Source organism: Amphiprion ocellaris, chromosome 19, assembly GCF_022539595.1.
Source record: "Amphiprion ocellaris isolate individual 3 ecotype Okinawa chromosome 19, ASM2253959v1, whole genome shotgun sequence".
In the NCBI taxonomy this organism is placed as follows: domain Eukaryota; kingdom Metazoa; phylum Chordata; class Actinopteri; family Pomacentridae; genus Amphiprion; species Amphiprion ocellaris.
In genome coordinates this window covers 26,048,427-26,119,148 of record NC_072784.1, presented here as the reverse complement: position 1 = coordinate 26,119,148, position 70,722 = coordinate 26,048,427, and the positions used below count along the sequence as shown (strand labels likewise).

General features: G+C 38.9%; 5 protein-coding genes across 10 annotated transcripts; 4 read left to right on the top strand and 1 right to left on the bottom strand.

Annotated features, from left to right (window-relative positions):
* Nucleotides 1-1,510: 1,510 nt before the first annotated feature.
* Nucleotides 1,511-12,309, top strand: rabep2 (rabaptin, RAB GTPase binding effector protein 2). The gene is made up of 12 exons (XM_023265391.3): nt 1,511-1,721; nt 6,072-6,227; nt 6,829-6,911; nt 6,993-7,379; nt 7,569-7,664; nt 7,754-7,852; nt 8,373-8,486; nt 8,960-9,038; nt 9,158-9,169; nt 9,417-9,571; nt 10,196-10,312; nt 10,895-12,309. Exons 1-12 carry the CDS (start codon nt 1,676-1,678, stop codon nt 10,997-10,999), a joined length of 1,449 nt encoding a protein of 482 aa, XP_023121159.1. The 5' UTR covers nt 1,511-1,675; the 3' UTR covers nt 11,000-12,309.
* Nucleotides 12,310-15,676: 3,367 nt separating this feature from the next.
* Nucleotides 15,677-24,806, bottom strand: nudt9 (nudix (nucleoside diphosphate linked moiety X)-type motif 9). 2 transcript variants are annotated; one of them, XM_055004936.1, is made up of 9 exons: nt 24,670-24,806; nt 23,806-24,045; nt 22,953-23,240; nt 22,643-22,753; nt 21,623-21,709; nt 21,273-21,384; nt 19,737-19,883; nt 19,528-19,612; nt 15,677-18,583 (listed from the first exon to the last, which is right to left on the bottom strand). In XM_055004936.1, exons 2-9 carry the CDS (start codon nt 23,901-23,903, stop codon nt 18,438-18,440), a joined length of 1,074 nt encoding a protein of 357 aa, XP_054860911.1. In that variant the 5' UTR covers nt 23,904-24,045; nt 24,670-24,806; the 3' UTR covers nt 15,677-18,437. The 2 variants fall into 2 exon arrangements, with proteins under 2 accessions (XP_054860911.1, XP_054860912.1); XM_055004937.1 differs by having other exon boundaries at nt 22,643-22,732.
* Nucleotides 24,807-24,886: 80 nt separating this feature from the next.
* Nucleotides 24,887-42,983, top strand: mapk3 (mitogen-activated protein kinase 3). Its single transcript, XM_023265414.3, has 9 exons — nt 24,887-25,098; nt 26,559-26,741; nt 29,242-29,431; nt 33,346-33,462; nt 33,539-33,653; nt 33,736-33,867; nt 35,671-35,780; nt 36,349-36,475; nt 39,376-42,983. The coding sequence occupies exons 1-8, from the start codon at nt 24,887-24,889 to the stop codon at nt 36,466-36,468; spliced, it is 1,179 nt and encodes a 392-aa protein (XP_023121182.1). The 3' UTR covers nt 36,469-36,475; nt 39,376-42,983.
* Nucleotides 42,984-43,997: 1,014 nt separating this feature from the next.
* Nucleotides 43,998-58,206, top strand: gdpd3a (glycerophosphodiester phosphodiesterase domain containing 3a). 4 transcript variants are annotated; one of them, XM_023265420.3, is made up of 11 exons: nt 43,998-44,019; nt 45,685-45,792; nt 46,355-46,397; nt 49,209-49,344; nt 50,514-50,559; nt 50,716-50,834; nt 51,171-51,260; nt 51,479-51,612; nt 51,902-51,961; nt 52,255-52,306; nt 56,695-58,206. In XM_023265420.3, the coding sequence occupies exons 1-11, from the start codon at nt 44,013-44,015 to the stop codon at nt 56,821-56,823; spliced, it is 924 nt and encodes a 307-aa protein (XP_023121188.2). In that variant the 5' UTR covers nt 43,998-44,012; the 3' UTR covers nt 56,824-58,206. The 4 variants fall into 4 exon arrangements, with proteins under 4 accessions (XP_023121188.2, XP_054861410.1, XP_035801875.2 ...); XM_055005435.1 differs by lacking the exon at nt 43,998-44,019 and adding an exon at nt 44,024-44,162 and having other exon boundaries at nt 45,648-45,792; XM_035945982.2 differs by lacking the exon at nt 43,998-44,019 and adding an exon at nt 45,225-45,381 and having other exon boundaries at nt 45,648-45,792.
* Nucleotides 58,207-61,068: 2,862 nt separating this feature from the next.
* Nucleotides 61,069-66,976, top strand: ypel3 (yippee-like 3). 2 transcript variants are annotated; one of them, XM_023265390.3, is made up of 5 exons: nt 61,069-61,434; nt 62,632-62,750; nt 62,859-62,902; nt 64,523-64,631; nt 65,747-66,976. In XM_023265390.3, exons 2-5 carry the CDS (start codon nt 62,634-62,636, stop codon nt 65,834-65,836), a joined length of 360 nt encoding a protein of 119 aa, XP_023121158.1. In that variant the 5' UTR covers nt 61,069-61,434; nt 62,632-62,633; the 3' UTR covers nt 65,837-66,976. The 2 variants fall into 2 exon arrangements, with proteins under 2 accessions (XP_023121158.1, XP_023121157.1); XM_023265389.3 differs by having other exon boundaries at nt 61,074-61,434; nt 62,623-62,750.
* The last annotated feature ends 3,746 nt before the right edge of the window (nt 66,977-70,722 follow it).

Below are 70,722 nucleotides of genomic sequence, written 5' to 3'. Positions count from 1 at the left end.
TGCAAAATGACTCCAGTGCCACACTGCTGCTAATAAAATGCAGTTTCGTAGTTTCAAGGTTATTCTTTGGCGTGTAACATCTGCATGTCAACATCTAATATTCACCTTCCTCAATAATACCAGCATTCCTCCATCAGAGGGTATCCTTATTTAGTGTAAACACTGATTTATCTTTATCATCATTTACTTTGTGCTCTTCTTTTCTGATTGCCAGTAAATAATAAGGATACACTTTATTATTAATCTGTAGTTTGGTTTTGGCTGATGGAGCTTAGAGTTTAAGGAAAATGGATGGACTATGGTTAGGGCTAGATGAAAAAAAATTTGATTTTTCTTCAATATTTCAGATAATATTTCATGGGATTCTAGTATTTTATTGCTTAATTTGTGACTGGACTTTTGTGAAGGCCTGAGATGTGGTCCAAACTCTGGCTAAACTAATTACCCAAATGGCAGAAACCAAAAAATCCCCAAAACACTGTTTATATCTCATTGTTAACTCTTTTACTAACCATTTCCATCATTATTCAGTGTAGTGGTGTTCTTTACCTCTCACAGATCATATGAGGATAATTCACTCGTTCTTCACATAAAATGCACGTTAAAACTTTTAAAAAATATACATTTTAAAGACACACACACACACACACACACACACACACACACACACACACACACACACACATATATATATATATATATATATATATATATATATATATATATATATATGTACAATAGTTTTACATGACATTGATATTTAAAATTTATTTCATTTTACATTTTGATTTTTTTTTTCTTTTTACGGAGTTGATAAATTAACACGAGACACCTGTTCAGGGTGGGTTTAAGGAAAATGGATGGACTATAGTTAGGGTTACATGAGAAAAATGTGTTTTTTTTCATAATTTCAAATATTATTTCATAGGACTCCAGTATTTTAATGCTTAATTTGTGACTGGACTTTTTTGAAGGCTGCAGATGTGGTCCAAACTGTGGTTCAGTGACCTCCAGAGGTCACTAAATCCTGGACATGTCTGGAATTTACAACCGGCTGGTTATAAATAAGAAATGAGGATAAATTAATCAGTAGTTTTGGGGGTTTTTTGGCTGATGGAATTTATAAGTAGTAGTTTGTTTTGGCTGATTAGAGTTTAAGGAAAATGGATGGACTATAGTTAGGCTTATTGGCTATGTCATGACTGTTAGATGAGAAAAATTTGATTTTTGTTTTCAATATTTCAAATATTATTTCATGGGAATCCCATATTTTAATGCTTAATTTGTGACTGGACTCTTGTGAAGTCCTCAGGTGTGGTCCAAACTGTGGCTCAGTGACCTCCAGAGGTCACGAAATCCTGGACATACCAGGAATTTATAGCCTGCAGGGAGGATCAGTGTGTAGCAGGTATAAAACATGACATTAAGCAGCATGAAACAGATGGAACAGCTCTGCAGTCACAGCCAGCAGGACATTCATCTGTGCGCAGGAAGGAGGTTGACGTGTTTTCCGCAGGCTCAGACCGGGGAAAGTTGTTTCCTGAAGTTGTCACTGAGCGGCTCGTTTCCACACCAGAGTCCTGGAGCTCGAACGACATGACTTCGACGGGTTTCTCCGAGTTTTTTTAGAGGTTTTCCGTCTGCCACCCCGCCGGTGAGCCGCCGTCCCTGCTGTATGGAGCTGACGGACGGGAAGATGAGCTCCAGCAGAGAAGACTCAGGTAGTAAAAACCGGCAGCGTTAAACTTTAATCTGCCTCCCTGCTAGCTAGCTGTCAGTGTTGGGAGTGAGGCGACACCGGCTGCTTTACCAGCTGAATTTTGGTAATTATTCGCACCAACCTGTTGCTCCTCTTCACTGGAAGCTGCTGGTGTTGAAGCGGAGCCGGTCAAGTAACAGACTAACGGCCTGTTAGCATTGTTTACCGAAGGAATGAACGGGCGCTGCTAGCTGCTAGCTAACACGTTAACGCTAACTTAGTTGTGTTCTGTTGACTTCTGTTGACTGTTAATGCTGCTCAGCTGTCATTTCACCTGAATATATTAACTCACTGCCAGTTTAGCTGATATTATCCGAGCTTCCATGTTGTATTGTAGCACAATATCAATAAACAGTGATAAATAAAACATTTATTTATGCTATAAAAGTGGCAATATTGCAGAGACTGTTATCTTAATCTGTTCAGTATATCAAAAGTACTCACGGTTCCTCTTGTGATTGCTACTATTGGAATATTAATGATAATAAATATGAAAACAGCATTCTACTGTTGGGTAAAGCAAACTTTAATCACTTGATACTGTTGGATTGTTTCATTTAGCTTATATGGTTTTATGCTTGCATGCCAAATATCAATAAAGTAAGTAGTAACTACAACATGTAGTAGTGTATGTACATTTCCTCTGATATGTAGTGGAGAGAAAGTATAATATAGAATAAAATGTACTTTCACATACCTCAAAAGTGTCCTTAGGTGCAGTACTTGAGTAAATGTAAATGTCTTTATCACAGTTTGAGACTAAATGATGTTGTAAACAAGTAGTCTTGTGAATTTAGTTTCCAGAGCATGAAGATCTACAAAGTTGGTCGTTACAGATGGAGTAACAAGTGTATGCAGTAAAAGATGGTAATGACAGGTTCAAAATACTCTATTTCCTCAATAATTGCACTCTTCATGTGAATTTCACATTTCAAATACCAGATAATTATTTCACCATCTTTGATAATCAATAAATCATTTAGTTCCAGCTGTTCTCAGCATTCAAGTTCCCAGATGTAAGGAAGTGCTGTTTTGTGATTTATTGAGCATCTTTGTGGTTTGATTGTTAGTAGTTCAGGAAAGAGGGGAATTATTAAATGAATAATGAAACTAATAAGTCCAGTTTGGATTAGGAATAGAGGGACAACTAATGGTTATTTTAACTGTCGGTCAATCTGTTGATTATCTCCTGGACTAATTGATTAGTTTTTTTGATCTATAAAAATGTCTGTCAGTGTTTCTCACATCCAAAGATGGCATATTCAAATGTCTTGTTTTGTCCACAACCCAAAAATATTCATTTTACTGTCACAGAGGTGTAAAGAAATGAGAAAATATACAATATGTGATTGAAAGAGCTTTAATTAGAGAATTTAGAAGTAGTTGCTTCAACTGATTAGTGGGCAATAAATGGAATAGTTGACAACCAATCGTGATGAGTTTTCTTCTTATCTTATTGTAAAGTGCAGGCATTTGCAAATTCTGGATACCCTTGGGCAAATACATGTTTTGTTCAGAAAACAGATGGACAAATATTTTTTCTTCAGATAGATAGATAGATGGATAGATCCCGCAGCAGGGAAATTTTCTGTGTTACAGCAGCAGGTAGAGGGAAAAAGTACAAAGAAAAGAGCAGCATGCAGTGCACATGGTTTACAGATATAGTCACTTTCTCCTTGGAGAAGAAATATAAATGTTTGTAGAAAAGAATTCTGTGAAATTGCACATATTGAGTTACTTACACATGTGCTTGTGCTAGAAAAAAACGCAACTGTAATTGTGGCCTATGCAAACGTTTCACGCCCTGCTGTATCAGTTGTTAACCTTCAGTTTGACAGATATCACTTCTTGCAAATGCATTTTGTAGTGGACTAGCAGGGTTTCTTTCTGAATTCTCACCCACTTGCAAAACACCTCGAGTACTGAGATATTTTTAGGCCATCTTGCAGCATGTTTAATATCTGCCCACAGATTTTCAGTGATATTCCAGTCAGGGGAATCTTTTATATGCTAGAAATCTGCTTTGGTTCATTAACCTGTGTTAGAAGTCAGATGACTTTAAGTTTCAGTTCCTTGACTGACTGCATGTCATTTGAATCCAGAAGTCCATTCTTCTCCCTATCCGTGCCATGTTTCCTGTGCTCCTGGCTGCCCTACAACCTTAAAGTAAATATTTTTACCCCCCACCTCCCCCGCAACAATGGGAAAAGTGTTCCTGTCATCAAATCTTGCTCCTTTTTTCTCCAAATAATCTTTTGATGATTGTGACACAAGATATCAATTTTAACGTCATCTGTTTGCAGTATTTGAAAGCACATAATGACTCTGGCTTATCAGGATGTTACTTTGCATACTTCAGATGTGGACTTTTGTAATGAGGTCACGGACAAGGTTTTCTTTCCTCTTCCATGTAGATCTTGTTTCAGAACTGCACAGTCAACTATAAACCACCACTCCTGTGTCAGCTGAAGCTCCTGGTCGAGCAGATGTGTAGTTTTACCTGAATGTTCTCTTGGTTTTCAAACCTTGTCCAGACTTCCACAGATCTGCTTAGCTGCCATTTGTTACTGACATTTGGGGCAGTTCAAATTTGAAACTGAAAGCACTTGTTTGTGTTTTTTTTTTCTTTCTTTTACACTACAGGCCAAAAATTTGGAAGCAAGATCAAGTTTGTACAAAAAAAAGATCATAGTTCATTGGCATACTTTGCAACAAAATAAACATGATTATTATATAAAGAGTCACTCATTAGAATACATTGTTACTATAATTATCAAGTATTTGTATCTGTACTCTTGTTTCTTTACTCAGCTGTTTCTTTCTAGCCATTTCTGTGGTAGTTATAGAGATGGACACAGTTGAGATTAATTGGGATTTTTGAGTGCAAACTCAAAAGCCAAAAAGCTAAAGTGAATAATGCAAACTGTGATCTGTCTTTTACTTTTCCACTGATGTTGTGACTCTTGTAAATCTTCTCAACTCTAAAACTAAGGCCTTGTTTTGTTTTGTTTATTTGTTAACATTTATTCAGCAGTTTACTGGTAACATCAATATATACCGAACGGTAAATTGAGGAAAATGGTGCATATCAATGAAAGCAAAGTCTGATCATGCAGTAAATGCATCCCAAAATCCATAGAATTCATACTGGTTACTGCGCCAAGAAATGCAACGGAGTTATGTGACGATCGTCTTGGTTTGTCCGTCTGTCTGTCTGTCTGTCTGTCTGTCTGTCTGTCTGTCTGTCTGTCTGTCTGTCTGTCTGTCTGTCTGTCTGTCTGTCTGTCTGTCAGTTTGCAACATTACTCAAAAACAGTCTAACAGATTTGGATGAAATTTTCAGGTAAGGTCAAAAATTACACAAAGACCAAGTGATTAGGTTTTGGCAGTGATGTGGCTTAAATCCCTTTTAAAGACTCACCTTTTTAGATCTGCTTTCCTTAAGTGATTCTGTATTTTATCTTGAACTTGTTTTACTATCTATTGATTTTAATTAACAGTTTTGTTTTATCTTATTGTATTTTATGTACAGCGTCTTTGAGTTTTTGGAAAAGCGCTTTATAAATAAAATTTATTATTATTATAGTCTGAATCCACGGATTTGTTAAAGATTTCTGTATCATTGCCAGATAGCAGCACGGTGTCACTGTAACTATGACAACAAGTGAACACTAGCTGACGATCACATGATTGCAGTTCTACTACAAATCGACCACTACGGACCACAAATTGTTTAAAGATTTCATCCGTCAGGAATTATACGACTGAGCAGCCTTGGCAGAGTACTGTGCTCTCTCAATGCTTTTCTTATTTTTATTATTTTTACCTTTTTAAGGAAGACATTGTTCCAGACATTCCAAATGGTTGGCCTGTAGTGTATATCATTCCCTGCTTCATAGGCATAACTTCACTTCAGTCACTTGTATCACCACAAGGTTTGAAAAGTTAGGAGCTCTGGAGTTCATCCTAACCACAGCTTTTGGCCTGCTGGACTAGTTATAATGAATCCGTTTAGGTCTAATGAGTTAATAAAACGAATTCCTGAGACTGAACAAGTAGAGGGGTTCTCAGACATTCTGCACATAGTTATTGTTTATTTTTATTATGTCTTTAAAATCATGAAAAAATAAGTAACACTGCACTGTCATATTTATTTGTTGCCTGCTGGTTTATGGGGTTGTACCTATTTTTACTTCAGTAATCAACAAAATGTCTAACTTGCCCTACATACAACTATGCAGCACAAGCAATGCAAACAATCTTTATACAACATAATTAAAACGAAGCACGATAACGCGTGTGTCATTTTCAGAGGCGAGTCTGCAGGCCCAGCTAACCGAGTGCCGAGCTCAGGTTGAACACTGGCAAGGCGTGGCGACAATCTGTGAGCTGAGCAAACAGGAGGAACTGGCAGAGCTGCAAAAACAATGTGATCAAGAGATTCAGTCTCTGCAGGAGGCTCTCAGAGGTCAGTTTGAGAGGTTTTGACTGTAAATTCTAATGCATGATATGCATTGTGTGTTTGTGACACTTCTTGTGTGTGTTTTGGTCTAATTTGACATAATAAGAGAGAAGTAATTGTCCCCTGCATGTTGTGTATACTAGAAGTTTTGGTTGATGATAAACATCTCACAAAATACACTCCATGTGCTTAACGTATATAAATACAAGAAAATATACTCATGCTAACAAGGATAAATGAAAGTTTTAAGAAGTAAGTTTTAAGCCTCCTCTGATAAGAAGTTTTGCCGGATTTTGAGCAAACATATACTGCTAAAAGGGGTTTGTTTTCATTCAACAAGTAAGATGTCTTTTTAGACAACCTGAGAGAGCTTAGCTTTTATCTTTCAATCAAGTCAGATATGTACAGAGATGCTAGGGTTTTAAAATTTGTTCCAGAAAGATACTACAGATAATTTTTCTCATTTTTGAGTGTATATTGAGTGTAAAAAAAAAAGGTGGCGTTGTACTCAAACCTTACTGCAAGTAAGCTGCTGCTCATGTGTTTCTGACCAATTTGATGTGTTTTCTGACTGGGGATAAGTGTTTCATCATCGTTGTTTTCTCAGAGACAGCAGCACAGTATGAGGCCAGGATAGCAGTTCTACAGTCTCAACCTGTGGAGTGGAGGAGAGGCAGTGGACACAACATGGTCAGTGTGCAAAGGATTCTTCTTCTGAAGTAGTTTCTACTGTTGCACTCCATTCCACCATTTCTTTCCTCTACCTGCTAGATCAGTGGAAGGAAAGGCAGGATGGATGCAGAAGTCCACAGTAATGAATCCCAGGCTTCGATCGCCAACAGCCTGGCAGACGACGAGGCAGCAGCATCGCCGGACAGGACGCACAGCCAGCCAGCACAGCCAGCAGATCTTGAGGCGGCGGCAGAGGGAGAAGGAGGTCCACTGACGACAGAAGGGTATTTTTCACTCCAGCAGTGTGACTCGGCCTCGCTGTCCTCCTTCTCCTTAGACACGCCGTCTCTGCCCAGAAAACTCCACGCTCAGGAAGACACCGACTCGCTGGTCTCCACAGGAACTTTGGTGCCTGAAGCCATTTACCTGCCACCAGCTGGACACCGGCTGGTCACACACAGTGACTGGGATGCACTCAATGCTCAGGTTGAACATTTGTGGAGGCTTTTTACTACTTCATCTATTTGCAGGAATTTAGGTTTTGAAGAAAGAACAATTACAACATAGTATAGCAGCAATAAAAAGGCATCCTTACACTCCAGTCTACGCAGTGTTGATTTCCTTAAGTTTGTAGACTGATTTTGCGTTGAAATAAAATCGCGATGTGCTCTGCAGGTGTCAGAGCTGCGAGGGGAAGTGAGTCGGCTGCAGGCGGAGAACGAGGAGCTGGAGAGAGAACTGGATACACAGACCAACCACACACACAAACAGGTGGGCAACACTGCCTAAATATGTGTCCTTGTATACTGTTTTGTGCATTTTGACATGTACAGACTTAGATGTGTTTGATGTGTGTTCAGGTGTCAATGCTCCAGTCTCAGGTCCAGACTTCAGAGGCCCTCCTCCAGGATTTGCAAAAATCTTTCAGCCAATCACAAAATGCAGTCCAGAGTCGACTGGTGAGTGACATGATGTTGACCCTCCTTTTCCATTAAAGGAATAATTAAATATTTTGGTCGATGCAGTGTCATGAAAATGCTGTAGGTTAAACAAATGGGATATAACATGTTGTTTAGTGAGCTGTAGATTGGCTGTTAGGTGGATGTGTTCACCTGGAAAGCGCAGGGTGTTACTGTTTCCATTCTTTGTGTTACACAAACTTGCCGCTCCACATATTTACCATACAGACATGAGAGTGGAATTGATTATTTTATTTAACTCGGCAAGAAAGGGAAAAAGTGATCCTCTAAAATGTTTCATTTTATTCCAATCAGAAAAGCTTCCAGGAACAGAAATTGACTGGCACCATTTCTTACCACAAATGCGCATCTCAAAGTGACTCATCACACAGCGATTAAGCCAACAGCAGTCACTTGACTCCCAGAGCAAGTTTATATAACTGCCCATGAAGTATGTGTGCATTTTATTAATATGTGTACACAGTAGGAGGAGGTGTTTCAATTTACATTTCTTGTCCAGGCAGAGCTGTCTCTGTCTCAGAGAAGGATGTGCAGCGAGCTGTCCAGGCTGAAAGGAGAAGAGGCCGAGGAGGATGTCCCAGACACTAGCTCATCTCTACCAGCAACACTGCATGTAAACTGCTCTTTTATTTCTTCATTTGCAGTATATATCACCCACAAAGACTTTGGATTCATTTAAACATGAATTATTTAGTGAAATCTGTCATGTTGTTTCACATCAAACAGCTGGAAAAGAACAATTTTGCATATTACAGTAAAGGGAACAGAAACCTGCTCCTCTTCATAGTTTGCTGCTCTTCTTTTTGCAAAAGTTTTTGACACTGCTGGAAATAATTCAACCCCCACACATATTTACTTGATACATTTTTAGATTTGCATTTTTGTCAGGTCTCAGGTGTGATTTTCATTAAATTAGGATTTCAGATCTGATGGTGAGATGGCTATTTATAAACGTTGCAGGAAAAGCCTCCAGTTCATCAGGAGTCAGGACCGCTTCATTGCTGCGTGTATTTATAGTTGGCAGGTGTTTGTCTCTTGGTTCATTTGTGTGTGAATTCACTTTTAACTTTTAACTCAAACCTGCAGGGTGCGCATCATGAGGAGCGCCTTCGCATTGAGATCGTCAACCTGAGGGAGCAGCTGGACACTCGGGCAGAGGAGAACGGTCTGTGGATTACTTTCTCATGTGTGCAATTTTCTGTTGACTTTCTTGACACTGACACAATTTTTTTTCCCTCCCCTTCTTGCTCCCTGCCTGCTGACACTTGAAACTACTGTCATCAGAAGTTTTAGAGGGTGAGTGAACAACTCATGCTTTATTATTAGGCTGATAAGCCAATTAGTAGGTCTTGTGATTAGTGTAGAATAACATTTCATTCAGATTTATTTAACCTTTAACATTTGCATCCTCTTTGGGAGTAAAGTGTCATCCTAGCTGGTAAAATGGATGGCCAAAACGGAGAAAACTTGCAAATAAAACATCCGTCCAAACTGTTCCGTGATGAGTCTCACAGCACAGTCTTGTTTGTGATTCTGTGTACAGTGCAGCTTTCCAGTCTGAAGGTGGAGACAGAGAGGATCCAGGCTCAGAAAGAGCAGGTGCAGGCTGAGCTGCTGGCCTGCCGCACTGAAGTGGACGCCCTGCGGGTGGCTCTCTCTCATGTACAGAGCACCAACAAGAGCCTCAGCAATGATAAAGTAAATCTAGCTCGCTATTAGCAATATATATAGTTGTTACTGTTAATGCTTGCATAGTTATTTGCTGCCAATTTACCCCAGTAAAGTCTATAGTGATTTTTGAACTGGTGTTTTTCTGAGACGAGCTGATGAGCCAAATTTGCAAAAATCATAGTCCTGATTATTTAAGGATTTTACAACCATTGTTTGTCTTATTATTTTAACTTGCTTACTATTATCCACTGTTCAGGCAGCCAGGAAATATTGTTTTCAGTCCCTGATTGTACAGTATTTAAGTAATGAAAACCTGAGTAGAGACTTTGGCATGTCCAGATATATCAATGTTAACTTGATGTTGTGAACATCTGCTAATGTCCTTTTTGATGCTACAAAACATCAGGAAGTGGTTTCACAAGCCTGATTTGATAAGCAGTCATTAAGAATGTTTAATTCTGATTCTACTTTATGGTTCTAAAGCATATTTCTTTCATTTTAAACTGAGTGCTGCAAACACCTACTGTATATCTACTGCTGTGTCTTGCTGTCACCTAATGCATTTGCTTTGATAAATCCTGAGTCCATACAAACTAGTGATATAAGTAAAGAGCTGAGGTTTAATGCAACTGTTTTCTCTGTGGTTGTCAGGCAACTTTGCACCAACAGTGTCTGGAGCTGCGTAGTCAAGTGATCAGTCTTCGCTCTCAGGTCGACACCAGCCAGACTGTACAGAGAGACTTCGTCCAACTCTCTCAGTCACTGCAGGTAAGATATAATGTAAGACGTAATAGACAGTGGTAGAAGTAAGCTTGTGAAGAGGAGTATACTGAAAATAAGACACTTCAATTAAATACATAAAATATCAAAACACAACACGCACTCTCCTTTGACAACTGTTCAACCCCTTGGCTGCAAGATATATCACAACATGAAAAAGCAAAAACCTCAACTGTCACCCAGAAAGGGAGATCTTAAGAAATGTTGAGGACCATTTCACAGATTAGTTTTTGTGTGTGCATTCCGAGTAAGAGAATGACACATATTCCCAACTGTCTCCCTATTCCATTAAATAAGAATCATATTTGAGACAATGAAATAAACATACATAAACAGTTAAATCAAAATGACAGTTAGTAAATTTCTCAGTAAAAGGGAACAGGCATGATAAACAATATTAAATCACAATTATTCCAGTTTAGATGTTTTTGTAAGTCAGTAAAAAAATTACTTTTGTCCTCAGAGGTGCAAAATGATCCGATCTGCATATTCATCATCAGCAGCTTATCACTTACGGAAAATAATAAAATTAGTGCTTTGTAGTCACACTTACCACGTCTCCTTCTTCAGGTGAAGCTGGAGTTGATTCGGCAGGCGGAGACTCTGGAACAAGTCAGGAAAATCCTAGAAGAAGGAGTCAGTCAGGATGGTTCCCCACCTGTGGACGCTTCATGAGTTTTAGAAAATTATGTTGGAACCAAACAGCACAGCCCAAGATTTAACATCACCAGAGTGACCCAGGAAGGTCCACTAACCACATGAAATACGGATGCTCTGGTAAAGTAACCACTGGAAATGCCACAGCTGGTGCTGCCAGCACTTGTATTGTGACACTGGAAATACTGTAAAAAAAAAAAAAAAAAAACAGAAGCAATATGTTGTTTCATTGTTGTCTCAGAGAGGATGCTTTGGTGTCAAATCAGGCTTAGTGACCAAAGTGAGCTGTGACGAACCAGGAATACTTCAGTACCACTGTTTTTACACGCTCCCTATTTTCTTACATCTACTAACACATTTATTCCTCTACTAATACATGTGAATATATTCTGTTTGTAAAGCTGACGGACTCAAGCAGAACACTCAGCACTTGATTTTCACAGTGTCAGAACTTAATACGCAAGTAATTAATATTTTTGTGCATCTTTGAGAAGGACCACAAAGCAATGGATCACAGTGCAATAATAAAGTTATGCAAACTAGACATTCACCTAAATTAGCAGTATTCAAATGTGTTTTTATTATATATGTTAAAGGTGGAGGAAGCCATTCTAATTTAATACACTATATGTCAAATTCAGTGGATTTCTCCTCTATTCCAGCTGACCAGCAACGGGAGACGTTTGTACATGTATGCAAGCAGATTACATGCAGAGGATAGTCCTGTGCATGCATTTTCTGGAAAATACGGTGAATTTATAATACAATTAGACATGTCAAGAAGGTAGAGCACCTGAAGTGAGAGACAGTGGCGACTGTTCCTCCTCTCCGTTACCAAAAGGAAAGGTTGAGCAAGTAGCCGGGCTCCTTTGCACAGCAGCAGGTTACCGTTAAACTCCAGCTCCATCAGGAAAAGCCTGGAATCTATTACTCTGTTATGTTTTGGATGCTGTTTGTGTGTGTCATTGATTTGATGACATTTTACAATGTTTGTTTTCCTCAGTTATAAAGAATAGATGTCCACTTCCTCTATACAAAGCTAGAGTTTTTCTCTTTCGGTCAGCAACCCACTTTTTGTAGTTGTTGGCAGTGCACATCCATGAATGTGATGGCCACAGTTTCTGAAGGGTTGTGTTTGTTTGACTGCTGAGCATCAACACAGTTTCTCAGGGATGGCTTTCTCCACCTTTAGAGTAACTTTGTTTTTATTTTAGCTAAGCATTAACATTCCTGTCCTTACTGCAACCATGATCGCTTTTAAACTGTAAGCAAGTTTATGATTGTGGATTTGGGAAAGGAATAAAGTGAAAAATGTTAAAGATGATAAATGTGTAACATCTTGTTATTTTAATTTTTGTGTTAATGCACATGGAAAACTGTATCTTGTCACCTTTTTTCTTCAACCTTTATAGCTGCATGCGATAGGTTTGGATATACATCTTTGAATGTGGTCACTTTTAGAAGTTTTAAAATACAAGAAATTCATGCATTTAGGTCATAAATGGATGAAAATAAGAATAGTTCCAAAAAATGTACATCATACAGACAATTAGTCTAATGCAGAATTACATAAGTTGTTATTTATTTATGTACTTATTTAATTTTAATCATTGCACTGCAACCACAGTCAGAAACTCTATCAACATATTTAAATTATGTGATAGTGGCTCTCATTAGTTCGAACAGGGCAGAAAGGTTTTGGTCACACTTGAAAGAAGTTTTTGGCCAACATGTCCTCTTACTTCTTATTGACTTTGTTGTTCAGTCATTACAGACTGCATTATAATTCCTGTTGTGCGCCACTGCACGACAAAACGTTGATTAAACCAGAATTTCATGGCTTGAGAGCAAATTATGGCCTAAAACTAGGCTGTCTATTTAGTGATAAGGTGTAATTATACATTAGAAAATATATGCGGTTGTTGAAAAGGGGATAACCTATACACTGTATGCAAAATATCCAGCAGGGGGAGACTCTTGTTTCAAAAAAAAGAAGAAAATGACTCCACTTCTCTCTTGATTTATTGCATCGGTAAACATTTTACAAATGAGTTTACAGTTTCAGTCACTACTGTCAACTGTCCTTCAGTGCAGCATGATGTTCATTTTGTAAATAATGGTCCTATTTTGAATGAAATAGATGGTGAAACGGTATGTTTTAGTGTGTGGCTAATGTGTAATGTCTTACGTTCTAATGCAGATCCCCCCTCGTTTGTCACATAAAGACCAAGATGGGAACGGTTGAATTTCAAATTTGACAGGTGTACTCTAATGTCAATACTGCTACACTATATAGTATGCAAGAAAAGCACTCAGAGCGCAGTACTCCGCCAGGGCTGCTGCTATCGTATCATTTCCAACGGATGAAATCTTGAAAAAAATTTGTGTCAGCAATCATGGCAACATACAATGTGGCCATTTAATATAGATGTACTCGCAAACAAAATGATCTTGCATTGAGCACAGGTGTGTGTTATGTACAGATACCAAATTGCATGAACTAAATATGTAGCAAGCGGTGGGAATTGATGGGACTCGAAAACACAATTTAACCAATTGTTCCTTGTATCATTTCTGACGGATCAGTCCCGATAAGTCTGCAGCGGTCAATTTGTAGTAGGATCGCAATCATGTGATCGTCAGCAGGCAGCTGACGTAGTGTTCACTTGTAGTCATAGTTACAGTGACACCATGCCGCTAATCTTGCAATTATACAGAAGTCTTTAACAAATCCGTGGATTCAGACTATAAGCCACATCACTGCCAAAATCTAATCAGATCACCACCTTCCTTGGCGGAGTAATGAGATCATGGAAAATAATACACACACAAAAGTGACAACATTTGTATGGGACACTCTGCACATTGACAAAAGATGTGTAGAAGATGCAGTATTTATTTATTTATTTTTACTTTCCACCAGACTCTAGAGCACAAATTTAATTACGTCTGCAGCAGGCAACCGTACACTGTAACAGCTACATGCACTGAGGGCTGTGCATTATCAGGCCTGCTGTTTCTGAACATGACTCTTTACCAGAGATGATCTGTCTTCTGCATTTGAAATTTGAACCAGTCTGACGACCAAAACATTTTCCCATCAATAGCATTAAGCTTTGTTAAGAATCTATTCACATGCATAGATTTAGTATATAATGTCAGCGCTCTCAGCTTTAAAATATTCATTTTCACCTCTTTGTATCTTTTGGCCTTTTTTATGACTGCAGCGATAATGCAATACAGCTTGCAGCCATCTGAGAAAAAAGACTGTCTAATTTAAGGACACTCAAAAATACATTACACTCAATTGAGTAAATGATTACCGACAACATCTATTATACAACAGCCTAGAGAAAGCATCTGGGCCTGCATTATGCTGCTGAAAAGATCAGCCACTGTACCGACTGTGAGTGTGTGCAGACTCCACACAACTTAACAATATAAGACAAATGCAGTAATGCACCTCAGTCCAAACTGAACATATGTATGTGTTGTCTTTTGCATAAAAAATCCTGTGGTAAAATTAAAACAGCTTTTTTGCACAAAACATACACCACCTTTCAAAAGTTTGAGTCACTTAGAAATGGCCTTATTTTTGAAAGAAAAGCTTTTTTTTAAAAGAAAAAAATGAAGCTAACATTAAATGAATCAGATATACAGTCTAGACATTGTTAATATAGAGCAACTTTAACTAATGCAGAGCAACTTTAATTCATGTACACTGCCATTCAGTAATTCGGGGTCACTTAGAAATGTCCTTATATTTGAAAGAAAAACATTTTTTCCAATGAAAATAACATTAAATGACTCAGAAATACATTGTAGACATTGTTAACGTGGTAAATGACTATTCTAGCTGGAAACAGCTGATTTTTAATGGAATATCTTCATAGGGGTACAGAGGAACATTTCCAGCAACCACCACTCCTGTGTTCTAATGCTACATTGTGTTAGCTAATGGTGTTGAAAGGCTCATTGATGATTAGAAAACCCTTGTGCAATTATGTTAGCACATGAATAAAAGTCAGTTTTCATGGATAACATGAAATTGTCTGGGTGACCCCAAATTTTTGAACGGTAGTGTAGAGCAACTTTAACTAATATGGAGCAACTTTAATGAATATGGAGTAGCTTTAACTAATATGGAGCAACTTTAACATAGAGCAACTTAAATATAGAGCAACTTTATCTCATTTTTGAGCAACTTTAACTGATGTAGAGCAACTTTAATTCATGTACATTGCTGTTCAATAATTTGGGATCACTTAGAAATGTCCATATATTTGAAAGAAAAGTTTTTTTTTTCAATGAAAATGACTCAGAAATATAGTCTAGACATTGTTAATGTGGTAAATTACTATTCTAGCTGAAAACAGCTGATTTTTAATGGAATATCTCCATAGGGATACAGAGGAACATTTCCAGCAACCATCACTCCTGTGTTCTAATGCTACATTGTGTTAGCTAATGGTGTTGAAAGGCTAATTGATGATTAGAAAACCCTTGTGCAGTTATGTTAGCACATGAATACGTGTGAGTATAGTGTGAGTTTTCATGGAAAACATGAAATTGCATGGGTGACTCCAAACATTTGGACAGTAGCGTATGTTAAATAGTGCTTCTGATGTGAACATGCAGACTGAGTTCAGTTGATGTTAGAAACGCTATGGGAAAATGAGTACAGTACACGTGGCATAATGATGCAACTTTTATGAGGAAAACCACTCATACTACATCAAGCCTTCACAATGATTTAGAGTTTAAAGTAATCAAGAAGGAAGCACGTTATCAGTCAAAAAATTCAGTGCATAGTAAGTAAGCAAACACCTTTGGTTCATTTTCACGTTAGCTCATAGACAGAAAATTCAGTCTGATTAGTAAAGCATTATTGCAATATAAAGCAGCTACAATGATTCAGCGTTTGGCTTTGCAGAATTTCAGTGGAAAAGCTCAGTCTTATTTACTTTTGCTTTGTACTAACCACTAACCACTTTAGGTAGAAAAAAAAAAGTAATAAAACCAGAGCTTTAGAGTGAAAGGTTAGAGGATTTTGTCACTGGAAGGTTGCCAATTTAAGTGGTACATCTGGGGAAATCTGGATGGGAACTACTCTCCTCTCCCACAGCAACAAATGCTATTAGTGCTCCTACTGTAAATGCTCTGGTGATGAGGGAAAGTAGCCTGGTTGCACTGAGAAACTTACCAGAGCTGAATGAGCTCCTATATGGGTGTGAAGAATTATACGATTAGGTAATATAATGGATCTATTGTGATGAGGTTTGAATAATAGAACCTACGCACATGCTGCTGCTGGGATCACACTTTTAAACATGACATAGAGGCAAACGTTGTGGCCTGAGCAGCAATGAGAGCAAATCAGAAGGTTTATAGGATTTGTAGAACTGTTGTGGATTTAATTTAATGAAAGTCTTTTCCTACTTGACAAACCCAATTACAGCCACATTCTTCTTTCTTTTTCCTAAGTGCCCGAGTGTACATTAAATCACATCTTACTAGATTTGCACAATCAGCTTGAAGACAAGCATGTATTATTGCAAATCACGCAGCAATTATTCATTTTTATTGAACTAATTTCAGACTGGTTGACTACCTTTAGATGACAGAGGCTTCTATGTGTTAGTGTTTTCATCAGGGATTCTAATAGATATAAGGCCTTTCATCGCTGCCTCATTGACAAATATCCCCTGCAGTGAGATGACACCTACTGATGTGAACATTTGGAAAGGCAGGCTGTCGAGTGTGAAATGTCCTTTTGCATCTACCGTCTGCTGCCGCTTAAAAACATGCTTGTCTGCTAGCTTTGGTGTGTGTAGTGAGTGCACAGTGGAGCTCCAGCACGTCATCATGTTCTTTTCACATGTAAAGATCAAAGTCACACTCCACTTTTTTATTCTAATTTCCATCCTTATCACACCTAAATGAATAAAATATGCGTTATGTTCAGCAGCTCATTGTTTTTGCTCTTGCACGATGACGGTAAGTTAATGTAATCCTTGTTAACACTGAATAAATTACCCATAATATCCGCTAATGGACGTAATGTGACAACACTTGTCCTAACAGACTTGTGTTAAGCTTCTTGCAAGCAATGAGTCAAAAGATTTTTGATGAAACTGTACAGTTCTTCTCTTTTTTTAAATGCTTTTTTCCCTTCCCAACAGCAGTTCTAATGCTGCTGGATAACCACGTTGATTCTGCAGCCATGCTTTTAACCTGATAGTTTCACTAATTTTATAATTTCTTTATTGTTGCTGTAGACTATACAGTGGAAATACAGTACACTGATCAGCCACAACGTTAAAACCACTGAGAGGCTAACCCTGATTATCTTGTTACCGTGTCAGCTGTCATGGACTGGGATATATTAGGCAGCGAGTGAACAGTCAGCTATTGAAGCTAATGTGTTGGAAGCAGGAAAAATAGGCAGCATAAGGATCTGAGTGACTTTGACAAGGGCCACGTTATGATTACTGTGTCAGAACGTCTTCAAAATGACAGGTCTTGTGGTTTGTTCCCAGTATGTAGTGGTTAGTTTCTAACAAAATGGTCCAAGAAAGGTCAACTGGTGAAGAGATGTGAGCAAGGCTTATTCAGGAATGTGGGGGGCATGTGGTCCCATCCTGCAGAAAGAAATGAAATTCCTAAAGTTGTCAAAACAAATGGTGCATCATAGCCGCAGATTATGTGACATCAGAACTTCGATGATGGAGCAACGGAAGAAGGTGTCCTGGTCTGATGAATCACATTTTCTTTTACATCATGTGGACAGCAGGAATGTGTGTGTTGTTAACTTGGGGAAGAGCTGGCAGCAGGATGGGAGGAAGGCAAGTCGGTGAAGGCAGTGTGATGCTCTGGGTGATGTTCTTTGGGAAACCTTGGGTCCTGACAATCATGTGGATGTTACCACCAACTTAAACACTGCTGCAGACTACATATACCCCTTCGTGTCAATGGTATCTCCGAATGGCAGCGGCCTCTTTCAGCAGGATAATCCCTCCCTGCCACATAGCAAAAAAAAAAAAAAAAAATCCTGAATGGTTACCGACTTGGCTTTCAAATTGTCCAGGTCTCCAGAATCAGATCAAGCATCTGTGGAATGTGCAGGAAAACAATCCATTGAGGCCCCACCTAGCTTAAAGGATCTGCTGCTAACTTCTCAGTGCCTGATACCACAGGACACCTCCAGAGCTCTTGGAGTCAGACAATACGAGGCAGGTGGTTTTAATGTTGTGGCTGGTTCAGTGTATATATGATTCAAAGTAATACAATGCTTATGCTTTTAATTTTCTAGCTGTGATTATTATGACGAACATAGTGAGGCAACATTCACATAAGGTGTCATGCTTTATAAATTGACGCGCACTCAGCACATAGAGAGCAGTAAGACTCCTAATATTTCCTTCATCATATTATCGGAACAGTCTTTTGTCCTTGGTTACCAGTGGGCTTTCCTCTCTTTGGTAACCAGCTCCAGGAAATGGGAGTGACTCGCATAGAGGGCAAAAGACGAGTCAACATCAACCCATTTAACTTGTCCTGCGTCATCACCAGCTTGCAGCGGCAGCTCACTCACACTGTTGCCTACAGAAACAACAAAGACATTTTACTGGCTTATAAAGACATTACATCTCCATTTTGCTTTTTGTTGTTCTCAAAGAATTAAATACTGGTATGTGAAATGTAAAACTATGGATAGTGTGATTAAAGAGCCCATATTATGCAACTTTACATGTTCGCCTCACATGTTTACGTGCTTTAATGTTAAAAAAAAAAAACTTTCTTCTCCTACTGCACATCATTGCAGCTCCTTTTTGTGACACTCTGAAACGCTGTGTTTTATAACCGTCTCTTTAAGACCCTGCTGCTGAAAAGCCCAGTCTGCTCTCATTAGTCCACTGGCCCAACAAAAGCAAGATAACATTGATTGCATTCTCAACTCCAGATCTATGAGCACAGGCAGAGAAAGGTCACCCTAGCAGAAGTGTAGAAAGAACTGCAGACTCTGAAGAAGCTGCTCATTCTTTGCCACTTTTACACTTGTCATGTAAAAGTGTGTTACACGATGACATAAGTAAGTAATAGAAGAAAAGCATGGGCTTCAAAAGAGGTGCTTCAGGCAGGTAAGGAGTAAGGATGTTTCTAAGACACAATAACTCCCTTGGGTGTGGTCTTTGTAATTTTTGCAGACTTTTTACAAAATAGCTGTTATATAATGTGCTAAAGGAAAGAGGAAACACTAATATGGGCTCTTTAAAAAGAGAAAAATGCATTCTTCTGTATAAATGAAGGGTTTGGAAGCAGAGCGGTCTAACCCACTTTCTGTAGTTTGTGAGAGAAACGAATTCAAAGTTTTGTGTTTTCAAGAATGGTCTAACATTCAAGGCACCATTGTAACGCTATATTTGGGTTGTGGGTCAAACCACTTTCCTGCTAAAATCTAGACCATAAAATATGACAGAAGTGATATAAAACTTCGATTTTTTGTGGGTTAGACCACTCTGCTTCTAACAACCCTGAAATGATACCTGATTCATCATGAAAGTTGACAGCGACTGTCTCCATCCAAGCATTGTCAGTGTTCCTAGGGTCATCCACATAGCCTTTATAGACCTGAAGGAGAAACATCACAAGTTCAAGTAAAAGAAAAAGCCTCTAAATTCTTTCAGTCTCTTGGTTTTTTCACTTGCTGACTAAAATGTGACAGTACACAAATGAGTGTGTGACTGTTACTGACCTGAAATCCTGGCGATTTGAAGAGTTTGTTGATCCGCTCATGGATTTTCGCTCTCTCTGCTGGCACAACCGAAAGAGAGTTCAGTGCTTCTTCGGAGAACTCTCGCTGAAGCGTGAGAGAAACCTGCTCTCCTGGATCAACCATCCCCTGCAAAACAAGCATGTGAACACAAATAAGGAAGTAAGTAGAGAAGCTTGACATTCTACATACATTGTGTCCCAAAGATTCATTCTCCCCAGAAAAGCAAACCTCAAAGACTGTATATGCAATATAATCAATTTATTCAATAACCAGTATTTCCCCCTTTCACTTTGATCATGGCTGTCAGTCTTTCAGGCATGAAATGTACAAGGTTCTTAAGTGTGGATGGTTCTATCTTCCCCCACTAGAGTTGAGCTGTTTCATGGTGATCGATGTTGGACTGTTTAAGATGCGACTGTTCAGGATTCCCCAACAGTTCTCAACTGGGTTGAGGTCAGAGGGGTTTGTTATGCAGAAAGCCAGGTAGATGGTCAGAACACCACTGCTGAGTCATACAGGCAGTATGAGCAGGCGCACCATCTTGCATAAATACCAATTCCGTCTGTTAAACATTTTGTGTTCAGTCACAGGGCCCAATTTTTTGCTCCTGGCCAAAATAGGAAGTAGTACCTTTTCTAGAATGTTGTTGGTATAATATTGTGCATTAACAGTGGTAGTTGAGGCACAATGTGCAGCTCTGAGAGACTTGAAGTGGACATAGCCCCTCAAACCATTCTATGGGCACTGAATTTCACTAGCTCAGAAGATGGTACTATTTCACGATAATCTGTATAGATGCAGTTGTTTTGGCTGTTGGGTGTCAGAAAGAAGTAGAGAGGGCATTTAACAGAGAAAATCCAGCTCTCTCAGTCTTTTGGAGTCAGAGTTATGTACTTTGTGAAAGCCAGTCTCTTCTCCTTTTGCAGTTTGGTGAGTCATGGGGTATGTTGAATCTTGTAAGCTTTCAGCCCCTATATTTCTGTTAAATAACGATGCACAGTGTTCTTAGAAACATCTTCACTTCTGCACCCAGTGAATATGTCTGTCAAGGGCTTGAGCTACCTGCTGACGAGTTTTACCTGCATTTCGAAGAGCAATGGCCTGTGCACGAATCTCAGACTCTGAAAGAGTAGCTTTTCCGCCTTTACTCTTGGCCATGGTAACAACACTTACAAAATTTGGTTGTGAGTGTATTGCATTTTGGCCAAGCAAGAAATTTATACTCTGGAACCTGACAGTTTGACCAAACAAACAACCAAACAGAACCTGATTGACCAGGTATAACCCATTTTGGTGACAAACAATCAAACATGTTGTCCAGTGGGGAGAACGAACTTTTGTAACACAGTATACTCCAAATCAATCACTTCCATAGGTTTGATTGCATTTTTGCTGTCTTTTGAAAAACTATCTTGGTAGACCAAATAAAAAGCAAGTTAGAATAATACAGGCATAGTGGAAGTTGTACAAAATAACAGACCACATAAATAGAAAAGAAATGCTAAAGCCACCAACCCCAGGAATGGCCCACTCCCCACAGTCTTTCCTCTTGATGGCCACAAACTGCAGAATAGGTCGTTTGGAGACAGAGTGAAGTATCTTTGCTCCTTTGGCATCTACTTTCCATCTACAAGACAATGAGACACAATAGGCAATCGGCATTCATAAAAACTCCCTGTTCTTTTGCGTTGGAACATGTTGATTCTACAAAAACATGACAGAAAACTGTGTTAATTTCGTGATAGTTTGTACCAACGGGTTATAGACTAAATCTCAGCCTATAACACCTTGGTATCCTTTGAATCCTTCTTTGTAAAACTCAACTGACCACTGAATAGATAATGTGTAAGGTAAAGAAAAGTCACCTTGTGACAATGGGATCGGCAGCATGATTGGGTCCCCATCGTCCAAGCAAACCTCTGCCTGTCACCCCTGTGCGTCCATGAGGATTTCTAAGGAGTAAATTAATTTGCAGACTTATTTAGCCCTAACATACTTGTTTTATCATTTGACAGCAGCAAAAAATACCCGAAATGTCATTCTTTCAGCCTGAAATCCGATGACTTTTCCTAAAGTGACCCAAAATACACAAAAATGAAAATAAAATGTTATATTTTTGTACAGGTGCTACAAATTTTTGTACACTGCGGCTGTTTTGGGTCAAATCTGAGCCGTATCTGTTGAGATGGATTTTAGATCTACCAGTAAATACAGCCCCTCGGATAAAGAGGGTTAGGGTTAGTTCCATACTAATACATGTAAAGTTTCCTACCACTGCTTTGAATGCACAGACTAGTTTATAATAAGCTTTATATCATTTAATATTTTGTGTTCTAAGTGGTTAATGTTGAACTGTTATTGACAATTATGATTTCTTATGATATAGCGGTGAGGACAGCGTTTAATGGTTGCAGTTGTTTAACATGGTTATATTACAAATCCCAACAGTTCCAAAATTTTCATGCCATTTTTAAATGGAATGGTCAAAACTGACCCGGACCATACTGTGAAGCCATCAGTATTTAAGAAGAATGTGTTTGCCAAAAATACTTAAAAGTCTAAATTAATTACCAGTGCAAACACAGAAGTCTTTAAAAAAAAAGTGCACACAGAGAATTGCAGACTTGACTTTTTAGAAGAAGTGCTCACAGCCATAATCTGACCAGTCATCCTGATGTTGGTGTGCATTTATATTAAAGCTTCATTAAGTGATGACTTGGACATTAACAGGTAATGATGTGTTTCTATAACATGAAAGAGTTGAGTGCTACAGATCCCTCCAAGACTGCAAGAACCAATTAAACTGACAGTGTTACCAGCTAAATTCAGTCAGACGTCAGAAAAAAACAGCTTAGAGATGTTTCTCTTGCTACTCCATAACTTACAGTGGCTTTCCATTCTCCACTTTGTAGGTGCCCTCAAAGCCTGTCCTGTCCACACCAGCATCCACAGTGTTGAACTTTGGAGAGAAAACGCTGAAAAACAAGCAAAAGTCCCTAAAACTGGTATAAATTATCTCCAGCTCATTTTCGACATGAAAAAGTAAAGAAAAATCTTAAATTTCTCACAAAAAAATGTAAATTTAAACCTCAGGTGCGATTATTATTTATCACTCACATGGCACAGATTTAACAAGAAGTCCTAATATTATTAAACTACATTTAGTTCATTTTAAAGAAGCTATGTGTTGCTCACCCAATCTCAGCATCCGCCCATACTGGCTTCTTTAAAACTGCAGGATCAGTATGGTTGACTGGATTATATTGCGGCCACTTCTGACTCCAGTCCACTTTGTCATCAGGCACAGGCAAGCGCTTGATTTTGGATCCTGGGTACTGTGGGCATCTGGACTTAACATGAAGCGTTGCTGAGGATGGCATTGTCCTGACACTGGTTGTGTAGCGTTTGCAGCAACTGGTACTGGTGGATGTGATGGTTTTAGTAGCTCTGAAAGGATAAGAAGGTGTGCAGGAGATCGCGGGCCTGCAGGGAAAGAAATATGAGATGTCAAAATCCAGTAAGTGTACCTTGCTCTTTCAACCCGACGCTGTACGCATTCTGCTGCAAATTATGAGAATAACCTTCTACCTGAAGTAATGACAGCAAAACCCATAAAGTGACAACATATAGATTACAGAAGGAGTCATTAAACTAGAGCAATGAATTCGACATAGAAGAACAGCGTTAGAGCTACTGTTAAACTGCAAAACACATCTTATGTCTATGTAATGATGACAATGATGAGTTTGTCAAGCCAGTCCTGAATGATTAATTGTAGAAGCTTGTTTTTGAGTTCTATATTATATATAATCAATATAATATTCGGTGAAAATATAGTTTGGCTGTGATATTCCTCAAGTTAATAAACTGTATTAGATTTAGCTTATGGTAATGTCTACTGGGACATTATGTCAGTGATCGTGGTGTGCAGCAGAAAGGTAACTGTCTACGTTCGATTGCAACATCAGCTTATAACCCAACCTCTCCTATAATGTCAAATAATACCAGCTTGTAGTTAAATCTGTATAACTAATGATTCCGTCCATACCTGACTCCGGAGCTGCAGACCGTAAACGGGAGACCGGCAAGAGTCAGCGCTAAACGAATCCGGCCGATCCAGTTCCGTCGCAGGAGTAAATGTACCATTCCTTGAGACAAATAAATCAATAGTCCAACAACCACAACATGCAGCACACAGTAACCAGGAAGTGCACACGCCTGACGCGGTGACGTCTGCAGAGGGGTGTGGTCACGGCAGTCGCACTCGTTTCCATGGTGATCCGAGTCTCTTAAAAGTGAACAAATACAGGCAAGAATGAAATAAATGGATACACAATTTAAATCAATGCACTACGTATTATATTTAGAAATTAATAAAGCATCAAAACTATAAATATTGTGCATTTTTGTTTTTGCCGTGTTAAACGACAATACCCATCTTGTCAGTATCTACATTGCTGCCATGTTAATCGTGAACTGTGAACAACACAAAGCCGGTGACTCTGTAGGGCTCTAATGTAATAATGAAGTGTATTATGTAATAATCCTGATATACAGCACATCCTTGTACATGTAAACAATAATGCCTCGCCTATGGGCACAGGGCAAACCAAACCTTACGTGCACGCAGCAATGTTTATGACTACAATTACAATATATGAGGCTTCAGAACCACAAAAACAAAATATGTCGCTTTGATCAAAAACTCTATTATTCTTGTCAGAACGGGCAGCATGTAACATATTTCGGCACGCCCACTCGTGGCTGCTGCATGTTTAATTTGCAGATTACGCTCGTTTCACTGACATTAAGAGGCCGAACGGGCGGTGCTTCCAGTTTGAGCATTAGCCACCTGACACGACTCCGCTCGTAGAAGCCGCCCCTGTTACTAAATCTAAGGCACTAGTATTACCGTAGTTTGGCACGCGCATTTACGCTCGGCGCTGAGACCAAATCCGCGCTCGCGCACGAAATCCATTTACTCCTCGGTAGTACAGAGGGCCCCGTCGAGTCTCTTCGTTCTGTCAATCCTACAATCCGCTCGGTTAACGCCGTGAAACAGTGCTGAGAGCGGCGGCGGTCCCTCCGTGAAACACTTTGACAGAGCCGGAGCGGTTAGGAGAGGAAGAATGGCGGATTCGAGCAGCACTGCAGCGGTCGGGGCCGCAGGCTCCAACAGCGCTGCTGCTGCTGGGGCGGCTGGCACTGTTGCGCATGAAGGAGCGCCCGGAGCTGCGGGACCGAAGACTGGGTCCGAGTCCGTGAAGGGCCAGATTTTTGATGTGGGCCCCCGCTACACGAACCTGTCTTACATCGGGGAGGGGGCATATGGAATGGTGTGGTGAGTAGAGCCTGTCGTCGCTGTCGGGCTGCCGTAGTATGAGCGAGTGTACTAGCTAACATAAGCTGTTTGTTAGCAATCACTGCTAGCTAGCTAACCGTAGCTGCTGTATTCAACAAGAGGTTTCAAGCAAATATGAGCGCAGCCACGATGTGTGTATTTTAATCAGCTGGGCCAACATTCAGAGATTGTTAAGCCTCAAGGCACCTCATCTTGTGGTTAGCAGGTTAGCTGAGTAGCTACAGGCGTGGCTATGAGCTTTACAGGAAACAAGATTGAGAGTGATTGCGCAGGACGTAGTTTGCTTTCCGATCAGAAATCTTCTGCAGGCTGCATTTTACCGCAAATGTTGTTTAGTTACTGCTACAGTCGGTTTTTTTTACGTCCGGCCCCAGTCTCCCAATCACATTAATCTTCTCTTGAATTATGATAGCCAAACAATCAGTCTGCTGCAAAGCTGCTGCAGAGGATGTGAGTGGGATTCGACAGTTGTAGCGAGGCCTCCCCTCGTGTTATCGCTGTATGTGATCTCTACAGCTCTGTGGACGTGTTGAGCAATTCTGTTGCACTTGATATCAATGTCAAGTCATTGCTATCGAGGTTGGACTGTGAACGCGATCAGATGGGACAGCGCTGCGTGTCAGTGCGAAGTGGATGGTGGCATGAGAGCAGGGATTACACATCCATCTGAGCAGGACACACCGTGTGGCTCACCGTCAGCTCCTAACGGGAGTGTGGTAGCACAGTGCTGTTTTGTTTATGTCATCGTGGTCATGTGATTGCACTGTTGCAGCATTCGGTGTTTGTAAACATTGTCAACACCCACCGGTTGGTACAATGACAGAAACCCAAACTGCCCTTAAATTGTACGATGCACAACAGCTTCAAACCTGCATGCTGATCATTAAACAAATACACGGATGTTTTAATGTAGCGTGCACATTCCAGCACATCATGTTTCAGTGTTCCAGCCGCTGAAGAAGGCGTGTGAACTTGCCCAGTTCATGCAGTGTGTTGTGCAATAAGAGAATGCGCGTTTACCAAGAGGAAAGATGTGATGTAATCATTCCTGTTGAGGGTTTGTGTCAGTGTAAAAACCTAGTTTGGATTTTTTTTTCTTTCTTCCCACAACAGGCTTTGGTGCGAGGGGTTTCATGGCCACAAAACTTACAGGGATTGCTAATAAGTTCAAGGCTCCACATCTTCTTTCAGCACTGCCTGGTCTCCATGTACTCTACACCTCCACCACACTGACACTGCACCTACACTCAGATCTACACCTACAGTCCTTCACGACATACTACTTGAAAAAAAGAAGAAAAAGAAACACATGCATGTTGTCAGTAGAGACAGTCTGCAACGCCCTTGTGGAGTTTAGTATCAGGCCAGTTTCTGATGCTGTCATTGTGTGTTGAATTGTGCAGTGTGTAATATGACACCTGTTCTGTGCTTCCATCCAGCTCCGCTCTGGACAACTTGACAAACCAGCGCGTAGCCATCAAGAAAATCAGCCCGTTTGAGCACCAGACGTACTGCCAGCGCACATTGAGGGAAATCAAGATCCTGCTCCGTTTCCACCATGAGAATATCATCGGCATCAACGACATTCTCAGGGCACGGCACATTGACAACATGAGGGATGTGTATCCTGTCGTGCTCTACAGGGACGGTCTTTACTGCTTTTGCTGTCATTCTGCTCATGCATATGCAAACTAATCGTAAATTATAGTTAATCAGGGTGTCTCATCTTTTAATGAATCCAAGAACTTCAAACATTTGCACTCAGACTTGTAGACATACAATTAACCCCGGATAACCTAAAAAGGGGAAAAAAACAGACACAAGTTTTAAAAAATGATAAAAGTCTCTACGGAGGCCTGAAAGAATTCAACTTGAGGGCAATTTGCAGCTTATTTAGTATGAATCGTGCATAGTATCTGAAGACACCTGTGTGTTATTGTGGATACAGGGATTATCTAAGTTAAAATTTTACGATTGTGCACTTTGGCTGCATGTTAGAAATTATCTAAAAGGTTTAATCACACAGTTTCATAGTTTGATATTTTCGAATGATTGTTTTTCCCTTTTTATGAGGACCTTTGCGATACAGACAGCAATGATGAAGGTGAGATTTCTAAGTGTATGATGCACTGTGATAAACAGGGTTTGGTAATGATGGGGCAGAATGGCAGTACAGAATATCTCCTTAATATTATTTCTGCTTAAGAAGTGATATTTAAAAGCATCAGGAGTGTGGAGAATAATTCTATACTTATTTAGCCATAGTAATTTTAAAAACTTGATCCTTCCTCAGCTTTTGTGTTGAAAGCATTTTTCTCTACTGTATATACCGTAGTGCTGCCTCCAAATCAGTAGCTTTAATCAGAAATCTAATTTTCTCACAAATCCCTGCAGCTTTTAGAAAAAAATAACCAAAAAAGAAACGAATAGACCTTTTTATTACTGCACTCAAAAAGTGTTACATTCAATAACCTGCAAAAAAAAGCCTGTAGTATTGACTCGTGAAGTATCTGTAACTTTATTGCAACAGCTTTGTTTTTTGTGTGATTGAGAGGTCTGCTGTGACCACACGATTCAAAATGATTGCACCTTGGTGTGACACATGGCGTGGTTACACCAGAAAGAAAAACAAACAGGTTATTAATCCAGCTTTTAGCCACTACACTTTGTCTGTAGAGCTTTGAGATTGATTTGACTGGGAGTTTGGTGGGATAGTTTAAGGGAAGAAAACCTCCTGGAAACATTGATGTTGTAGCCTGACGAGCCTAATCTTGGCTTTGTATGGAAAAATAATCCTGAGTTGGTTTAGAGTCACTGGTGTAGTTGCAGTGGCAGTTATTCTGAACTGTGGTGCAGTTCGATTAATTGCATTCCTCAGAGGTAAAAACGCACAACATATTTCCCGAGAAGTAGATGCAAATGTTTAAAAGTAATCCATCTGAATTGTTAACATTTACTCTCGCCTTTATCAAGGTCTGTTTTATCCAACACCCTCTAAAATTGTCCATTTTTACTGGTTTTGACTGAGCTGCTCAATCCTTGTGAGGATTGTTGTTATCTTTCAGCCACATTAGACAGTAGTGACTGTCTGCAGAGCAGCTAGCAGTGATGTGTAGGCACGGCCCGTCAGTCAGTGCTGCTTTGGCAGTTTCTCTGTGAAAAGCTGCATTGTCTTCTGAAAAATGGAAAGGAAATGTGTGAGTCCTTGTATTTTTTTATCTTGTTTTATCTGCCTGGCTGCTCGCCTTTTTTAGTAATGTGTTGTAGCTAATGTGCTCCTGAGCAATGCAAATATAATCAAATCCAAGGATGATAGCATCATTTAGGGGTTGTGTTTTTCGCTATTGAGTTCACCTAGTAATAGTACTACACTGTGCGAGGGTTTACATTAAGAAGGCTGAGGCTACAGCTAACGCAGTATTTCTTTGGCACAGTGGTGCTTTGAGACTGATGCCAAGACAACATTTATTCAGTTCAACCTCATCTTGGCACTGGAGGAAAAGTAAGGGGACCATCCTTTGAGAACTAGGAATGTGGGTACAAAATGTCTTCTCAATTTGTGTAATAGTTTTTGATGTAATTCTGTCAGAAGTGCTAGACCTGATCATATGAATGATGGGGGAAAAAAGGACCTCGGATGTTTGCTGTGTTTCAAGTGTGTTTGTGATAGATCAACTTACTGTAGCTGCTAATTTCTTTAGGCACTATTTTTTGGTTCTCTCATGCATGATTTGAGGAACAAAATTATTGCAACACACTCTGTGCACCCAGATTACCAACCTGACTGTATAAAGTATTGTGTCAAGTCTGAGAAAAAAAACATAATAGAGAACCATTGTGCTCATAAGCTGGACCAGTTAACAAGATGATGATGTGAGTCGCTGTCTTTCCAGACCAGCAAACCCTGTAATCACACCTGAACAGAGGTGGCAGTTCGAAAATGAAACATAATTCTTGACTCAGTTTTATCCATATTTATCCATATGTAGCTCAGTAACGCGATGCAAATGTAACTGTCTTTTAGGTTTTTCCTGAATGTCTGTGCAAAATTTTCTAATCCTTCATTATTAGTGGATACTGTCCGCCTTGTCGTTGTCCACCTTGACCTATTCGTCCTTCCAGCTACATCGTGCAGACTCTGATGGAAACGGACCTGTACAAGCTGCTGAAGAGCCAGAGGCTAAGCAACGACCATGTCTGCTATTTCCTCTACCAGATCCTGCGAGGCCTCAAGTACATTCACTCCGCCAACGTGTTGCACCGTGACCTCAAGCCCTCCAACCTGCTCATCAACACCACCTGCGACCTCAAGGTTAGTTTCCACACATACACCACACATACTCAGACACCTACATACCATCACCACTGGTTACAACTGGGCTACTGTGTCTGGTTTGTCTGCAGCCTTTACCCTTAAGTAGATGCAATCTTGTGTTTGGTGTGCTACTTTGGGTGACAGTAGAATTTGCGTAAGATATTCAGCCTTTGCACAGAATATATAGAGTATGTTCAAATCACTAAACCACATTTATATGCTGTATTTTCAGTGTAGGTATACACATTTCCAGTGATGTGGGAGAAAGCACAGTTCATGTTTGGACGATAAATGATTTAAAAAAACAACTCAGACATGTTCCTCTTAAGGTTTTTGTTAATTTTTTATTTTTTTATTGGGCTGAAAACAAGCTATTGTATATATTTTAGCTTTGGCACCAGTAGAGAATGACACCAGCTCTCAGCAATTGTAGGAAATTTGGATGACTCTGCGAAGAAAACCTAGTTTTCGGTGCAGCTGCATTGAACTTGACAATTTAAACACTGATTCCAATTCTGTATTTGCAATTACTTGCTGTAAAAACTTTTTTTTTCTTAATTCCGTTTTGTCCTTAAGCCTATAGAGTTGTAGCCAAATGTAAAGGTGCCAAAAGTGAAATACCCCTTTAGTGTCCACAGTCTTATATTATTACATTATTATTATTTTGTGGCACTTGTAATTGTTTTATGACACTTATGCGAGTTGTTTTCTCCTGACTAGATCCTTGCTTGTGTTGTATCTACTCTCAGATGTACATCGCTTTGGCTAAAAGCATCTGCTAAATTAAATTGTATAATTGTATGAAATAAGCAACAAGGAAAGCTCTCAGATGGGGCAGTACTCCGCCAAGGCTGTTCGTTCCCCCATATGGCATTGTCAGAAATGCAGCATTTGTTTATTAGTTACTGATGATCAGAAATCACAGCAATATAGAATGTGGTCATTTATTATAGATGTACCCACAAACAAAATGACCTTGTGCTGAGCAGAGGCGTGTGTTATGCATGTGTATGTTATGTACAGACACCGACACCAAATCGCATGAACTAAATATGTAGCAGGCTCGGGAATTGATGGGATTTGAAAACACCCCCACAATTTAATCAACTGTTCCTTGTATCATTTCCGACGGATGATTCCAGATAAGTTGGCAGTGGTGGAATTGTAGTAGGATCGCAATCATTTAATCGTCAGCCAGCAGCTGACGTAGTGTTCACTATTAGTCATAGTTACAGTGACAGCGTGCCACTATCTTGCAATGATACAAAAATCTTTAACAAATCCGTGGATCCAGACTATAAGCCACATCACTGTCAAAATCTAATCACTTGGTCCTTGTGTCATTTCTGACCTTCATGAAAATTTCATCCAAATCTGTTATCCATTTTTGAGTAATGTTGCTAACAGACAGACAAACGTATGCTGATCTTCACATAACTCCGCCGTTCCTTGGCAGAGTAATAATCAACATACATATTTTTTTATAATAGAGAAAATGTCCCTACAGACTATTAGGCCAAATGCATATGGTGTGCAGTCAGATTACTGCGGACTGTTGAGAGGCATCCTGTGATAGGCTCATAATCCCAAATTGAAACTGTCCAATGCACACAAGTCTACACTCAAGGATATATGAAGCACTATCAAGAAGTTCAGAGTCTGCACTTATAAACAACAAAAAAAATATACCAGATTGAAAATTGGCCGTCGTCTTCTTCAAAGTAGTCTCCTTGTCAGCGATGTTTCGCTACCAGCGCCCCTGCCACGCTTGGAACGCTCCCTGGAAGTCCCATCCTGTTAGCATGTGAAGCGCCATCTGTGACGCACTCTAGATCTCCTCCACTGTGTCAAAACGGTGACTCTTCAACATGAATTTCTTTTCGGTGAAGAAGAAAAAGTCCTAGGGAGCTAAATCTTGCAAGTAGCAAGTAGGGACCAGCAGTTTGGTGTTGTGGCCAAAAAACTCGTACATCTTCAACATGCTGTGAGCAGACACACAGTGCACCCAAATGCCATCACGCCACAGTTCAGGCTGTTTGCACCAAATGTTCTCCTTCAGATGCTTAAGGACGTTGCAGTAGAACAGTTGACAGTCTCACCACAGGGGACTAAATCATGGTACACAACCCTAATAGCAACAAACATGTTCTTGGTCACACTCCTGACCTGATGCGGCTTCTTCCATCTTGAGAACTGTGGCTCTTCCACTAAAGCCTGCTGTTTGGTCCCTGGATTGTAGCCGTATATCAAACTCTGATCACCAGTGATGATCTTCGTCATTAAGGCTGAATGTTTACTTTTTGTTTAGGTTTGAGTTCCACGAGGAAATTACCAGTGTGCTCCTGCCACTGGCCACAAAAATGCATTTAACACAGCTGCCGACAGCGATGGCACAAAGTCACTTAGAGTCTTGACACATTACAGTTACTGGTTGCATGCACATGTTCTGCTCAGAACGTTGTGATCAGCCCTCGTAAAATTCATCACAAATGAATGATACTTAGACTTAAACTTAGACAGACTTTATTAATCCCTAGAGGAAAATTCTGTAAACACATGATAAAGTATCAAAGAGCACATTGTAATAAGGAATTACAATGATTTGAGAGTTTCATAACCGATCAGAAAGAGAATATATCAGTCAGTTTGGTGACTGAGATTGAACCAGACCTCATCTACAAAGCCAGAGTCTGATTTGGCCAGTTTGATTGAAAGAAGATTAAGGCAAATTTTTGTTTTATAGTGATTTGTCAGTTGTGTGGTTCTTCGTGGGTCGCAGTGAGCCTTTATTTGCCACGTTGTACAACCTTAAAGTGCTCTTATGAACTCTTACCAGCAGACCATTGATCCCTGGATTGGTTCATCATTTGGATAATGGTGATAAGGAGTTTTTTTCTTGCCACTGTTGCCTTAGGGCTTGCTCTGGGGGTTCAGGCCATTTGGGTTCTGTAAAGCATCTTGAGACAATCTGAATTGTAATCTGTGCTATATAAATAAGATTGAAAGTTGAATTAAATGTGAGACCAGTAAAGAACAAGGCAGCACATGCCAGAGTTTCTTTCTGATGCTGAACAATCCAGGAGAAAAAAATAATAATAAAAGGTACAGTTATAATAAATATAGTAAATAATGCATTCTTGACTTCTTACCAGTAATCCTACAAGTTTCAGTAGAAAGCAACTGGGCATCTCTTTTTTTGGTACTTGTTTCACTTCTTATCCAAGAGGCTTTTTCAATTCTAAGTGATTACTGTTGAGTCTCAGATAGATACTGCCACCCCAAAAACATATGACTAAGGGCCAGTTAATTCCTCAAGGTGGGAATGTTTGTGAAATTGCTGGGTCAGGAATGACTCAAGATGTTAAAGCTGGCAAAACTCTCTGGCAAGGTATCTCAAGACTGCATGATAAATACCTGCTTTGTTTAGAGATGGCTGTTCCAGTTTAACTGTGATCTTGATGCCTAAGACTCTGCACAGACCTAAAATACCAATGTTACTTGGTATATATCCATATAGTAATACCAAAATATATTTAAAATTAGCTGTTTACGCAGCTAACAGAGGCATAATGCAAATGATAAAACTTCTAAATAAAAATGACTGTGGTCCCATGATTGTGATCAGCTGCAGCCCCTCTTTTAAGACCCATTCCTCCACTTCTCTGTGCATTATTACCCTGATGGAATACCTGATTTCTTACAATTTTGTTACATAAGTTAAATTTCAAGAACATGGCCTGAGGATCTGAAAATACAACTTCAGAAATAAAGATTTGGAGACAAGCCTGAAATGGGAACTCGTGGAGCTGTAGAGCCTCTAGAAAGTGGCTCTTCTGGTTTAAGAGAAAATTGACTGACTGTGACACATCTGGATTTTCTTTGTTAAAATCAGATTTTTGTGTTGTCCTCAGATCTGTGACTTTGGCCTGGCACGGATAGCCGACCCCGAGCACGACCACACAGGCTTCTTGACTGAATATGTGGCTACACGTTGGTACAGGGCTCCAGAAATCATGCTCAACTCAAAGGTAGGAGAACTGGAGTAGATTCTGCATGTGACCAGAAAGGTTCTCAGTTTGCTGACTTGGTGTGTCTGTGTCTCAGGGCTACTCTAAGTCCATTGACATCTGGTCAGTGGGCTGCATACTGGCTGAGATGTTGTCCAACAAGCCTATCTTCCCTGGGAAACACTACTTGGACCAGCTCAACCACATACTGGGTCAGAGACTTGTTTCATTCATTTCCACATCCAAGGTGTTAAAACAATGGGTAGCTATATTGAGACTCTTTTGACTGTACAGGCGTTCTTGGCTCTCCATCTCAAGAAGATCTGAACTGCATCATCAATATGAAGGCAAGGAACTACTTGCAGTCTTTGCCTGACAAACCCAGGGTCCCATGGGAAAAGCTTTTCTACAAGGCAGACTCGAAAGGTACGTTTGCATCTACAAGGTTTATTTGCAGACCTAAAATGTCAGCAGTCAGGGGGGACGGGCATATTTATTTAACAAAATCACAATTTGAGGTCAAGTTCACATTTCTTCTTTTTGGTTAAATTGCTGTCAAAGTATTGCAGTTTTTTTCCTTGAAATATAGGCTCATATACAAAGTCTGCAACTAGTATCATACCAAATGATGAAATATTTGGATAACCAAGACTGTTGTGAAAAAATACAAGATAAAGTATTTATGGCTGGCCCTAATTATGACCAAGAAAAGAGCTTAAAAGTAGAGGTAGTGAAAGTACCCTGAAAATAGCTCAAGGTTCATAGGGTGGATCTGAGGTAACAGGTGGAGGCTGACGGTGCTTTGAAGTGATGTGATCCCAGCCCAGTATCGATCATGACATGAAAAAGCACTCACAGATAAAGGCAAAAGGGCTGCTTTTTTTGTAGCTGTTACAATGTGATCAGTGAATAACCCAGGGTAGCATTACATAAAAAGTAGTGTTGGGATGCTATTAAAAAAAAATTTAATTAATTACAGGCTTTGTAATTAATTGCATTTTTGTCAAATAGCAATATTTTACACAATAAGCAAGGTTTTTCAATTCAAATAAATTTTGGTTTACTTGCTGCAAACTCAAAGTGCAATTATAGCAATTATATTCAACATTTGAAGGCTTTTTATAAACTCAAGCACTTTCAGTGTCTTGAAAAGTGGTCTATTATAGGATGGCTACACCGTTTGCCGGTACCAGGACTGACATAGCTAACATTAACTCTGGTGCTCAAAGCAACATGTTTTGCATTGAGGTGATACCGTCGGCTTGAAGTGCTACGGTGATGAGAAAACTTTTTGTTGCATAATTTGCACACAACCACGCTTTTATCCAAGCTGCCATCGGGAAGATTTTTAAAAGAAAACTTTACACCCAACCAGCTCAATGCGGTCTCGTCTTTCATCACTGTTCACCAAACTTTCTTGTGTGCTGACATCACTCAGTGTCTTGTGCATCTTCTTCACGGCTGGAAAACAGACTTCAGGTTCGTTACCGCCACATACCGGGCTGGAGTGTGCATCAGTGTTACCGGTGTGCCAGATATTAGGGAACTGGGAAATGTGCAATTAAATCCGATTTTTTTTTCTGTAATTAATTGATCGAAATTAACATGTGAAAGTCCCAGCCCTGATAAAAAGATATTCTTGTTGCAAATTATTGCCTGGAACCAGTGTTACGGTTGTTCATCACTCATTAATTTATTTAAAAATAATGCTTTACTTACTTAATCCTTATATACAATATTTCATTACATTAGCGTTAGTCTGACATCATCGTCTGATAAACTGTCACGTAACTGACATTCAAAATTAAACCACGTTTGTGTCCTCATATTGGCTGAGGATTGAATTTAGAAACAACAGTGTGCGTGTCATTACTTTGTTAATACAGACATGAGAATGTAATGTGATTGCAGTAATGCATTCCTTGCAGTGAGTTAGTTTGTAATGTGTTAACTTCGTAGTAGTAGTAGTAGTATATAGGCTTCAGAAATATTTTGTACAAAAAGCTTTTTTTACAAAGAAGCTAATTTAGAGATTATCCACTGGACGATATACAGTATATCGGATAGACAAATGATCGGAGTTTTTGTATAAAATCCTCAAAGTTAAGCTTGAATGGTTCAGTTTCAGTTCAGTTTGATTGTGAAATAAAATGGCTATTATTATAAGAAGACGTGTATTTTATATTGATACACATGAACTAAATAGAGTTTTTTAACAATCCCATGCAGCCCTGGACCTGCTGGGCCGCATGCTGACCTTTAACCCCATCAAGCGCATCAGCGTTGAGGAGGCCCTGGCTCATCCTTACCTGGAGCAGTACTACGATCCCACAGATGAGGTAAGAATACGGTGTTTGTGAGGTACATTTTTATTTTGGCAACAGAATCTATTGAATGCTCCGCCTACCAGTGTTAAGACTTTGTTGTTCTGTTAAGAGGAATTTCCACAGAACAACACCGCATGGGGAAATAATTCTGCATCGAGTCGCACAAATGTTACAGGTCGAAAGGCTCAGTTGCTCAAACTTGCAGTGGCCGTTGTCACCACTGGTTTCTGTGTGATTTAATTGTGAGCTATTCTGCTTTGTGCTGGGAAGCCTCTTAGCTCGATTTGGAATGCAATTAGTATAAGTTTGCACCATGGTTCGGCTTTGGAGAGGTTCAAGAATGTGATCAGTAATCACTTCTTAATTCATGTAATGGTCAACAGCATCCATGTTCTGCACTTTAGAAATTTAAGTTGTCGATTTCAATTTTAAATCACACCCAACAAAATGGAAGTGACATATTTTTCCATCTTTTTTTGTTTTGTTTTTATGTTTTTTGCCTCCATCATATTTAGGACATTGTACTGTGCTGTTTAAGTCTCTTCTACGTTTATTGACAGTTTGTAAAATGTGTGTGCAGCCTGTAGCAGAGGAGCCCTTCACTTTCTCCATGGAATTGGATGACCTTCCCAAGGAGAAGCTGAAGGAACTGATCTTCGAGGAGACGGCTCGTTTCCAGGAAAACTATCAGGGCTCCTGAGATACAGGTACATGAGGAGGCTGGCTCCATCGCAGCCAAACACTCTCGAGCAGTAGCAGATTAAACAGTATATTTTGGAAGAAGGAAAAACTTTCATTTAAAATCAGATAGGGCTGCAGCTATTGATTATTTAGTAGTGAAGTATTCTATCGATTATTCTGGCGATTAATTGAGTCATCGGATTCCGGACTTGGCCTTACAACATCAAAAATATGATGTGTATAATATATAGTAGTACACTATTTATTGTACATATATAATATAGTTCCCGGGGCATTGTACATATATAGTATAGTTCATGGGCTATTGTACATACATAGTATAGTACAGGGGTATTGTACATATACAGTATGTTACAGGGATATTCAAACTAAAGCCATGGGAACCCGACATGTATTTTGTTGGTGATGCAGAAATCGCTTAAATATGTTTTAATGTTTGTTCCATTTAAACTGCAGCTACTGCAGCTGATAGAACACAAATAAGAAAACTGATTAGTTTATTCATATTTATTACAGAGAATGTTCAGTCAGTAATACTAGTTTCACTTTGATTTGCCACAAATTAAAGTGATTTCCTTCATTATGCGACAGTGTCAGACCTAAATGCACTTCAGTACAATGTCATGTTTGAATATATGAAGTGTGATAGTTTTATTGTGCAGCTGTCTGTTAGAAATATTCAGCTGTGCTAATCGGTAAAATAAATACTTGCGCACTTTTAAAAGTTCTCTACCAGTACTCCCGTCTTGCATCATTTGTAGCAGCACTTTTGACAGACATGATTTTTAGATTTCTTGTTCTCCATGAAAACGACCTGTTGACTGAAGCAGTTGCATTACAATCGGTTCATTTTGTGCAGAAAACGAGTCAAATGATGCGTTAAACGCTCGTATTTGTGTGGACAAGTCTGAGTTAAAGAAAGTTGAAAGTCACCTTCATACCTATTAACTCTGACTGGGGTTTTTGTCGAGCCAATTCACATATAGAAAGTCTGACTATGTTGAATTGTCTTCATTGTTCAGTCCTCTGATCTGCTAAACCAACGCCGTAAATGCTAGAAAAGCTGCTCTGTTTAAAATCCCAGGTTAAACCCCCTTTTAATTTATTGATTATAGCTCTGGGTCCATATAGGATGAAGTCTGGGTCCGGACCAGTTAGTAGTGTGGATTAAACGAAGACTCCTTTCAGAGAATTTTGCCTCAAGGAATTTTAGCAATCAAATTATTCAAATAACTCAAGGAATCGTTTCAGCCCTAAAATCAGATGTCACTGAAGCCCCAGAAGGATTTTTCTGCCACACCCATCCTGTAGTACTAAGTGCTTTATAAGCATTCTTTGCTTATCACTCTTGAATATTTTATGCAATTATGCAGGTGCGAGATGAGTTAGTTTTAGGTTTAAACTTTACCAGTTTCATCTGGATTACTGGAAGCTAAATTTAGCCTTTATGCTGTTTGGCTCTTTTCTCCCATCATCCTGATGATGTAATCAAGTGCAGTGAAAGATACATTTAAATGGGGCTGGTAGAAGTGAAGCTAGTGGTCTGTATTGTAGAGCACAAACCAATGCTCATGTAACATCGTTGGAGAAAGAAGCGGCACTAGTCAATCAGAGCTATCTGTTTCCTACTATGGCTTTCAAAAGAATTTGCTGTTATTTCAGACCACTAGATGTCAGTGGAGCGCAGTGCCATTCATGCATTAAAACACACCCTGGAAGCTCAAGTGGAAATTTTACAGCCAGTGTACCTGTAGCAGATACAAGATGACAGTAAATGTACAAACAAGGCATTTTCCACAGTCTGGGAGCAGTTTTATAAGAACTCGTGATTCTCTGTTATAATCAGACAAAAGCCAGATGCTGATTTCATGAACTGCAGAAGTAACTACTGCTACTAAATTGATTTAATGTCACTCAGTGGAAGGTAAAGTTTGCACAACATGTTCATCAGAGTGTTATTGTCCCCTCTAAAAATTACGGAAACAAAATACATGGCACTTGAATCGGCATGCAACACAACAGGTTTTTCAATCTTATCTGCATATCTAATATTTTTATTTTTGGTCATAAATGGCCAATTTATAGAAATAACAATGTCACAAAATGAAATAGTGCCTACAGAGAAAAATATTAAGTTAGAGGCACTGCAGTACCATCATAAAACCACAAAATGCTGCGTGGTTTATACATCGTGCTTTTGTTGCGCTTTACTAGTTGTAGTGCTTTACACACATTATGGTTCAGAGGTTTGGGGTCACTTAGAAATGTCCTTATTTTTGAAAGAAAAGCGTTTTTTTTTTTTTTCAATGAAGGTAGCATTAAATGAATCAAAAATACACACATTGTTAATGTGGTAAATGACTATTCTAGCTGGAAATGACTGATTTTTAATGAAATATCTCCATAGGGGTACAGAGGAACATTTCCAGCAACCATCACTCCTGTGTTCTAATGCTACATTGTGTTAGCTAATGCTGTTGAAAGGTTAATTGATAATTAGAGAACCCTTGTGCCATTATGTTAGCACAATTTGTACAATTTGGTCCTTCATTTCTCTGTATGGGAAGGTGGTAAAAAACTATTTTACATATTATCGGAACCATTTATTTGGACCTGCACAGAAATATGGCAGGTGAAAACAAGTGTGAAAATTTGGAAAGTAACAATTATTACCTTGAAGTGTTCATGTCTGGGTAAAATTTTGAGCTTTGGCAGAAGTTTAATGGACCTTTTGGTTTGCCTTCCTTTGATGTTTCACCTGTACTACAACCTTAGTGTGAGTCAGCCTTAACACAAAAGATCAGATCAAGTCATGGAAAATGAAAACGTGAACTAATATTAAGCAAAAATGGGTGTTTTGATTTATTTTTAATGGCATTTTTTGTACATCTTTTCTTTTTGTCAGTCCTAAGGAGTGACAAAGCCACACGGAGGCTTGGAACAAGAAGACCCCAAACGACATGCTAAAACAAAAGAAAAATGCATCTTCAAGAAACCAACAAAAAGATAAAAACAAGAAATATGAACATTTAACTGCTTATCTTTCCATTTCTACTGCAAGAGAGCTAAGTTTAAATTTGATTTCTGTGGTTGGGTGGGGTGGTTGGGTCTGTCGTACTGTTTCGGTTTCCTCCATGTTGAATTCCTCCCTCCTGTCGCCTAGTGTTTGGTTTCTTGTTTTTCGTCCCATCTACAGTAACTCACTGCCCCTCTCGTCTCCTCATTGAACCCTTCGTTCATGTCGCTGATTTGTCTGAGCTCTTCTGTGTCTCCTCTCTCAGTAGCCTCCTCTCATATATACACATACTACTGTATTAACCAACACCATAACTTTCTTGTCTTGATCCATGTAAATCTCAACCTGGAAAAATTGAGGGCTAAAAGCACGGGGATGCTAATCGGGTTTGTGTATGTACATACGAAAATATAAAAGCTTTTTTTTTCTTTTTATTATGTGCTTGTCGCAGTTTTCGTTTGTACACCATTATTTCAGTGTTTTGGGTTTGATTCAGAGTCGTATTTGTATGTTTTTGAGGTTTATATTTGCTAGTCATTTTTCAACACTTTCTTTTGAGACAAACTTTCAGTGTTTTTACTGGCATGTCGGCAGGATTTCTTTATTGTCGCTCTTTCTTTTTTTTTTTTTTTTTTTTTTTTTTAAAAGTGTATGATGTTCATATGAATGCATGCATTCCTGAAATTTACCAAAGTGGCAGAGTGATTCAAGGAACCTGGCTGGCGAGCAACATAGGAATACTAGTTTTTGAACACATTTCTTGACCTACACCTTGGACCAAGAGCAGAGGAACTGTACTCTCCATCTATTTGTGAAAGATCTGATGTATCCAGGAGGTGCTGCGTGATTTGAACAAATTGGATAAAAGCAAAAACTACTAAATAATTTCTATAAGTGTGTGCTTAATAAGATATTGCAGCTGTGATGTCAAAGCCCCGTTTTCTAGAACCTTCATGGTGCTCTGTGCCACATCAAATCAGTTTGTTTTATCTTTTTCTTACCACAGTGCTGCTCAGCTGCACCCACGTTATCATCACCACACTGTGTGAATCGCATTTGAAATTGAACAGCCAACCTCAGTTAGTGTAAATTAAAATGTTTATTTGTCAGAATGCAGAAACAGATGTAGAAATATGACTCTGGTGTAACATTACTGTATCATCTACATTTGGCCTCTAACATCGTTCTGTATTGCATTACGTTCCTGTAACAAATACAAAGCAGTAGACTGATGAAGCCCTCTGTGTAAAGTTCACTTTAAACCATTTTTTAGCGACACTCATTCTAGAAAATGGGGGTTTGTTTGACAACCTTTCACGTCCCACAAAGCTGTTTGTTGTTCTGTCTGCTGCTGTTTGACTCAGGACAGCTCTTGCATGGAGTCAAGCATGTACGCAGCCAGAGGCGTCAGCTGGCAGCAAACAGATTAATGCAAATTCCAACAGGTATTTTTAGAATTATGATCATTTTGGCTTAAAGCGAGGAGAAAACAAAGTACGTCCCAGTAAGCCAGCCCTGGTGTGATCTCATCAAAATGGAATGCACTTCCATTATTAACCCTTGCGATTTTCCTGCTGTGACATGCCAGGATGTCTTCTGTGAGAAAGATCTGATGATGTGAATGGAGTGCTGCTTGTAAATCGCCTGGATTTCTTGTTCTTTAACTTTTAAACGGGCAGCACTGTAGAAAACTGGATATAATACTGATAAATCAACAACAAAATCACAGGAATGTACAGTTTTACCTGCTCAGTGCACAGCTGTCATCAGTCTGGTTGTACAGTGCACATCATGGTTTCCCTTTCTGCCTGTTTTCTATCTGTGCTGCCGCTTTCCTTTTCACTTGTATGTGTTTTCCCGTCTTCCTGTTAACAAACTGGGTGTTTATTTTCAGAGATGGCGTGTGCATGTCTCTTATTTCTGTCTGTTCATTATTCCTGTGTCTTTTTTCTGGATCTGACTGTACTAACTGCTGCTTGGTGGAGCTCCAGTTCGGTCTGCACTAATTCTTTTTTTTGCCTGTTGTACTGGGAACACTCCCAAGAAATGGACCAACACAAGCGCCGGATCGATGTCGATAGACCCAGATCCGGAGCGCTCACTGGCCTCGCAGATTCGTTGTACGTCTCGGCCTCGAGTTGTTCTCTCAGAAGCCATAGCCAGCAGTCTGGAATCGATGTGAGGCTTTTTGGCTCATGCGGCGATCTTCATCTCTTTCATTCAACCTCCCGACTCTCACCACGCTTTACTCAAAAGGGCTGCCTCCTCCTCCTCCTCCTCTTCCTCCTCGTCTTTCCTCCCCCATCCTCCCACCTCTTTCTGCTTGTCCACAGCAGGACTAGTGAACACCTTCCGCTGACTTGTGCTGCCGCTTTCCCTCCTCAGCAAACCCCACCTGTCTCACCTGGATCATGAACAGTCACACAAGCAGGAAACTTGCTCCAATCACATGACTCAATCAGCACGTCTGCACTTTGTCTTTCCAGCCACGCCCCCCCCCACTCTCCCTCCCATGTTCCAGGTTGTTATTGGTTGTTTTGGTTGGTCTTTCCTATCCCCACCTTATATCCTGCTTGTTGAGCTTTAAGTTTTCACGTGCTGCGTGTGTTAAGACTCACGGATGGTCTGCGGTAATTTATGTCTGTGTACAAGTGTTTGTGTATCTGCTCATCAGTAACATAAAGCCAAGACTCTTCTCGTCATGTCTGTGTGTTTGTTCTGGAACTGTTTCCTCACGGCTTGGGCCCTCTCCTCTGCAGTTGCCTGTGCTTTTACGTCTCGGAGATGTTTTTTTTTGTCTTTTAGACCAACACAAAAGCAGTCACACAGATATTTTCACATGGTCACTAATTAAACCAGGCCCTGCTAGCTTCTTTTTTTCCCCTCCAAACCTGCCACCAGACCAAACATTTTACTGGGTAACCATGGGAATGAACCAAGAGGACCACGTTTTCCAATCCTCCCGACACACACACTTCCTCTCTGACTTTCTGAGAAGTGTTTGTGAAAAGTTGCACTTAAGTACACCATCTGCATTCACACAGTATCGAGCAGTCTAAAGGCCTGTCCGTCATTAAGGCCTGTTTCCAGATATTGTTGTTTTTAAATGGCTGTTCTTATTATTGCTATCGTTGATATATTGGTGAGATGTTGTATTTTTTTTTTTTTTTTTTTTTACATAAAAGGGAGTTAAAGTTGTATCATTTTTTAAAATTAGTATGTTTTTATTTGTAATTTTTTCTTCCTTATTTCTCTTATGGGCGTGATTATTATTGGCAGTGTTTTCAATCTTTCTAAAACCTCCATTTTTTTTCTTTTATTTCCCCTACAGGATCTTATGAGGAATTATTTTAAGAAAAAGATATAAGTAGATTGTCAAAGAGATATGAGTTATTGAGGGTTATAGTCTGTATATTCTATGGGTATTATGAATTAAACGATTAACAAAAACAGAATTATATACATATAATTAAATAAAGTTTCCTGATACTGTTAAATCTGTGTTGTGGCATTGTGTTTTTTCTTTTTGTTTCTGCATTTTTTGCGTTCTGTAGATGAATTGCAGGAGAAGATTTCACATAGAACGACTTGGGATGATGCTTAGAAGTAACTCAACCTAAATTCATAAATTGCATAAAGCTTTCTAAACCTTTAATATTGTATTATGACCAATTTGCCATTATATCAGAATGTCTCTATTGTCATGAGAACAGCGAAATTGAAAGTGCAGTCCTTAATGTGCATAATAAATTAAAAAATAACAAAAAAAATGTTCTTGCAGATGTTTACGATTAAGAAACATGGCTGCATCCAATGACTTAAAAAGTAACCTGAGACACTTGAAATGGCCACAAACTAATGCAAAGCAACTCGGAACAGCAAAAAAAAAAACTAGTTATTGCACCTCGTGTGTTGATCATTTATTACACTGGATAAGCATGTTACTGTCACCAATGATCTTTTTTATTGCTAGTCAAGTCACCTTTATTGACATGGTACATTTAAAGCAACAAATGTTGATCCAAAGTGCTTTCCAATAAAGAAATAAGAATAACGTTGCAAATATACCTGACAAATTGAAATAATAAGGTGAAAAATATATAAATAGAACCCAAGCCTTTGAGACTGAAAACTGCTGTTAATGCAGAAGTGCCAAAAGCTGCAGTTCCTCAAATACCCACTTGAAGCTGGCTTTAAAGGTGGATAAACCCACCAGACCCCCATGTTAAAATCTCCAACTTTACAGCAGAAATGAACCTGTTAACATCCTGGTACAAAACAGTTTTGGCATCTTTTGCTAATTTCCCCACTCATGACAGCTGTACGGGGACAAATGGATTTTCATATATCTCACCCTAATTTTATGAGGACACACATTAATAAGGGGCGTTGCTACTTTCACTAACCGGTGGGTGTCATCACAGGAGCTTTTTTTGGATTAGCTGGGAGTTAAGAGGAGATGGTGACGACTGGAGACGCAACACTGAGCTTCAAATCCGCCGTTAAGGAAACCTGTGGGTGGCATCATGGAGGGTTTGTTCATCTTTGCATACAGTCTAGGAGAGAAACCCAGCAGATTTTCATGGCAATTGTGGAGAGAAAGAACTCCCGTTTAACAGGGAAACCTCCATCAGAACCGGCTCAGGGAGGGCAGCTGTCTCCCTCGACTGGCTGGGGTGAGGCTAAAGAGGAGGGGGAGCAGGGGCTTTAGATTTGAGTCCAGTTTTACCACGAAAACACTGGTTAACAGGTGTCACTGATTGTTACCATGGAAACCCGGCTCTTAGCTCTGAGTTAGCCTGAGGGTAGGGTGGCTAACTTTTTAGACAGAAATCAGTCATAATTTGGGTGTGTGTGAAAATGTCTTGCTTATCACAGGAAACTGCTAAATTTTTAGCAACACCTAAGATGTGACAAACTCAAATCTATCCAAGCTGATTCAGAAGTGAACTGAAAGCCTGAAAGTCTTGGAAATGCATATTTCAACATGAAAGCTAACTTGCTTTTCCTGCTGCACAGCTTTCCCATGTTGTCCTTACCATGTCTGAGCTTGACTTCCTCTTCACTGGTTCTTTCATTCCCACAGTCTCGCAGCACTGTGGTCTGCTTAAAAGCTTTTAGAAGATGTAAATAAAAGTACGGTACCTGATGCTTTTTGCATGTCAAAAAAGATAAACCTGTAATTTAAGAAAAAGCTGGAAAGTTGCAGTGCCCTGCAGTGAATAGATTTCTCTGTTCTGGTGAAAACCAGGCCTGTCGCACCATTGTTTGTCACATTCCAGCTTTGTTGTTGAAGCTGAACAATATACTGCTGACTTTGTGCTGTATGTATGGCAGGCATTCGTGCTTGTTGACACTTTGTTTTTTTTTTTTCACATTTCTGGCCATGTGGGTCAGAGTTTGGTTTACATATCTCCATGTGCCACATCCCTTTTGTCAAATACAGGCTAAGGAGCCTGCTGCACTCCCTGTGATGCCTTTTATGGTTCACAATTATCTGGTTATGTTCAAATCCAAACAGGACACCTAGGACAATAAATTGCAACAACTGGTTTATTTACTCTTTTGATGGTGCCTGAGGCATCATCATGGGGCTTAATATGTTCTGTCATATTGCACTACTCCCAACAATAAAGCACAATAGAAGAAATCCTAGAAAAGTGTCTGTAGCACGCAGATATGACATATGCAAAAAGCCATTCGCTCCCAGGTGAACAACAGCAGTTCACAAAGAGTGGAATAGTATTGCCAGTGGCAGGGGAGAGGCCAGAGAGAGAGAAGTGAACTCTGGGTTATGAGCTGGTCTTTCATTAACAGATTTTTACAGCTCTCAAGGTTTCAGGTGTCTTTGCTAAGAGCGAGTAAGATGGAGACTTGATTTAGATGTGAGCAAAGGTGGGACATATTTCTTCTGTCTGACCAGTCTGTCCAGTTTTTTTCTCATCTTGTAGCAATAGACAGCTGGTTTTCTTCAGAACAGCTTTTGGATTTGGTCACTGTTGTTCGGAAGCTCAGAGAGGGTTGCTGGTTTAATAATCTGCTGATAAACATCGACACACCTCTCTGCCTGATTCTGTTTGATCATAGTTGTTGCTGGATTGAGAGCGAGTCCCCCTCTGAGAGATTTTTACAGAGACTCTGTCGGTAATCCATGTTTGCAGGGAAGGATGAGCAGTTTTCTGTATTTTATCCTGCCAGCGCTGGGAGGATACACTCTGACCTCGCTGTACCTGCTGAAGAACCCACACGTTCTCCACAGGAGGAAACGCACAGCTTTCTACTGCACGCACATTTCACACAGAGGAGGTAAGAGGCAGGAGGGTTCACGATCAAACTGATTCAGAACATGATTATAACACAGGCATTGCAAACAGCTGCAATATTCACCTTGTCATAAATGCTTATGCTGGGTGGAAATCTGCCAAGAAGACAGTTATTTAAGTATTTTTTTTTGTTTCACATATTTTAAAGGTGCATTTATTCCAGCAGTTACAAGGATGTTTTCCTATGTGGTGTCTCTGATGTTTGCACAAATTATTGATATGGGTAAAAACTGAACTTATTAATGAAAAAGTTTTTCGCAAATGCCACAATGTCCATATTAAAAACTATGCAAACATCAGTTCATGTGTTCCATTCTAGTCCTAATATATCTGCATGTATTGGGAACATTTTAAATAATCTAGTATTTTTTGCCAGATGTTGATGATGCTGAATGAATGTGAAATTATATAAAATTGTATTTGCTGTTTTGTCCTCAACAGCAGTTGTTCAACTCTGCAACAATAGGTGAACAGATGAAATGTAGCAGCTGTTGTCCTATAGTCCTGTGTCTTTATCAGCCCTGACTCCTGTGTTTGTTTTTCAGGATGCGGAGAGAGAATAGAAAGCACCATGGAGGCATTCACTCAGTGAGTACTGAACTAAAGATCCTCTCAGAACAGCTGTGGACAAAGATTGTATTCAGCTATTTCTAGAGGACAGATTTTGTAGAGTAATAGAGTCAACTTTTAGAAACCTAAATACCTACCCTCAGCATATAGAGAAATGATTGTTAGAGATTATGTTGAGTTTTATTGTTCTAAAACTAAACGAAAGACAGAAATTCTAAGAGTACAACACACTCACTTCATAGTCAGATATCCTGTATCAAACTAGTAGCAACAAATCCAGGTGTTATTTTAAATTCTGATTTACGTTTTATGCCACATTCAAAGTGAATAACGTGGCATTCATTCAGTTCGATGCAGAAAAATTGATTCATGCTTTCATCACAGATAGACTAGACTGCTTGTCAGCAGACAAAAACAAAGAACAAGGAGCACATCCCTCCAGTCCTGGCAACACTACACTGGCTCTCCATCTCGTATAGAATTGATTTTAAATTCTTTCTACTTGTATATAAAGCTCTTACTGGCTCACTGATTCACTGCTGCCTCGTGTCACCGAGATTCTCTTTTGCCGACTTCCAGGCAGCACAAAACCACAATGAAAATGCAGGATGAAGTTTTATCAGTTATGGTACCAAGTTGTGGAATAATTTACCTGAAGCAGATTGCATTTAAATACACTGATCAGGCAAAACATCATGACCACCTGCCTGATCTTGTGTTGGTCCCCTTTATGCTGCTAAAGCTTCTCTGACCCAGTGGGGCATGAACTCAGGACCTCTGGGGATGGTGGCAGTGAATTCTGTGGGTCCTGTGGGTTGTAGGGTGGAACTTATCTAGATCAGGCTGATCCTGACACATCCCACAGATGCTGGATCTGGGGAGTGTGGAACCCAGGTGAACGCCTTAGCTCTGTTGTGTTCCCTGGGCCACTCCGGAGCAGTTTTTGCGGTGTGTAGGGGTGCAATGTCCTGCTGAGGGTAACAACTGGCATCAAGGACTGCTGTTGCCATGGGTGATTGAGGGTTTTCTTGACCTGCAATGTTTAAATGGGCGGTACATGTCAAACATCCACATAAATGTCAGGACTCAAGGTTTCCCAGCAGAAAATTGCATTATAACAAGATGATTGATGTTATTCACTTCACCTCTCAGTGGTCATAATGTTGTGGCTGATCGGTGCATTTTAAACTACAGTATACACTATTGTATTGTATATTGTATTGCATCTTTATTACAAACAAATCAATGCAAGTGGCTGTTCCAGCTAAAGTTTAGACGAATAGTTGAGAGAGCATGGCGTCATATTAATATATTGCAGTAATATATGCTATCAGTGCCATGGAAGTAGCATTTTGATGTTCTGCATTGGTGAAATATACATTATACTGCACTTATTCTAAGATATAGATTACCATTCAAAAGTTTGGGGTCACCCAGACAATTTCATGTTTTCCATGAAAACTCCTACTTTCATTCATGTGCAAACATAATTGCACAAGGGTTTTCTAATCATCAGAGCCTTTCAACACCATTAGCTAACACAATGTAGCATTAGAACACAGGAGTGATGGTTGCTGGAAATGTTCCTCTGTACCCCTATGGAGATATTCCATTAAAAATCAGCTGTTTCCAACTAGAATAGTAATTTACCACATTAGCAATGTCTAGACTGGATTTCTGATTAATTTAATGTTATGTTCATTAAAAAAAAGAAAAAAAAAGCTTTTCTTTCAGAGATGAGGACATTTCTAAGTGACCCCAAACTTTTGAATGGTAGTGTAGTAATTTTATCTTTACCTGCTTGTTATGTGTATTCCATTTTTGTCGTTTTTATTTTGTATTTTACTTTATTATTTTGGTCTATTGATATTTGGTATAAATCAAAATTACAAACTTATTGTCTTATAAAGGAAAGATACAGTGTGGAACCTTAAGTGAAGTGTAATTTAAGCAAAAACACAGAGATCCCTGTGTGCACAGTTACACTCAAGAACATTACCATCCGCTTTAGAGACTGGGAGGTTTAATGTTGACTTGCTTGTTTGCTGTGTAATTTAGGTGAAGCTGAGAATGAGGTTCATTTTATGTTTTACTGTTCTGTAGACGAAGATATCAGGTAGGAACTTTTCAGTAAGATGTCCTCTGTTTAAACTGATTTATTTTGGTTGGATGACCATGAAAAACTTGAGTTATGTTTTAAAAAGGGAACCTTTTTCATGGCAGAATTTCTTTGCCAGGCCTGTGATAAAAAGCAGCATATTTAGTTTGAGAACTGAGCAGCAGAATAATGTGTGTTTTGGATGTTTTGCTGCAATGCTGGTGTAATTGTGTCTCGTAAACCCGAGAGGGTTGGGTACGAAAATACAGAAATCAATTAATCATATTAATGTATTCACAAACATTATAGATAAAGCATTTGTAGACTTTTCACAAAGAAAGTACATTTTTTCTATAATTTTATCTTTACTTTTACTAGTGTTCAGGTAGATATTGAGAAACTGTCCAAACTCATAATACATCATCATAAATGTGACAAATTAGTTTAAGAATCTGTTTTGTTAGAATGTTTAACATCTCATTGCATGCCTCAAAATGAAAATCTTGGAATCAATTATGTCTATTCTACTGCTTATTATTGCTGCCTTGAAACATTGAATCATAAACTGTGCAAAGTAGATTTGTGCTTCAAAAGAAAAACAGCACATCTTTTTATCTTTCACTATTTGTTGTACAGCATTTTAAGAAATTGCTTACTAAGCTTTCTCACTTCACATGTACCAAACAAAAGCATGCATCCTGTTTTATTTTATCTTCACTATGTGTTGTCAGTGCCGTGGAACAGGGAACACAGATGCTGGAGCTGGACTGTCACCTGACAAACGACGGACACGTGGTCGTCTCACATGATGAGAATTTGCGAAGGCAGACTGGCCACGACGTCACTGTCTCCTCCCTCAAGCTACAGGTAGGATCCTGCTGCTGAGGACAACGGTCCAGGATGAGGTTTGAAGCCTCCATTTTCATTGCAACATGCAGGACAGTTGCATGAAATTCCAACTATTCCCTTCAAAATATTCTATTACTTACACTATCTTTTGAAAGTTTGGGGTCACTTAGAAATCTCCTTATTTTTGAAAGTAAAGTGATTTTCTTTTAATGAGGGTAACATTAAATGGATCAGAAATACGATGTAGACATTAATAATGTGGTAAATGACTATTCTAGCTGGAAACAGCTGATTTTTAATGGAATATCTCCATAGGGGTACAGAGGAACATTTCCAGCAACCATCACTCCTGTGTTCTAATGCTACATTGTGTTAGCTAATGGTGTTGAAAAGCTAACTGATGATTAGAAAACCCTTGTGCAATTATGTTTGCACATGAATAAAGGTGAGTTTTCATGGAAAACATGAAATTGTCTGGGTGACCGAACAACTTTTGAACGGTAGTGTACGTAAGTGTATGTAAGATTACTAAAGATTGTATCTTGGAGCTGGATTTCTATATTTGCTGAATGATTTTTCTGAGTAAACCTGCAACTGTAGTTGAGAAACTCCTTTACTTGTGTTGATTATGTCATATTTCAATCATATGTTTGATCATTCATAATTTCATTTATGATTTCCATATTTTTCATGCATTTTACTCATCAGCATAACTATTAAAAGTAGTAATAGTCTGAACGGTTGTGATCTTAAGTTCTAAAGAATTTTAATTTTAACTGAACGTTCAAGCCGGATGAAAACAAGCTGTAATTTCCCAAAAGTCTTCTTCCTTTTCCTCCGTTCAGGCTGACCTTGACTTGAACTTTATTTTGGTCCAGATGTGGTTGTTTTTGTGACTGATTATTACATTTAAGTGGTCTTTTGCCATAAATCCAAGTCAGCCATAATATGAACAGCCACCTAAGTTTCTTCACAGAAGAGAGACGTGTTTAACTGTTTAAAATTTACAATAATCTCCAAAAGTGGTTGTGCTGTTTGTATTCATGTCAGTTTTTCCTAAGAAACAGAGCTAGTTTCTGAGTGTGACAGAAACTGTGACAGATTAGACACTATCTACTCTGAGATGCATGTAAATTCTTTTTGTGATTATCATTTTCAACTTTTTATATCTCATCTGCTTCTTTCAGGATTTGCCTTTGTACAAGGAGCGACTGGAGGTAACATTTTTTTCAGGCGAGTTCCTCCTCTCACTTTTTTTAATTCTCAGAGATTAACAATAAGCCTCTGAATGTGAAAACAGGTCAGTGTGTGTGTGTGTGTGTGTGTGTGTGTGTTTATGCATGTGTGTTTATGCATGTGTGTGTGCTTTCCACCCCTCCCATCCTCCAGGCCGGTTCAGCAGCGGTGCAGACAGGAGGTTTGCTCTGCTGGAGGACGTGTTCAGGAAGTTCCCCGAGATGCCTGTCAGCATTGAGGTCAAAGAGAACAACCACCAGCTGATAGAAAAGGTGCAGAACACATTAAAACAAGCAGACAAACAACAATAAAAAACAACTCTTACCTGAAAAAAATCCTTAAAATATGAGTGAGGAATGTTGATTTTCATATATTTAGATGACAGTTGGAATCCTATGTGGAAAAATCTTGTTTGTCCCGAAGACGATGCGTCTCTTAATATGGTATTAAGGTGGATAAACTGTGAATAATTTACATACTTCAGAGCTAAAGTGCTTTTTCACTCATTTATACTCAAACTTACTTTCACTCACCTTGTTTCACCTTCATATCTCATCATTTCTGCAGTGCTTTTGCATTTTGTTGCTCAACTCACTGCTTTTCTGCAGATATCTGACCTGGTTAAACGCTACAACAGGGAGGAGATCACTGTGTGGGCTTCTGTGAAATCCTCCATCATGGAGGAATGCCGCAGGACGGTAAATAAACCAGCTGGGGGAGACAAAGTTAGCTGTACAGCATTATGCACCACCATATTGCTCATTCACAAAAAATAATACACTTTTCCTCCAATTATTTGATCTAAATATGTGAGATTTAGCTGTATGACTTTTAGAAATCTGACAGCTTAGCTGTGTCTTCTTTTCTTTTCTTTTTCAGCGTCACATTTACAAAAATTGTCTCTGCTTCCTCGTAGAATGACTCCATGCCATACAGCTTCACTATGAGCCGAGGCGTGGTGCTTCTGCTTCTCTATTACAGCGGCCTGCTGCCCTTTGTGCCGCTGGGAGAGAGTTTGCTGCAGTTTTACCTGCCGCACATCTTCAACAGGTCAGACTGCAGGAGTGTGTGTCGTTGCATGTTGAGACAATGATTGTTTTTATGCACGTCTCATTACACAATAAGGTATTTCTTGTTAAAGCCAGATACAGACTGAAGTATCTCTGCTCAGACTATGACACTGTATGCTCTGTTCCTTACAGAGTTTTTAACATATTGTGATCTCTGTGGCTGTAATTCATCCTCTGCTCATCCATCTACCTTCATTTGTAGATTTAACCTGAGATAACTGTATTAAAGTACACATTTCTGTTTATTTCTTCATTTCTGTGTGCTGAAGGACGTTTATTCCTGAGCAGCCGATCCTGAGAAACAAAGTAGTCGTGTATTTGTTGGACAAGTAAGTGACGTTTGAAAAGCATTCTTACAGCTGATTTGTTTTGCTTTTTGAAATTTACAAAGCAATATGTAAGAGGTATTCCCAGAATACCTTCCTGGAAACATTTTTACCCAATTACATAGCCTAAATCAGAGCTGATCTATGCAGATTTATAACATTTTAAAATGCAGTGAGGTAGTTTATATGCAACAAATCTCAAATTCAACACCTCAGACACAACAAATACTAAATCATGTTTGCAGAAATTTGTGTAAACAATATGTTTTCATTGTTTTGGTATGCTTTAATTGCAGAGTAACTATGAGGAAGAGTCTTTTTAAACACCTCGCAGCTCGTGGAATTCAGGTAAGTAACCATCGTCACAAGTGTTTATGCCACTGTTCAAGGAAAATTCATCGGCGTCGATACTAAAAATGTTTCTTACAGATTGCATCAGAAAAGATTGACACGCACAGGTGATGATGTAGGGTTACATCAGCTGTTACTTTCAGCTGTATGAGTGTATTGTGCAAGAGCTGCAGTCAGGATAGCACCTGGCTAACTTTTTATTTTGTTGAACTATAGCTTCTGATTACATTTCTGCCATAAATGTCATATTTCCCAAAAATGTTGTATAAACGCTACAGATTTTAGAGTGCTGTCATCTATTAGTCAACATTGCCCCACCTATATATTAATAAACATCTTGCATTTTTATCTGTAGTTGTGATGCTAGATATTAAAATAACGTACCATTGCAAAAAAATGTTTAGAAGTATGACATTCCTACATGATGACAGAAATGAATAGATAAGAATTGTGAACCATTAAAAGATGAGGTAATAATTGTAAGAATAATTCAAATGTTGATTTGTGCAAAACAGATGCCATGTCTGTTTGAGCTTTAATGTCCGTCTCTAGATTTAACACCTAAAAACTCATCTCATGTATCCAAATTACATGTTTAGACGTTTTTTCATGAAAATAATCCACTGAAATTCCCTTTAAAGCCTTAAAATGGCTGCAGTGCAACTTCATATATCCACACCAGCCTATTTGCTGCAGCTGGAGCACACCAGCTCACCTATGACACTGCTCAAACACAAAAAACTACTCTGTGCTACAGAACGCCAGGTTATAATACTGGCATACATGTTTGAGCTGGAAATCGGATCTGGAGCAGAATAATGACACAGAAATCCCCACTCTGCAGACTGACAGGATTAGTTAATTTTGAGGGAATAACTGGAAGAATAATACAAATGTTGATTTGTGCAGAACAGGTGTTCTGTCTGTTTGAGCTTTCAAGTCTCTCTCTAGGGATTTAATGCCAAAAAAACTCAACTTGTGATTCAAAATTACATGTTTTCTATGAAAATTGTCTACTAAAATTCCCATAAAAGCCTTAAAATGGCTGCAATGCAACTCTTCGTGAATTACTTCCTATACAAATATATACACACGTGGAAAAAATTGTTGGTACCCCTCAGTTAATGAAGTAAAAACCCACAATGGTCACAGAAATAATTTGAATCTGACAAAAATAATAATAAAAATTCTATGAAAATTAACCAATGAAAATCAGACATTTCTTTTGAACCGTGGTTTAACAGAATTATTTTAAAAAATAAACTCATGAAACAGACCTGGACAAAAATTATGGTACCTCTAGAAAAGAGTGAAAATAATGTGACCATAGGGACATGTTCAATCAAGGTGTGTCCTCTAATTAGCATCACAGGTGTCTACAAACTTGTAATCAGTCAGTCGTCCTATTTATAGGGTTACAGTAGTCATTGTGCTGTTTGTTGACATGATGTGTACCACACTAAACATGGACCAGAGGAAGCAAAGGAGAGAGTTGTCTCAGGAGATTAGAAAGAAAATTATAGACAAGCATGTTAAAGGTAAAGGCTATAAGACCATCTCCAAGCAGCTTGATGTTCCTGTGACTACAGTTGCACATATTATTCAGAAATTTAAGATCCATGGGACTGTAGCCAACCTCCCTGGATGTGGAAAATTGATGACAAATGGAAGAGACGGATAATAGGAATGGAAACAAAAGAGCCCAGAACAACCTCTAAAGACATTAAAGGTGAACTCCAAGGTCAAGGTACATCAGTGTCAGATCACACCATCCGTCATTGTTTGAGCCAAAGTGGACTTAATGGGAGACGACCAAGGAGGACACCATTGTTGAAAACAAATCATAAAAAAGCCAGAATGGAATTTGCTAAACTGCATGTTGACAAGCCACAAAGCTTCTGGGAGAATGTTCTATGGACAGACGAGACAAAACTGGAACTTTTTGGCACATCAGCTCTATGTTCACAGACACAAAAATGAAGCATATGAAGAAAAGAACAGTGTCCCTACTGTGGAACATGGAGGAGGTTCTGTTATGTTCTGGGGCTGCTTTGCTGCATCTGGTACAGGGTGTCTTGAATCTGTGCAGGTACAATGAAATCTCATGACTATCAAGGTATTCTAGAGAGAAATGTGCTGCCCAGTGTCAGAAAGCTTGGTCTCAGTCGCAGGTCATGGGTCTTGCAACAGGATAATGACCCAAAACACACAGCTAGAAACACCCAAGAATGGCTAAGAGGAAAACATTGGACTATTCTGAAGTGGCCTCTATGAGCCCTGATCTAAATCCTATTAAACATCTGTGGAAGGAGCTGAAACATGGTGTCTGGAGAAGAACCCTTCAAACCTGAGAAACTGGAGCAGTCTGCTGATGAGGAGTGGACCAGAATACCTGCTGAGAGGTGCAGAAGTCTCACTGACAGTTACACAAATGGTTTGATTGCAGTGATTGCAACAAAATATTAAGTTAAGGGTACCATCATTTTTGTCCAGGCCTGTTTCATGAGTTTATTTTTTTAAATAGTTCTGTTGAACCACGGATCAAAAGCAATGTCTGATTTTCACTGGTTAATTTTCATAGAATTTTTATTTATTATTACTTTTGTCAAATTCAAATTATTTTTGTGACCATTGTGGGTTTTTCTTTCATTAATCGAGGGGTACCAACAATTTTTCCACATGTGTAGATCTATGATCCTTACCTCTTTCTCTATCCACACCAACCCATTTGCTGCAGCTGGAGCACACCAGCTCCCCTTTGACCCTGCTCAAACACTATAAAACTACTTTGTGCTACAGAACGGCAGGTTAGAATATTGGAGTGATTCAGTCATACATGTTTGAACTGGAAACCGAATCTGGAGCAGAACAATGACACATAAATCCCCACCCTGCAAACTGACAGGATTAGTTCCTCTTGTTTGTTAAGTATGAAAACCTGGATGTCTGAATCCATATGGACGTGTAACACGGTAAAAAAAAACCCTACTTTTTCTAACCAGACTTGGGTTTTTAGTTTGAAGAGAGCCCTTAAATGGTTTACCTGTTCATGCTTTAACTGTGTGGACAAAACGGACACCTCGTTACTGAAATCCTGCTCTGCTGAGCCACTGTTGGACAGAACCTCCACTCGATCATGTTTAGGTCCTGCACTTGAAGATGCAGTTGATGATTAGTGGAAGGAAAACCTCAAATCATCCTAATTCATCGATAAACACTTTAAAACTAGAATGTCTGATGTTTTAATCCTTGTTGCTGCTTCGCCGGTCTCCACATCATCAACTTCATTCAATCCCCAAACCTCATGATTTCAGCTATGACAAACAGTTGAGCTCACACAACCGCTGCGAGTGTCCTGAATGCATCACCTCCATCCTGATGTGAGTAATCTCTGCTGTGATGAGATCAGCCCCATTCTCAGGCCATGAGCGGCCACCGAACAGTCGGAGCGTGTTAAACACATGAAGTTATACGCCGACTGCCGCCTTGTCAGCTGCTGAGTGCCTCACAGCATTTGAACACTGACGAATGGATGATATAAATAGATGTGTTTTCCCAGAACTGCTCCACATTCCAGAAGAACGTAGCCAAGTTTCAGTGTTAGAGCCAGGAATGACAGAGAACCTTGAAATGCTTGTACATGTGTACATGATTGAGCAATATGCCTTAAATTGCTGGAAAATCATCTATTCGTCATTATGACATCTGTGTAATTGATGTTGGAAACATTGAGCTAAAAGACTGTTTCTCCAATAGGAAGGAATCCATAATAAAGTACTTGGCAATGTCATAAATAAATCCACTGCACAGTGACTATAAAAAGGATTCAGCCCCTTGGAAATTTTCCAGTTCTTTTCAAAATTGAATTATGGACAATTTAATTTGGTTGTTTTGACAAGAATTGGCAATAAAATCTATTTCATGTCAAAGTGAAAACAGATTTTTCCAAAGTAGAAACAAAGTTACACAAAAATGGTTTAATGAAAGTCAGAGCCCAAACTTCAATCCAATTAAAGAATTTATGTCTGGACTTGAAAAAGGCTGTTCACTCACAATCCCTAACAAAAAGCTAATTGATGATTAGAAAACTCTTGTTCAATTATATTAGCACGTGAATAAAAGTGTGAGTTTACATGGAAAACATGAAATTGAATGGTAATCTATATCTTAGAATAAGTGCAGTATAATGTATATTTTACCTATGCAAAACATCAAAATGCTACTTCCATGGCACTGATAGCATATATTATTGCAATGCATTAATATGACGCCATGCTATTATTTGTGTAGACTTTAGCTTGAACAGCTGCTCTCTGATGCTCAAGGATTTCAGTTTTTTCGATAGTCACTTATTTTAACTTTCACTAATATGTCTATATTTGCAGGTGCATTTATTTGTTTGCAATAAAGATGAAGATATAAAGGCAGCATTCGAACTGGGAGCCACAGGAGTGATGAGTGACTATCCAGCTCTTCTGTCGAACTACCTCAGCAGAAACAGAAGGCAGGACTGAACCCGAACATACCGACACATGACAGCGAGAAATGGCAGTGTATAAAAACGAAGCGACAACTGCCAAAGAGACAAAAATACAAGAATCATGAGGTCCATTTCCTCAACGATGACAAGATCAGTATTAGTGAGGACAAAGGTATCACTTCAGCTCCTCACTGTTGATAGAATGATTTGTTTGTGGTGCTGTTAGATTATTTCTACGGCCTTCACCCACAAGCTATCAAAAAAACAGGTCTGTATTCAAAGCACCACTCATGGATTTCTGCCAGCAGCAAATCATGGGAGTGAATATTTAACCAGCCTTATCATGGTCACCCACAATAAGAGAGCAAACGTGACTTTGTTTTGACTATGTCCAATGTTATTTTCTGCCATTATTTGACTGGTTTAAGTAAGTGCTGGACTTCAAAAAAAGAAAAACGATCTGGGACAAACCACTTGGATTTTTGCTTCTATGTTGTTTTTTGGCTGTAAAATGGAAATAAAAGTGAAGAAAATGGGCATTTAATGGCACCATATATACACCCATATATGCGTGCAGTGTTAGCTAATCAGGGTTTTGCATCTGTTTTTAATCCATTTCTTTCACCTGAAGACCGAAGGCTTGCATGTGCAGTAAACCTCACCTATGTCCTGGTTTCTCCCAGGCAGCAACGGTCAGAGTCCAGCTGTGAAAATAATCATCTGTTGGTGAAACAATGGCTGTATTTTTCTGCCCAGGTTGGCTGCGCCCTGCAGTGTGACGAGTGAGTTAATGGAATACAGTATAAGTGGATCTGTGTTAACTGAGGTCTTTAGAACAGTTGAGGTGCAAAGAGCAAACGTTTGAATAAGTGACCCAGTAAAGAAAACAAGAGGATGTCATTAGCTTTGTTTCTTGGAATCTAGGGGGTTTACATTCCTACAGAGCACACACTGTGAGTGAACACTGTAAAATGGAGTTTGTAGGCAAAAGAAAATCTGACAGTATAAATGGAACGCTTTTTAATAGGGCTGAGACAATTAGTTGATTAATAAATTACCCCAAATATGATGAATTTTGATCATTAAGTAATTATTTTGAGCCAAACATCAGAGGTTTCACATTATCACACAAATATTTGATGTTTGTCTTTATTAATTCTTACTGGAATGTTACATCTTTGGGTTTTAGATTGTTGGTTAGACAAACGGAGAATTTGTGATGAAAATTTTTCAATATATTCTAGAGCTGCTAAGATTAATGAATTACATCTCATATGAAAAATATAAAATGATTAGACTGTTGCATTTTTTTGTGACTTGTGCTATCGTTCTAGACATACTGGCTAAGACTTCAGTGTGGTAATCTGCAACTATTTTGATCATCTGAGTTTAAAAAAATAAAAAAAATTTGATTCAAGTTTCTTGCATTTCAACATTTATTGGTTTCTTTACTGCTCTGTGACAGTAAACTAAAGCTGTTGGGGTTGATCAAAACAAGGCATTTGAGGCATTTGATCATCTGATCGACATTTTTCACCACTTTCTGACATTTTATGGAAAAATAACTCGCTTAAACTTTTTTGTCATTATACATGTACACATACAGGTAACAAAATGCAGTTTGGCATCTAACCAAAAGTGCAATAAGCAGCAAGTTCAAGATTTTCAAAATGTACAAAGATGACAGGTGAATGAGAATTGATATAATATTACCATGAAATATGAATGGTTTGTTAGAGACATAATGTACGTAATATTGAGATGCTATGCACACATTTACAGATTGTGATGTATAGTTGGAGGTGCAATGAATATACTATACCAATAGAAATAGTATAGGGATATATATGAATGGTTATACACTACCGGTCAAAAGTTTAGGGTCACCGAGACAATTTCATGTTTTCCGTGAGAACTTACACTTTTATTCACGTGCTAACATAATTATGTTAGCACGTGAATAAAAGATAATAATATGATAATTATAACACAAGAGTTTTCTAATCATCAATTAGCCTTTCAACACCATTAGCTAACTCAATGTACCACTAGAACACAGCAGTGATGGTTGCTGGAAATGTTCCTCTGTACCTCTATGTAGAAATTCCATTAAAAATCAGCCGTTTCCAGCTAGAACAGTCATTTACTACATTAACAATGTCTGGACTGTATTTCTGATCCATTTAATGTTATCTTCACTGAAAAAAACTGCTTTTCTTTCAAAAATAAGGACATTTCTAAGTGACCCCAAACTTTTGAATGGTAGTGTAGAGACAATATACAGATTATTGGGATGCTATAAGCATACCATACAGGTACAACAAACATGCTATACTAATAGACATAAGATATGGATATAAGGATATATATGAATGATATAGAATAACAGATATGATATAAGGATACATATGAATGATATAAACTAATCTATTGATCGAGATAAATCAGATTAATCAACAATGAAAATAACGTTTAGTTGCAGCCCTAGTGGTTAACCATAAATACAGATTGGTCCTGTGGAACACAAGTGGCTTTCCTTTTTTAGATTAACCTTTGCCCTACCGGTAAGGAAATCCAGGACAAAAGACACAAACAGGTTTAGTACATCTGATAACAGCAACACAACACTGTAAAGCTTTATCCTGACATAATCTGATCCAAGTGTTGCAGCACATTTAGTGTGTACCTGATCAGATGCTGCTCACAATAAATGTCAGGGTTTACAATCAATTTAGCATTTTAGCCACATAGACTTACCAGCTGGTGGTTAATGATAAAACTCTCATTACACACTAAAACAAAAATGCACCCACCTGAGGCAAAACGATAAGATGTTACTGACTAACGCTTAAGTCTGAGAAAGAAAACCAAAACTCTGGTTTAATAACTCATAATTTAATCTTTGGATCCATCACTTTTAACTATGTTTATCATAATCAACCACTTCACTTCTCTCATATTGATATTTCACCTGTTTTTTATTGCACCTTTTGCACACAAAATATCATAAATATTTAACTACTTGCTGCCACTGTGCAGCTTAAGAAACAGAATCTAAATTTAAACGTCCTGAGCCAAAATGATAACATGTGTGACTTACTAATCCATAAGTCTGATTTAGAAAATCAGTAATCTGGCTTACTATCTCACAACAGTTGCAGCCCCAAATCAATGGAAATAACCATTAGTAGCAGGCCTACTTTGTAATCTTAGATGATTTTATTAATCCCTAGAGGGAAAGTAAATAAAGCAGCATGGATATTTAATAGAGGGATAAACAAAAAAGCAACACAGAATATTAGCGTATATAGTGGAGGTAAGATAAAATAAAAATGTCTAAAATATAATATGCAAAAAAATAATCAACGGAATATACAAGAGTGATACAGAAATGTGTAAATGAGAATGTGCTTGGAAGTGCAAATGACAAGTTAGTGCAGATGAGTTTACAAATATAATGAATGATGTTTAGAATGTAAAGTGCTTCATCAAACAAACAACATTTAAACAGCTAAATTTATCCATAAAATGTGAATTGATGTGGGAATTGTTTGCAGAATTTATTCAGGGGTTGGGTGCTCTGCTGGGGGAATCCTGTTTTTAAATCATGCAACACGCACACAACCTCAAGTCAGACGTGCAAAGTAATGAAGAAACCACAACAACTGCTTCCACATCCTTCCTGCACAGAGATACTAAAGATTTACTGAATCTAGATATTTGGTATAAGCCAAAATGACAAACTTATTGCCTTTTAAAGGATAGATACAGTGTGGAACCTTATTTGAAGTATAATTTAAACAAAACACAGAGATCCCTGTCCAACCTTTTTCATGGCAGGATTTCAATAGAAAAATTTCTAGAATTTTATCATTACTTGTACTAGTGTTCAGGTGGATACTGAGAAATTGCCCATCCTCATAATACATCATAAATGCAGCAGAATAATGTGTGTTTTGGATGTACTCCTGCAATGTACATTGGTGTCTTCTACACCCATAAGTGTGTGCGCATGACACGAAAATAAAGAAATCAGTCAGTCAATCTAGTCATATAACAAGTAATTCTTGTTCTTGCTCTGTCAGTCACTGTTGGCACTTTTATCCCAAACCCACAGCAGGAAACGATAACCCACGAACAGCATTTATGAAACTGGACCAACAGCAATCAACTGATATTCCATAAAAGGCTCATGTGAAGTCGCCTCTGATTGGTTGACCCACATTCTAGACGTCACGGGACGCCTGTGATTGGTCGGTCGCCGTTTGTTTTGCACTCCTCAGACTTCCTCTTCTACGTGTTTTCATAAACAAACCACATTTTTCTCCCACCGGGTCCGCAACCGCTCTCTGCCTGTCAGCCTGCCAGCATTGTCGGATTCCAGCTCCCGTTTCAACCGAGGCCGTGGAGGAACTTGGAGAGCTGGTTCAAAAAAATAAACAAACAAACGCGGGTAAACGGGCTCCGCTGCAACAAACCGGAGGGCTGCGTGTGTTTTTGGTTTTTTTTGTTCGGACTGTCTGCGCGTGGTGGTCCGTTACACCGAACTGACCTGCGGCGTCTCACCCCCTTTTATCGAGTGTTTTTCGGCTGCCAGCCACATCCATCCTGCCGTGCAGACCGTGAGCAGCTTTGGTATTATCAGGTGAGTGGACAGACGCCGGAAAAAATATCATGCAATGCGCATCTACGCTGCTGTTGTGTGCTTACAGTGCGGAGCTAGCATGCTGAGCTAACACAAGCTAGGTCAGAACCACATCGTGTTGATGCTTCGGGTCGTTTTTGGGCTCATGTGTGATTATAAAAGCGACTGACAAACGGTCACCAGTGCTGGATGGTGCACAAACTGCGCGGCACACGTTGCCAGGGCTTGAATTCGGGTTAACCGATTGCATCTGTGCAAGCTAGTATGAACCAGGAAGCAACTGTGCCCAAACCTGTATGCCAGCATTAGTCTCAACTAATAATACGTGCCCTGTTTAATATTCTGCACAGTGGCATAATGAAATTACATAATTGTGATGTTTTGTTCACAAAGTGTACCACTCAGCTTTTGTGGGGTTCTTTTTAATGAGCTGTGAGCTTGCCCGATTTCTTCCAGGAAAATAAAAAAAAAGGAAATATTGACATGAGCAAAGTAATCATGTTAGTTTAAATTGTGAGTAAACCAGATTTTGTAAGTTAGGTGGTTTAGTTTTTATTTTTGTGTTTCATGAGCGTTTTATCATTAACCCGCAGCTGATTGATCCATGTGGCTAAAACACTAACTTGATAATAAGCCCTGGCATTTATTGTGGGCATCATATGATCAGATAACCACCTTATTTCCTGCAGCAGTTGGGTCATATTATGTCAGGATAAAGCTTTTACAATGTTTCTTTGCTATCAGTGTTAAAAGCTGCTGGACAACCTGTTTGTGTCTTTTGTTCTGGATTTGATAAGGTAAAAGTTGTGTAGATTTGAATAGGAAAGCAGCAAGGACTTATATGTGTTTATGGTTAACACCCGCAGTTGCAACTCAACATTATTTTTTAATGTTAGTGTGTCAAATATTTTCTGTCCATTGTTTGCACATTGTTTTGTTCAGTTTACTGTTGTTGAGATGCAGAGAAAAAACATGTAAATCTTCAGAGAATTTAGTTTTTTTTTCCCCCTTAGAAATGACTCAAATGACATAATCAGTGGTCAGAATGATGCAGAATAATTTAACAGTCGACACCTAATCAATTAATCGCTGAAGCTCGATTAACCACATGGAAGTCTTAGCCAGTATGACTACATCACAAATCCATATACAACAATTAAATACCCTCGTGTCTCCTCCTACCATCAGCCTCCTCAGACATGGTGAAGCTGACGAAGGCCAAGACGTTCCAGGCCTACCTGGACTCCTGCCACCGTCGGTACAGCTGTGTGCACTGCCGTGCCCATCTGGCCAACCATGACGATCTGATCTCCAAGGTTAGTATGCCGCCCGCCTTTCTTCTTAATATTCAGGTGTCCCTTCATGTTAAGTGGGCATTTGCAGCATTCCTTCCCTGATTTTACTTTTCCTTCTTTGTCTTCCAGTCTTTCCAAGGCAGCCAGGGCCGAGCCTACCTCTTCAACTCTGTGTGAGTATTTTACTTTGAAGTACTACCACATGTTTCACATTAAGTACACAAAAGTAGCTAATCTTACTTTAGGTTCAGCTCCTGTCTTTATCTTTATAATCTCAGTGCAGACAAGCAAAAAGTGAAATCAGTTAGTCTCACAGCTGATTTTATATTCATCACAGCTTTAAAAACCCATTTTCTTAACTATTCCTATTGTTGGGATATCTAGTATCTTTATTTTCACAGGACCGTGTTTCTGAAATAGTCTAGCTCTCTGTGAAAACCAATTCCCAGTATTAAATATGTTTACACAGACCACATTGTGAACAGATAATTTGATTTGCTCTGGAGTGAACCCTGACGTTGGGTGAGTTCCCTTTGGTCACGGCACTCCTGGGTTAGTGGGTCAGGAATGCACACTGAGATGTGAGCCAATTAAATAACTTTAATCCAACTTCAGCAAATACTCAGTTTAAGCCTTGATGTGTTCAGTGAGGCTTTCCTTTAAATTCATGGAAAAGTGTCCTACCTTTTACTGTTTCATCCCCTTTAAGGGAGATGAAACAGTACAGTCCTCCTGTACTGTTTATGGCAGGGGTGTCAAACATGTGGCCTGCCAGAGGGTCCGATCCGGCCCACGGGACGACTTTGTAAAATGTACAAATTACAGAGAAGACATTAACTGCAAATTCTAAATTTGTAAAACTATAAATTTTAAATAATTTCTAGACCATGACAAGTTGTTTTGATCAAAAAATAAAATATTATATTGCTCATTGTTCTCTTGTCATTTTGTGTCTCATTTTTGTAGTATTTTGTCTTGTTTTTGTTGGTTTTTGGTCTGACTTTTGTCATTTGTCTCATGTTTTTGTAGTTTTGTGTTTCCTTTTTGTCTCGCTTAGGTTTTTTGTCTTATTTTTGTCATTTTGTGTTTTGCTTTATTCATTGTTTTGTGTTTAATTTTTACCGTTTTGTTTTTTGTCTCGCTTGCGTTATCTATTATTTTGTCATTTTGTTTGTCGCTTTTGTCATTTTTTTGTCTCGCTTGTGTCTTTTGTCCATTTTTTTGTCACTTTCTAACTTTTTTGTCAAATGTTTTGTTTTTTTTGTTTGTCAAATTTTTTTGTTTTGTGTATCGTTTTTGTCATTTTGTGTCTCATTTTTGTAATATTTTGTCTTGTTTTTGTTGTTTTTCGTCTATTTTTGTCAGACTTCTGTCATTTTGATCATAAAGTAAAATACTATATCATTCAGTTCCAGGTACCTATGACTAAATGTTTTGTGCCTTTGTAGATGTCCTGTGATCTGTAAGTTGTAATGTGTAAATGATAAACTGAGGCATAATATGGTTTAAATTTCACTTATTTCTCTTGAGAAATTTCAAGTTTTTCATAAGGTTTTGTAAAAAGATAGTTCATTAAATGTGAAATTTTATTGCACTAAAAGAGAAAAATTTGCAGTTATTGTTATTTACTGTAATTTTACTGGTCTGGCCCACTTGAAATCAAATTGGGCTCAGTGTGGCCCCTGAGCTAAAATGAGTTTGACACCTCTGGTTTAGGGTCACAGTAGTACAAGCTAAGCAGAGCAGTTTGATCGTTATCATGGTCTTGTTTGACCGGACTGAATTTGTTTCAGGGTGAACGTTGGCTGTGGACCTGCAGAGGAGAGGCTGCTGCTCACAGGACTTCACGCGGTGGCCGACATCTACTGTGAAAACTGCCACACCACACTGGGCTGGAAATATGTAAGTTTGTGCAACAATTTTTTTAGTCATTTAATCAGTTTTAAAAGCGTGAATGTTCCCATTTGTTCATTCACTGCAATGAAGAAGATAACCAGAAGTTTTGTAATAGAGATGGCTTTGCTTGATTCTTTTTTTTTTCTACTTCATTTACTTCACTCTCAATAGTGTCCATCAGCATCAGAAAAAGCCAGAGATGACCAGTTACAGTTCTAGTAGTCGTCTCTGTAGCTCTGATGTTACGTTCTTAGTGATTGTGCTCCAAACCTACACCCTACCTGCTCAACACCAAACTCTAAATACAACTTTATGCACTTTTTGATGTTGTTGCAAGATGGCGTATGTATTTTTTAATTTCTGTAAGGAATTACAGTAGTAACAGACAATAGTTTTCAATGCCACTTTAACACATTAACTATGGTACCCTCTTTTTGGGAAAAATGCAAGTTATTATTTAGCTAAAAAACAGTCAACATTGAAGTTTAAGGCCACCTCAAGAGTTCACTTTTCATTTTAGTTAAATAAATGAGCAAATGGCGCATTCAGTTTTTTTGAAAAGGGCAGAAATGTAGGATAAACACGAACATTGACCAGTTGCAGTTACTTTTTTGGCTGCCTGTAGAACCAGTCAGATATTTCTTTTTCTTGATTCCCAAAGGAATAGAGACAGCCATCCAGTCAGAATTCCAGTTAGGAAAATTGGGATATCATGCTTGGAAGGTGGGGATGCTATTCCAAACACTGTGGGGTTGGAATGGATCAGCTTACACTGTGGAAAAGGACACGACTTGTGGGGCGCAAAGGGGATATATTCTAAATATATCCAGAAAAAAATACCTCAAATATGTGCAGCAAAAGTTGCAATCCAAAAAGTACAATAATGTTTCACACACCCAAATCTGTCAGAATATTCCTTTTATTTAGCTTTCAATATCAAAATTAGTCCATTGATGCACTGATGTTTCAGCTGATTCAGTGTGTCATTTTAATGGGTAAAACTGACAGACTGAAATGAATATTCAGATTGATTTGAAATTGTGAAACCTTTTTACATTTGTCTTATTTCTAAGCTACACTTTTGTCTTCTCTGAACAACCGTTTGCACCCTCCTCCTGCAGGAACAAGCCTTTGAACTGAGTCAGAAGTACAAGGAGGGGAAGTACATCATCGAGCTGTCCCACATGATAAAGGACAATGGTTGGGACTGAGAGGGAAATCTTCGTCTTTCTTCATGACTTTTTCAAAAGTTGCATCCCCTCAACTTAAAAGGGTTCCAGTGTAGCTTTCTTCATCCCGCGTTCGAGCCATCGCTGTGCCACACTTTATCACTTCATAAAGCTTCGCCAAGAATAGCATGTGATGCCTTATCTTTATGTGTTCTTCATGTTTTTCCAGCGAGCACAACAACACATTTGCTGATATTGCTATCCCAATTGCTAGTTGTGCCGGGACATGGACTGAATGAGTGCAGGGTTTGTGTGTGGAAACCTGGGAGATGTAGTCGCACAGGCACCAGTGCGTGTTGGATTTTTCAAGTGTATTAGTGATCAAACCTTTGTCAGTGACCACAGAACAGCCTCGCCATGTGACAGCGAGGCCAGCGCAAGTCAAATAATTTGATCGTCTTACACATTGGATGCAGATATGTGGGTTTTCCCTTCGAGTTTAGATTTATCCGGCCCAAACTAAGTATTTAGGCTTGTTTAACCCATAGATCATTTTTTTGAGTGATGTGAGGGTATGGGGATGTTTATTGCATTGTGAGGGCTTGGGTTTTTTTTGTTGTTTTGTTTTTAAATCTGTGAAATTCATGTTTTTATGATAAGATCAGTAACATTTGTTTATATTTTGCCAAAGGCAATCAGGATGTGGAATTAGTAATGCAAAAATCACACCTGCAACACTTCTTAAATCTGAAGTATGAGTGTCTTCTGCATGCAGGTAAACCTGTCTGGGTGAATGTGTGTGTGAGAGAGAGAGAGAGAGAGCAAGAGAGTGTGTGTGTGGTGTGTATGTGAGAGAGAGAGTGTGTATGTGCATGCAGTGTTTGCTGAGATGTCTTAAGCTGGACAGTGTTGAGAAGCATTAGTCTGGAGTTGGTTCACGTCTAGAGTTTCCACTGCACAGTTGGGATGTTTTCACCTCTACTTAATGCTGATGAGATCTATCCTTTCTATGTGTATTTCCCTAACACCGAGCTGTTCTCACAGATACATTTGCTAGTTCCTGTTAGAGCCAAGCGTGATCAGGGTAATGTAGCATATTTATGGTGATTTTTTAATGTCCGCTTCTTTCATTAAAGTGTTTTTATTTTAACCTGATCTTTCATTAAAATAGTGTGCCAGTAACGTTTGTGTTCACGTTTTCTTTTGTTTGCGGTTTAATGTGTATATGAATATGAAATCTTGCTTCTGGTCCCTCAAAACACACTCATACTCCTAAGTAAAATACACTACTGTTCAAAAGTTTAGGGTCACCCAGGCAATTTCATGCTTTTCATGAAAACTCAAACTTTTATTCATGCTCTAACATAATCGCACAAGGGCTGGAAATGTTCCTCTGTACCCCTATGTAGATATTCCATTAAAAATCAGCCGTTTCCAGCTAGAATAGTCATTTACCACATGAACAATGTCTAGACTGTATTTCTGATTAATGTTATCTTCATTGAAAAAAATGATTTTCTTTCAAAAAGAAATTTTTAAGTGACTCCAAACTTTTGAACAGTAGTGCATATTTATATAGGGTGTTTTATTATTATTAATGCATTGAAAAGTGAAAATGAAGGCATCTTTGTTTCTAGTAATGTATTGTACAGATTAGTGTGCAACTTGCTGTGAAGACACTGTTTGACTCCACATCACTTCCTGTTCAGCTTCATACTCTGCACGCGTCTAAACTGTATTTCTGATTAATTTAATGTTATTTTCTTTAAAAAAAAAAAAAAAAAAAAGATCTTTCAGAAATAAGGGCACTCCTAAGTGACCCCAAACCTTTGCATGGTAGTGTAAATACTAAGAAAGTTTCTCTTCTAAGCACAGAGACAACATGAAAGTTGAGGGCTTAGTGTCAGAATTAGAAGAAACTACTAGGAAATAAGCAGGATGTCAGTCCTAATTTCAGGAGAAGGAGAAAGTTTCTCCTCTTTTTTTTTTAAAGTTTAACAATAGAGGAAGGAATTTGTTGGCTCACTGACAAGTCAGAACAGTTCAACAACATCGGAGATGATGGTTTGCAGCCGTCTACATGGGCACTGGAAAAATACAGTCTGCACTGCTGATATGTCAACCAAGCCAAAAATAGCCCTTAAACTTTGTTAGGACCTTCTAGTCCATTTAGAAGGACTCCCAGTGGTGAGATAAGATCTTTAAGAACACAGGCCCTGATCAGGTCTCTGTGTGAAGAAGTGATAAACCTTTGCATGGATTCCAGACTTCCAACATAATTTTAACTTCCTTTGTGGTCAGTATTTGTTGATGCATGTGACATAACAGTGTTGAAACTAGCTAAAGGTCACAGTTTCTGTTACTCAGGTTAGTAGAGCTCTTGTTCTCATGAAGGATAAAATCAAGCTGTGACTGGTCTGCAAAGTATCCAGCAGATGGTGCTGTGGATTCTGCTTGATTCTAGTTATATTACAGTTTTTCTAAGTTGCTTGGTACATCTCTCAGATCCGAATTGAAATTCTCAAAACTACTTGTTCAATCTTCACATCATTATGACACTTGTGCACATCAAAAAAGCAGTTTCTCATTTCTTTGAACAAGTTGCAAATGCTTTGGTTCATCCATGCAAATGATTATGTACAATTCTCTGCTGTTTCCTACATTATCAATTGCTTATGTCATGTTGATCAAAATGTATTATAATGGGTCTCTGTTGAATAGTCTCACCCCCCACAATATTTAGACATTAGTTCATTGCATAAGTCTTTACATGCAAAATGGTTAAACAAGTTGTCAAAAATATGCCAAGGATGTTTTTATTATCCCTTATTAATCCCACGAGGGGAAATTCTGATTTTCGCACATCCCCCCAAGTGAGGGGGTCAGAGCGCACGGTCAGCCGCAGTACAGCGCCCCCTGGAGCAGGAAGGGTTAAGGGCCTTGCTCAAGGGCCCAACAGTGGCCACATCGGGCCTTGAACCTCTGACCTTCTGATCAGTAGTCCAGGGACTTAACCGTTGCGCCACCACTGCCCCGTCTAGTTCTATACATTTCCATTAGACTTTTTAAAAAAATCTGTCCTGAACTGGTAAATTGCTCCCAGGTGAATCTTGACTTTCTCTAATGAAGGGAACTGTGTGAAGGGTTCGGGTTTTCTGAAATCACTCAAAGACACAAGAGAAGATATCTGTGATGGGGATGAGAATTTGTGGCCCAACAGACAGGAACATCAGGAGGTGTAGGAAGACTGCACTGTAATTCCTACAGCACTGCATGTACAGTTTTCCCTGAGGAGATTGTCCTATGTTCACATTTATACTTTTGTTTTTCTGTTTTTTTCTTTGTGCTATGCAGCCCTGTTTTCCTTTCTGTGTCGCAATGACGTGGTCTGTCAACAGATTACAACACAATCAGTAAATGTGTAAATGTGAATCTTGTCCAGTCTCTTGCAATCAATCTCCCACATACCCTAAGGTGTAACTTAGAATTTACAATAATTGTCATCAAAACTTAAGCCATAGTTTACATCAGAACATCCCTTCAGAGTACACTGCTATAATGACAACATGACTAAGCAATATCCTTAGTCATCCTTAGCAATATCCTCTTATCCACACACAATGACACAAGGACTTGTCATTCTGATGCCACTGACATGTTTACTGACACAGATATTTACTTTTGAGAGATGAACTAAGTATTTTGAGCAAGAGACTGGCTTTTGCAGGTAATCCATGGTGTTTTGCTATCTGTATGAATTGTTTTGAGAAATGCACTTACTACTTTGCAAATGTCAAGGATGATTCGAGAACTGTACCAAATCGACTGAGAGAAACTGTAACACGTTTGTATAACAGTTCTGTGCAAAAGGTTAAAGGCACCTTTGGTTTGTATCCAGCACATAGTATCATCTGATCAGGTTCATTCCGTGGCATGAGTCCAGACAGACAGCCAGAGTCATAAAGAACTGTCTTGAGTGACAATTAGTCCTGTAACAGATGGTGTGGCCCCCATAGAGCCCTGATCTCTGGGATTACATGAAGAGACAGAAGACGCTGAGGAAGCATAAGTCCAAACAGGAACTGTAGAAAGGTCTCCAGGATGTTTGAAGCAACTAACCTCTAACCTCTGGAAAAACTGCATGCAAATGTTGGAGAACTGGTTGGAAATGCAAACGGTTGTGACACCAAATATTGACCAAATTTAACTTTTTTCTGTTTACTGCTCTTTGTATGAAGTCATTTCAAGTATAAAAGCATTAAATATTACAATTTTAGAGAATATTACTTCCAGTTAGTTCCTATACGCTACCACAACCCGTACAAACAATAATGATGTGTTCAAAATCTACTTTTTTGTTGCAAAATTTCAATTAGGCACCTGAATCCTAAAGGCATTTTTATAGAATATAATTTTTAAAAGTTGTATTGACCAGATTTGCAACTATAAGGCAAGGCGAGGCGAGGCGAGGCAAGTTTATTTGTATAGCGCAATTCATACACAGGGCAATTCAATGTGCTTTACAATGGCAAAGAAATACATTCAGCACAGAACTTTAAAATGAATTATAAACCTGATTCAAAGGTAGCAATTAAGATCATACATTAAAATCATAAAAGTGCATTGAAAGTAGACATTCATACACTAAAATCATAGAAATAAAACAATTAAGCAATAAAAGTGTATTAAAAATCAAGAAAATAATTGGAGCATCCAAGAGAAAGCTGCAGCAAACCATCTGATTTTCAGGCTGGATTTAAAAGAGCCAGCAGTTTGAGCAAACCTCAGGTGTTCAGGAAGTTTGTTCCACAGGTGAGGAGCATAATAGCTGAATGCTGCTTCACTATTTTTGGTTGTGGTTCTGGGAGAAAACTGCAAGAGAAAACTCACTTATGAAGATATTACTGAAAATGGATCATAGTTGTGTT

Coding starts and splice junctions, on each gene's coding strand:
- gdpd3a (XM_055005435.1), top strand. CDS start 45,654: ATGAGCAGTTTTCTGTATTTTATCCTGCCAGCGCTGGGAGGATACACT. Junction 51,261..51,478: donor TGGAGGAATGCCGCAGGACG/GTAAATAAACCA, acceptor GCTTCCTCGTAG/AATGACTCCATGCCATACAG. Junction 52,307..56,694: donor TCGCAGCTCGTGGAATTCAG/GTAAGTAACCAT, acceptor CTATATTTGCAG/GTGCATTTATTTGTTTGCAA.
- nudt9 (XM_055004936.1), bottom strand. CDS start 23,903: ATGGTACATTTACTCCTGCGACGGAACTGGATCGGCCGGATTCGTTTA. Junction 22,754..22,952: donor TGGGCGGATGCTGAGATTGG/GTGAGCAACACA, acceptor TACCAGTTTTAG/GGACTTTTGCTTGTTTTTCA. Junction 19,613..19,736: donor TCAAATCGCCAGGATTTCAG/GTCAGTAACAGT, acceptor TTTCTCCTTCAG/GTCTATAAAGGCTATGTGGA.
- mapk3 (XM_023265414.3), top strand. CDS start 24,887: ATGGCGGATTCGAGCAGCACTGCAGCGGTCGGGGCCGCAGGCTCCAAC. Junction 29,432..33,345: donor ACACCACCTGCGACCTCAAG/GTTAGTTTCCAC, acceptor TGTTGTCCTCAG/ATCTGTGACTTTGGCCTGGC. Junction 33,654..33,735: donor CCAGCTCAACCACATACTGG/GTCAGAGACTTG, acceptor TTGACTGTACAG/GCGTTCTTGGCTCTCCATCT.
- ypel3 (XM_023265390.3), top strand. CDS start 62,634: ATGGTGAAGCTGACGAAGGCCAAGACGTTCCAGGCCTACCTGGACTCC. Junction 62,751..62,858: donor ATGACGATCTGATCTCCAAG/GTTAGTATGCCG, acceptor TTTGTCTTCCAG/TCTTTCCAAGGCAGCCAGGG. Junction 62,903..64,522: donor GCCTACCTCTTCAACTCTGT/GTGAGTATTTTA, acceptor AATTTGTTTCAG/GGTGAACGTTGGCTGTGGAC.
- rabep2 (XM_023265391.3), top strand. CDS start 1,676: ATGGAGCTGACGGACGGGAAGATGAGCTCCAGCAGAGAAGACTCAG. Junction 7,665..7,753: donor CCAACCACACACACAAACAG/GTGGGCAACACT, acceptor ATGTGTGTTCAG/GTGTCAATGCTCCAGTCTCA. Junction 8,487..8,959: donor CTCTACCAGCAACACTGCAT/GTAAACTGCTCT, acceptor TCAAACCTGCAG/GGTGCGCATCATGAGGAGCG.